This window comes from Ovis canadensis, chromosome 1 (assembly GCF_042477335.2).
Source record: "Ovis canadensis isolate MfBH-ARS-UI-01 breed Bighorn chromosome 1, ARS-UI_OviCan_v2, whole genome shotgun sequence".
In the NCBI taxonomy this organism is placed as follows: domain Eukaryota; kingdom Metazoa; phylum Chordata; class Mammalia; order Artiodactyla; family Bovidae; genus Ovis; species Ovis canadensis.
In genome coordinates this window covers 241,908,474-241,980,562 of record NC_091245.1, presented here as the reverse complement: position 1 = coordinate 241,980,562, position 72,089 = coordinate 241,908,474, and the positions used below count along the sequence as shown (strand labels likewise).

The 72,089-nt window shown below is 40.7% G+C and overlaps 1 protein-coding gene across 2 annotated transcripts; it reads right to left on the bottom strand.

Annotated features, from left to right (window-relative positions):
* Positions 1 to 16,915: 16,915 nt before the first annotated feature.
* Positions 16,916 to 42,524, bottom strand: TM4SF18 (transmembrane 4 L six family member 18). Of its 2 annotated transcripts, XM_069562895.1 has the most exons (6): positions 41,945 to 42,524; positions 41,648 to 41,841; positions 38,374 to 38,463; positions 23,133 to 23,275; positions 17,922 to 18,102; positions 16,916 to 17,165 (listed from the first exon to the last, which is right to left on the bottom strand). In XM_069562895.1, the coding sequence occupies exons 2-6, from the start codon at positions 41,822 to 41,824 to the stop codon at positions 17,151 to 17,153; spliced, it is 606 nt and encodes a 201-aa protein (XP_069418996.1). In that variant the 5' UTR covers positions 41,825 to 41,841; positions 41,945 to 42,524; the 3' UTR covers positions 16,916 to 17,150. The 2 variants fall into 2 exon arrangements, with proteins under 2 accessions (XP_069418996.1, XP_069418986.1); XM_069562885.1 differs by lacking the exon at positions 23,133 to 23,275 and having other exon boundaries at positions 41,945 to 42,157.
* Positions 42,525 to 72,089: the final 29,565 nt, after the last annotated feature.

The window sequence follows — 72,089 nt, the reverse complement described above, 5'->3', positions numbered from 1 at the left end:
TAGATTTAAGGGATTAGAGCTGATAGACAGAGTGCCTGAAGAACTATGGATGGAGGTTGGTGACAAAGAGGTGGCAAGAATACACAGAAGAACTGCACAAAAAGCATCTTCATGATCCAGATAACCACGATGGTGTGATCACTCACCTAGAGCTAGCCATTCTGGGATGCAAAGTCAAGTGGGCCTTAGGAAGCATCACTAGAAACAAAGCTAGTGGAGGTGATGGAATTCCAGTTGAGCTATTTCAAATCTTAAAAGATGATGCTGTGAAAGTGCTGCATTCAATATGCCAGCAAATTTGGAAAACTCAGCAGTGACCACAGGAGTGGAAAAGGTCAGTTTTCATTCCAATCCCAAAGAAAGGCAATGCCAAAGAATGCTCAAACTACTGCACAATTGTACTCATCTCACATGCTAGTAAGGTAATGCTCAAAATTCTCCAAGCCAGGCTTCAACAGTGTGTGAATTGTGACCTTCCAGATGTTCAAGTTGGATTTTAAAAAGGCAGCGGAACCAGAGATCAAATTGCCAACATTTGTTGGACATTGAAAAAGCAAGAGTTCTAATAAAACCTCTACTTCTACTTTATTGACTACCCCAAAGCCTTTGACTGTGCAAATCACAACAAACTGTGGAAATTTCAAGAGATGGGAATTCCAAACCACCTTACCTGCCTCCAGAGGAATCTGTATGCAGGTCAAGAAGCAACAGTTAGAACTGGACATGGAACAACAGACTGGTTCCAAATCGGGAAAGGAGTAGGTCAAAGTTGTATATTGTCACTTTGCTTATTTAACTTATATGCAGAGTATATCATGCAAAATGTCGGGCTGATGAAGCACAAGCTGGAATCAAGGAGAAATATCAATAACCTCAGATACACAGATGACACCACCCTTATGGCAGAAAGCAAAGAACTAAAGAGCCTCTTGATGAAAGTGAAAGAGGAGAGTGAAAAAGTTGGTATAAAACTCAACATTTGGAAAACTGAGATCATGGCATCTGGTCCCATCACTCATGGCAAATGGATGGGGAAACAGTGGAAACAGTGACAGACTTAATTTTCTTGAGCTCCAAAATCACTGCAGATGGTGACTGCAGCCATGAAATTAAAAGATGATTGCTCCCTGGAAGAAAAGCTATGACCAATCTAGACATCATATTAAAAAGCAGAGACATTACTTTGCCAACAAAATTCCATCTAGTTAAAGCTATGGTTTTTCTAGTAGTCACGTGAAGGGGTAATAGGCAAGAAGGCCAAGGGTCTCCAAATGGAGGAAATAGGCTGCAAGTGTCTCATAAAATTCTATGTTTTCTGTATTTCTCTTAAAATTCATGGTTCTGTGGAACCATGATGACACCTGGTTCCACCAGAACTTAACTTTTCTCAAACCTTGGGCTGATAATAGCTCAACAAACCAGTATTCATATCAATTGTTTTATGGCTGGGGGATGACAAACCTCATGCCATCCTATCTCAAAAATGCACATTGTGGGAGAAGGGCCTAGTGAAACTCCGTCAGCCTTGAGGTGTCTCTTATCTGATTAATAGCATTTAACAGATATAAAACATCTGGCTAAAGACTAGCAGAGGGGCACTCTCCATCCCCCTTCTGATGTCTATGTCAGAAATTTTCTGTACCGTCCTTTCACTTTAATAAAACGGCTACACAAAAGCTCTTGAGTGATCAAGCCTGGTCCCTGGTCCCGAAGCTAAATCTCCTTCTTCGGAGATCACAAATCCAACATTGTTTACCATAAGCTATCACATGTTTGGATGTGAGAGTTGGACCATAAAGAAAGCTGAGCACCAAAGAATCGATGCTTTTGAACTGTGATGTTGGAGAAAACTCTTGAGAGTCCCTTGGACTGCAAGGAGATCAAACCAGTCCATCCTAAAGGAAATAAGTCCTGAATATTCACTGGACAGACTCATGCTGAAGCTGAAACTCCAATACTTTGGCCACCTGATGAGAATTGACTCATTGGAAAAGACGCTGATGCTGGGAAGGATTGAAGGCAGGAGAAGAAGGGGACGACAGAGGATGAGATGGTTGGATGGCATTGCCAACTTGATGGATATGAGTTCGAGCAAGCTCTGAGAGTTGGTGATGGACAGGGAAGCCTTGGCATGCTGCAGTCCCTGGGGTCACAAAGAGTCAGACACAACTGAGCAACTGAACTAAACTTAGTTTTTCAGTGAGATGGAAGTGTATTGGCCAGAGGCTGGGGTTTTAGGAACCTGAGCATGACGGCTATTATGTTCACAGTCTCAGAGCAGGCGAGAAAAGCTGGTCTCTCCTGCACTCTGTCTAGCCTAGCAATGCCTTCTCTTACCTTTAACTGCATTCTTTCCCCAAACCCTGCACCCTGTGTGGTTCCTATGACTCTGTAATGTGACTTCCTTCTACTGTCTGTCCTTTCTGCTGTATTTGTGGCATTTCCAAGTCCAGCCATTTCAAGTCTTCCCTAACTGCACTTGGATTCAGGTTCAAGTCACCATGGTTCTAAGAGCTTTATATGCACTAACTCAGTCTTTGCAACAACTCTATTATTATTCCTGTTTTACAGATTCAGAACCTGACATGCAGAGAGGTTAAGTAAACTTGACCAGGGTCACCCATCAAATAAGGCAGAGCCCAGATTTGAATCTGAGCAATCTGACTCCAGAGTACATGTTTAAACCACGATGTTTAGGCCACTTATAAATCTCATCCATGTGTCAGACACCATTATATATATATGATATATGTATATATATGATATAATTATATATATAATATAAATACATCTTATATATTATATAATATAAACATATATATAATAGATAAAGTTACTACACCCACACACACACACACACACACACACACACACACACACATACTCATTTAATCCTCATAGAAACTCTAGATCAAGAAAACAAAAAGAAAGATATTGAAGATATGAACAACAAAATTAGCAGCTTACCTGATGGACACTTATAGAATCCTATACCCTGTATTTAAAGAAGACAAAATATCTAAGTACATAGAACACTTATAAATTTCAGCCAGAAAACAAGCCTTAAAATGTTCATAGTATCAGAATCATATATGCCACATTCTATGATCAAAATACATATAAAGTGGAAATCTCAAAAAATAACAAAAACTCATGTATTTGGGAATTTTAAAGTACATTCATAGCTTGAGCAAGAAATTATAAAGAAAACTAGAAAATATTTATAACATAATAACAAGTTAAAGACATTTCAAAGCTTGTGAGATGCAGCCAAATTAGTACTTAAATTAAAATGAATAAACTAGTCCCACCCTTGCCCATGGTTTTATCTTCTGCATTTTCAACTGAGGTCTGAAAATATTAAGTGGAAAATTCAAAAATTTAATTAAATACACTTTAAATTGCATGCCTTCTGATCAGTGTGATGAAATCTTATGTGGTCCTACTCTGTCCTGCTCAAGATCCCCAAACATTGACATCATCCACTCCCCACATCTGATCATTATTGATATTATCATGGCTCAATGACCCAGATAACTGGAAACAGATGATCTGCCTTCAGAAGATCAATAGTAGCCTAACTCTATGTCACAATCCCTTCATCATTCACCTTATCACATCACGTGGTCATTTTATTTCCTCATAAGCAGCAGCAGAAAGGTAAGTGCAGTACAGTAAGGTATTTTGAGAGAGATCACATTCACAAACTTTTATTACAATCAGTTCAGTTCAATTCAGTTGCTCAGTCACGTCTGACTCTTTGCAACCCCATGAATCGCAGCACAGAAGGCCTCCCTGTCCATCACCATCTCTCAAAGTTCACCCAAACTCATGTCCATTGAGTTGGTGATGCCATCCAGCCATCTCATCCTCTGTCGTCCCCTTTTCCTCCTGCCCCCAATCCCTCCCAGCATCAGAGTCTTTTCCAATTTATTACAATATGTTGTTATAATTGTTCTACTTTATTATTAGGTATTGCTGTTATTATTACTATTTTTTTACTGTATGTAGTTTGTAAATTAAACTATCATAGGTTTATAGGCATAGGAAAAAAACGTAGGCTATATAGGGTTCAATATTACCCATGGTGTCAGGCATCCAGTGGGAGCCTTGGAGTGTATCTCCTGCAGATAAGAGGAGACCACTATATATATATATATATATATTTTTTTTTTTAACTTGTTTTTGACTGTGCTGGGTCTTTGTTACTGTACACAGGCTTTCTCTAGTTGTGGTGAGTAGAGCTTACTCTCTAGTTGCGGTATGCAGGTTTTTCCCTGGAGTGGCCTCTCTTGTTGCAGGCCATGGGCTCTAAAGCCTGTGGGCCTCAGTAGTTGTAGCACACAGGCTCAATAGTTGTGGTGCACGGGCTTAGTTGCCTCACAATATCTTCCTGGACCAAGGATTGAATCCATTTCCTCTGCTTTGGCAGGTGAATTCCGAACGACTGGATCATCAGGGAAGTCCTGGGGCCACTTACATGCTTACATGCTTAAAAAAAGAAGAAAAATAAAAAATTAATAAACTAGGCTTTCAATTTAAGTCATAAAAGTACAATGAGAAAGAAGCAAGGAAAATAAGAGAGAGATAATAAATATAAGAGCGTAAATGAACAAAATAGAAATCATTCTCCATTAGGATTAATTGGTGATACTCAACCTCCCTGAGACTTAAAAAATGAAATAAATCCCTTCTTAAAAGTGTAAGGAAAAGGTTATCATACACAGTTTCATGTCTAGTTCTTTCCTATTTTAAGGTCCTCAAACGGATTTTTCAGAAAGGATTAGAAGATACTTGTTTTTTAAATGACATTTATTGTTTCTAATTCTTCAAGTAATGAGCAATATGAAGAAAAGGAATACAACCCATAGTTGTCATTAGGTGATAATTATTACTCATTAACATTTAAGTATTTTTTCTGTGTGTCTGAATGCTTGTACATGTCCACATATAGTTACATGGTGATTTGAAAATTTGGGTTCAAACTGCATAGAAAGATTTGTATACAGATGTTTTACTTAAAATCACATCATCAACATATACTCATTTTTGGCCATACTGTCTGGCTTGTGGGATCTTAGTTCTCTGACCAGGGGTTGAACTCGGGCTAGGCAGTGAAACTGTGGAGACCTAGTCACTGGACCACTAGGGAATTCCTAGCATACACTCTTTAAATATAAAAAAAAATTTGTATGGCTGGTTAATATTGGATTTACTGATAGATATACTGTACTGACTGTGCCCTTCTTGTGGATTACCTGATGGCTCAGTGGGTAAAGAATCTGCCTGCAATGCAGGAGACACAGGAGAAGTGGGTTTGATCCCTGAGTTGGGAAGATCTCCTAGAGGAGGAAATGGCAATCCACTCCAGTATTCTTGCCTGGAAAATCCCATGGACAGAGGAACCTGGTGGGCTACAGTCCATGGGTCGCAAAGGGTTGGACATGACTGAGCAACTAACACTTTCTACTTTCTTTCTTCCCTCTTGTTGTTAGAGAATATTCCCAATTAGGAATATTGGGAAGTCATTCAGCTGACATCGATTTGTCACTTGAGTGTATGTTCCTTGATTCTTTGTCTCATCACAACAAAGATTTGGAGTGATGGACATTAAAGGCTCCTCAGCGAGTCACAGCTCTCAGGTCTTGGATAGACCGTGTTATAGCTCTCAGGTCTCAAATGGACCATGTTATAGCTCTTAGGCAAAGCAGTGTTACAGCTCAGTGTTACAGCTCTATTTTATTTAGAAGATAGCAGGAAAATCCATCTTTGAGGCGTGAGGGCACGTCGATCTAAAGACACGAGGAGAAGAGTGCCCCAGTGCACGGGAGAGAGAGAGAGCTGGCTCTGGCTCCTCTGTTTATATGTTTATCTTTCTCTGGGCCTGTCCTATGTAAACTGGGCCAGCCAGAAGTGGTGTTCGTTTTACCTGAGGTCCCCACTCCGGTCCTCAGACCTTCTTTTGTTTCATTTTCGTGGGCTTTTCCCTTCCTTGCCTGCAGCCACCGCCATTTTGGACTCCTCTTCCCTGTTCCACCTACCTAACAGATGCATGGCCCACTCCATGTGTGGTGCCATACTGAATCTAAACACGACTCAGAGAGTCTTAATGACAAAACTGGTGGTGCTGACCTGCTAGAAGTTCACTTATAAGAGGAGTCTTTCAGAGACCTGAAAAACGAGACTGCTGGATATGATGAGCTTGTGGGCATGATAAAGGAATCAGAGAAACTCTCTGATGTTGGCTTCCTTCCTCACCTTTAATTATTTTCCTGATGGCATTGTCTGCATTGCTTCATTTTTTGTTTCGCAATTCAAATTTTCAAGGGAGCATAACCACCAATCTCATTTGGACAGTTGCCGGGAGCCAGCGTGAGGAATCCCGCCAGTGACAAGGTCATGCGGCAGAGATCTGATGGGCAAGGCGAGTCAGATCTCAGGTTTTCCCCCTGGTATTTCCTGAGCACGTACCCAAAAAAACAAAGTCTGCCTGCCTTTGTACTCTGCTTTTCCACTCTTCTGGCACACTCTGGAAAAAGTCAACTCAGAGCTTTAGTCTTCTGCATTTGAAAGGGTGTTTCAATCCAAAAACCCCTCTGATGACGTTCTAGCCTGCCTGCAGGACTTGTACAGCTGTGCATGTGATTGTTTGAGGCCTCCAGATTGCGGGAGGCACAGGAAGCTCAAAACATCCTAGGAATGTAGGGGCTTCCGAGGAGTCAAAATCATTAGAATAGGACTGATTAAAGGTTTCATTTGTTGAGCCAATACTTGCTGCCAAATTTTTATATCTTTTATTTGTAGAGTTAGTTGGTATATAGAAAAACAGGTAGTAGACCTTGTATTAGTAACATTAGATCTTTGAGTTAAGTACTTTCTTTGTTATAATCCACTGCACCTTTGTTCTACAGGAAAGTAGCTTTATTTAGTACTTTGAGGGTGATGCAGAGTAAAGAAAAAACACTTCTAGGGAAAAGGAGTTTTCTGGTTGATAGACAATTATCCAGGAAGAGAGCCATAAAAATGTTAACAGGCCTCTTGGCCAGAAGATATGTAAACCACCTGAGACCTTTTGTATATGGGATGGTATGCAAAAAGAAAGCCTGGTCTCAATGAGGGTCAGGACTGCTGCCCCTGCATAACTCTGCATATTCCACTATTTCTTTATGTACAACTTGGGGTATATAAGCTGATTTTAAAAGTGGAGTTTTTGGAGTCTTGCACCGATGCTGGGATTCCCCATGTCATTCTTTTCTCCCCTTTTTCGGCTGAATTCCCATCTGGAGCGGGGAGGCTTACCACGTCTACTTAGTTGCCCTGGCTTCTAAGACCCACGCGAAAGGGAGCCTAAGACGGGGCACCCTTCGATATTCAAGTGGACGCCGGTGGCCTAACGTAGACGGTGCAAACCTCTTGTCTCGAGGTTTTATCGGGTTTCCCCATAAACCAAGTTATTCAGCCTCTTTTTCTCCACCTAAATTTCCTACTATACTATTTCTGCCTAATCTAATCTTATATTTCTATATTAATAATTGAATAAGTTTCTCCTTGCCTATGCCGTTCATGCTTTGAATTACCCTGGATCCACCGGGGCTGGACCCCGGCAGACAGTGTTTGCCTTTAGTCTAAATCATCTGCCACTAGAGTAACAAAAGGTTGCCTATGACTTGGGTGCTGGTCCCAGTTCTGTTAGTTAGGTCCCAGACATGGGGACCTAACACGGCTTGCTTTAGGATGCTCACTAGCTTCAGCAAAGGCTGTGGACAGGGCAGCTTCTTTAAAAGAAGCTATAGGTATCCAACACGGCTTGCCTTAGGATGCTCACTAGCTTCAGCAAAGGCTGTGGACAGGGCAGCTTCTTTAAAAGAAGCTATAGGTTGAGCTATAGCTATTTCCATGGTGTCTCAAAGAGTCAGACATGACTAGGTGACTGAACAATGAACAAGAGGTTGAACAGGCACCAAGGAAAGAGCCATTCTCCAGACTGCTGGTTATTATTGCACAGCTTTGGCATAGAGTAGGTGCTGGTAGAGCAACACTGACAGTGTCTGGAGAAAGGCAATGGGGAAGTGACAGAAGTGTTAAGGCCAAGTGGACCTATGATGGAGACAGATATTCAGGGAAGAAGCCATAGAGAGCAGAAGAGCCTGGTATGACTGTGCAACGTCAAGTATCTCTTATGCCTACTTTGTGCTAGGCCCTATGGATGATGGGAAAATATAAGACATGACTACTGCCCTCCAGGAGGTTATAGCAAGTATAGGTAGAAAGCTCATAAGTTTTTAAAAAACTTAAAAAAAATAAATACAGTAGTGGTAACTTCCCATGACACAGGTATCAACTAGTCAGTCGTCACTTTCTCTAAACCACTGAATGTATCCTCAACTGCTCATTTATTTCAAGTCTGCCTCTTGTAGCCCACCATAGTCACCACCAGGAGTGAGAAAATAAGGCCAAGGGCTCAGTTAGATTGTATAAGTTTATATACAACTCTTTTTCTTGGCTAATCTATCTCACTATTTTCCCCACTGAACATTGACTGAAGTGTTATTCTGTGATGTTTACAGACAGTCAGGGTTGGAAAACATTTGGAAAAGCATATTCCTTCAAAGTTTGGAAAAATAACAAATTTTTTACAGTAAAAATATGTTTTTTAAAAAGTATTTGAATAGTAAAAAGTAATTAAAAAAAACATGAAAAATATAGAAGAGTAGGAAGGGTCACCTGTGACCCAAATCAACCACAGCTGACATTTTTGTGTAAGTCCAGCTAGATTTAGTTCTTATCCTATATTTTGATTGTTTGGTTTTGTTCGTTTTAGATAGTTATGCTTATACTGCAAATATAAATTTGTAACCTGCTTTTTCACTACTACAACTCATAATCTTTGTTTATTATTTTATTTTTTTGGCTGCTCCATGCAATGTGTGGGATCCTAGTTCCCCAATCAGGCATCAAACCCTTGCCCCCTGCACTGGGAGCTTGGAGTCTTAACCACTGGACCACCAGGGAAGGCCCCAGTACTCATTATCTTTATTTTTATTTATTTATTTATTTTTTTAATTTTAAAATCTTTAATTCTTACATGCATTCCCAAACATGAACCCCCCTCCCACCTCCGTCCTCATAACATCTCTCTGGGTCATCCCCATGCACCAGCCCCAAGCATGCTGTATCCTGCGTCGGACATAGACTGGCGATTCGATTCTTACATGATGGTATACATGTTAGAATGCCATTCTCCCAAATCATCCCACCCTCTCCCTCTCCCTCTGAGTCCAAAAGTCCATTATACACATCTGTGTCTTTTTTGCTGTCTTGCATACAGGGTCGTCATTGCCATCTTTCTAAATTCCATATATATGTGTTAGTATACTGTATTGGTGTTTTTCTTTCTGGCTTACTTCACTCTGTATAATCGGCTCCAGTTTCATCCATCTCATCAGAACTGATTCAAATGAATTCTTTTTAACGGCTGAGTAATACTCCATTGTGTATACGTACCACAGCTTTCTTATCCATTCATCTGCTGATGGACATCTAGGTTGTTTCCATGTCCTGGCTATTATAAACAGTGCTGCGATGAACATTGGGGTACATGTGTCTCTTTCAATTCTGGTTTCCTCGGTGTGTATGCCCAGCAGTGGGATTGCTGGGTCATAAGGTAGTTCTATTTGCAATTTTTTAAGGAATCTCCACACTGTTCTCCATAGTGGCTGTACTAGTTTGCATTCCCACCAACAGTGTAGGAGGGTTCCCTTTTCTCCACACCCTCTCCAGCATTTATTGCTTGCAGATTTTTGGATCGCAGCCATCCTGACTGGTGTGAAGTGGTACCTCATTGTGGTTTTGATTTGCATTTCTCTAATAATGAGTGATGTTGAGCATCGTTTCATGTGTTTGTTAGCCATCCGTACGTCTTCTTTGGAGAAATGTCTATTTAGTTCTTTGGCCCATTTTTTGATTGGGTCGTTTATTTTTCTGGAATTGAGCTGCATAAGTTGCTTGTATATTTTTGAGATTAGTTGTTTGTCAGTTGCTTCATTTGCTATTATTTTCTCCCATTCAGAAGGCTGTCTTTTCACCTTGTTTATATTTTCCTTTGTTGTGCAGAAGCTTTTAATTTTAATTAGATCCCATTTGTTTATTTTTGCCTTTATTTCCAGAATTCTGGGAGGTGGATCGTAGAGGATCCTGCTGTGATTTATGTCTGAGAGTGTTTTGCCTATGTTCTCCTCTAGGAGTTTTATAGTTTCTGGTCTTACATGTAGATCTTTAATCCATTTTGAGTTTCTTTTTGTGTGCGGTGTTAGAAAGTGATTTAGTTTCATTCTTTTACAAGTGGTTAACCAGTTTTCCCAGCACCACTTGTTAAAGAGATTGTCTTTACTCCATTGTATATTCTTGCCTCCTTTGTCAAAGATAAGGTGTCCATATGTGTGTGGATTTATCTCTGGGCTTTCTATTTTGTTCCATTGATCTATATGTCTGTCTTTGTGCCAGTACCATACTGTTTTGATGACTGTGGCTTTGTAGTAGAGCCTAAAGTCAGGCAAGTTGATTCCTCCAGTTCCATTCTTCTTTCTCAAGATTGCTTTGGCAATTCGAGGTTTTTTGTATTTCCATACAAATCTTGAAGTTATTTGTTCTAGTTCTGTGAAAAGTATGGCTGGTAGCTTTATAGGGATTGTATTGAATTTGTAAATTGCTTTGGGTAGTATACTCATTTTCACTATATTGATTCTTCCGATCCATGAACATGGTATATATCTCCATCTATTAGCGTCCTCTTTGATTTCTTTCATCAGTGTTTTATAGTTTTCTATATATAGGTCTTTAGTTTCTTTAGGTAGATATATTCCTAAGTATTTTATTCTTTTCATTGCAATGGTGAATGGAATTGTTTCCTTAATTTCTTTTTCTACTTTCTCATTATTAGTGTATAGGAATGCAAGGGATTTCTGTGTGTTGATTTTATATCCTGCAACTTTTATTTATTGATTAGCTCTAGTAATTTTCTGGTGGAGTCTTTAGGGTTTTCTATGTAGAGGATCATGTCATCTGCAAACAGTGAAAGTTTTACTTCTTCTTTTCCAATTTGGATTCCTTTTATTTCTTTTTCTGCTCTGATTGCTGTGGCCAAAACTTCCAGAACTATGTTGAATAGTAGCGGCGAAAGTGGGCACCCTTGTCTTGTTCCTGACTTTAGGGGAAATGCTTTCAATTTTTCACCATTGAGGATAATGTTTGCTGTGGGTTTGTCATAGATAGCTTTTATTATGTTGAGGTATGTTCCTTCTATTCCTGCTTTCTGGAGAGTTTTTATCATAAATGGATGTTGAATTTTGTCAAAGGCCTTCTCTGCATCTATTGAGATAATCATATGGTTTTTATTTTTCAATTTGTTAATGTGGTGAATTACATTGATTGATTTGCGGATATTGAAGAACCTTGCATCCCTGGGATAAAGCCCACTTGGTCATGGTGTATGATCTTTTTAATGTGTTGTTGGATTCTGATTGCTAGAATTTTGTTGAGGATTTTTGCATCTATGTTCATCAGTGATATTGGCCTGTAGTTTTCTTTTTTTGTGACATCTTTGTCAGGTTTTGGTATTAGGGTGATGGTGGCCTCATAGAATGAGTTTGGAAGTTTACCTTCCTCTGCAATTTTCTGGAAGAGTTTGAATAGGATAGGTGTTAGCTCTTCTCGAAATTTTTGGTAGAATTCAGCTGTGAAGCCTTCTGGACCTGGGCTTTTGTTTGCTGGAAGATTTCTGATTACAGTTTCAATTTCTGTGCTTGTGATGGGTCTGTTAAGATTTTCTATTTCTTCCTGGCTCAGTTTTGGAAAATTGTACTTTTCTAAGAATTTGTCCATTTCTTCCACGTTGTCCATTTTATTGGCATACAACTGCTGATAGTAGTCTCTTATGATCCTTTGTATTTCTGTGTTGTCTGTTGTGATCTCTCCATTTTCATTTCTAATTTTATTGATTTGATTTTTCTCTCTTTGCTTCTTGATGAGTCTGGCTAATGGTTTGTCAATTTTATTTATCCTTTCAAAGAACCAGCTTTTGGCTTTGTTGATTTTTGCTATGGTCTCTTTTGTTTCTTTTGCATTTATTTCTGCCCTAATTTTAAAGATTTCTTTTCTTCTACTAACTCTGGGGTTCTCCAATTCTTCCTTTTCTAGTTGCTTTAGTTGTAGAGTTAGGTTATTTATTTGGCTTTTTTCTTGTTTCTTGAGGTGTGCCTGCATTGCTATGAACTTTCCTCTTAGCACTGCTTTTATAGTGTCCCACAGGTTTTGGGTTGTTGTGTTTTCATTTTCATTAGTTTCTATGCATATTTTGATTTCTTTTTTGATTTCTTCTATGATTTGTTGGTTATTCAGAAGTGTGTTGTTCAACCTCCATATGTTGGAATTTTTAATAGTTTTTCTCCTGTAATTGAGATCTAATCTTAATGCATTATGGTCAGAAAAGATGCTTGGAATGATTTCGATTTTTTTGAATTTATCAAGTTTAGACTTATGGCCCAGGATGTGATCTATCCTGGAGAAGGTTCCATGAGCACTTGAAAAAAAGGTGAAATTCATTGTTTTGGGGTGAAATGTCCTATAGATATCAATTAGGTCTAACTGATCTAATGTATCATTTAAAGTTTGCGTTTCTTTGTTAATTTTCTGTTTAGTTGATCTGTCCATAGGTGTGAGTGGGGTATTAAAGTCTCCCACTATTATTGTGTTATTGTTGATTTCCCCTTTCATACTTGTTAGCATTTGTCTTACATATTGCGGTGCTCCTATGTTGGGTGCATATATATTTATAATTGTTATATCTTCTTCTTGGATTGATCCTTTGATCATTATGTAGTGTCCTTCTTTGTCTCTTTTCACAGCCTTTGTTTTAAAGTCTATTTTATCGGATATGAGTATTGCCACTCCTGCTTTCTTTTGGTCTCTATTTGCGTGGTATATCTTTTTCCAGCCCTTCACTTTCAGTCTGTATGTGTCCCTTGTTTTGAGGTGGGTCTCTTGTAAGCAGCATATAGAGGGGTCTTGTTTTTGTATCCATTCTGCCAGTCTTTGCCTTTTGGTTGGGGCGTTCAACCCATTTACGTTTAAGGTAATTATTGATAAGTATGATCCCATTACCATTTTCTTTATTGTTTTGGGTTTGGGTTTATACACCCTTTTCGTGTTTCCTGTCTAGAGAATATCCTTTAGAATTTGTTGGAGAGCTGGTTTGGTGGTGCTGAATTCTCTCAGCTTTTGCTTGTCTGTAAAGCTTTTGATTTCTCCTTCGTATTTGAATGAGATCCTTGCTGGGTACAGTAATCTGGGCTGTAGGTTATTGTCTTTCATCACTTTAAGTATATCTTGCCATTCCCTCCTGGCCTGAAGAGTTTCTATTGAAAGATCAGCTGTTATCCTTATGGGAATCCCCTTGTGTGCTATTTGTTGTTTTTCCGTTGCTGCTTTTAATATTTGTTCTTTGTGTTTGATCTTTGTTAATTTGATTAATATGTGTCTTGGGGTGTTTCACCTTGGGTTTATCCTATTTGGAACTCTCTGTGTTTCTTGGACTTGGGTGATTATTTCCTTCCCCATTTTAGGGAAGTTTTCAACTATTATCTCCTCAAGGATTTTCTCATGATCTTTCTTTCTGTCTTCTTCTTCTGGGACTCCTATAGTTCGAATGTTGGAGCGTTTCATATTGTCCTGAAGGTCTCTGAGATTGTCCTCATTTCTTTTAATTCGTTTTTCTTGTTTCCTCTCTGATTCATTTATTTCTACCATTCTATCTTCTATTTCACTAATCCTATCTTCTGCCTCCGTTATTCTACTATTTGTTGCCTCCAGAGTGTTTCTGATCTCATTTATTGCATTATTCATTATATTTTGACTCTTTTTTATTTCTTCTAGGTCCTTGTTAAACCTTTCTTGCATCTTCTCAATCCTTGTCTCTAGGCTATTTATCTGTGATTCCATTTTGATTTCAAGATTTTGGATCATTTTCACTATCAAAATTCGGAATTCCTTCTCAGGTAGATTCCCCACTTCTTCCTCTTTTGTTTGGTTTGGTGGGCAACTCTCCTGTTCCTTTACCTGCTGAGTATTCCTCTGTCTCTTCATCTTGGTTATATTGCTGCGTTTGGGGTGGCCTTTTTATATTCTGGTAATTTGTGGGGTTCTCTTTATTATGGAGCTTCCTCACTGTGGGTGGGGTTCTATCAGTGGCTTGTCAAGGTTTCCTGGTTAGGGAGGCTTGTGTTGGAGTTCTGGTGGGTGGAGCTGGGTTTCTTCTCTCTGGAGTGCAATGGAGTGACCAGTAATGGGTTATGAGACATCAAATGTTTTGGAATAATTTTGAGCTGCCTGTATATTGAAGCTCAGGGGAGTGTTCCTGTGTTGCTGGAGAATTTGCGTGGTATGTCTTGTTTTGGAACTTGTTGGCCCTTGGGTGGAGCTTGGTTTCAGTGTAGGTATGGAGGCATTTGATGAGCTCCTATTGCTTAATGTTCCCTGAATTCAAGAGTTCTCTAATGTTTTCAGGCTTTGGATTTAAGCCTCCTGCTTCTGGTTTTCAGTTTTATTTTTACAGTAGCCTCTAGACTTCTCCATCAATACAGCACCGATGATAAAACTTCTAGGTTAAAGTTGAAAAGTTTCTCCACATTGAGGGACACTCAGAGAGGTTCACTGAGTTACAAGGAGAAGAGAAGATGGAGGGGGTAGTTAGAGGTAACTGGAATGAGATGCGGTGAGATCAAAAGAGGAGAGAGCAAGCTAGCCAGTAGTCACTTCCTTATGTGCGCTCTATAGTCTGGACCACTCAGAGGTATTTACGGAGTTATATGGGGAAGAGGAGAGGGAGGAAGTAGACAGAGGTGGCCAGGAGGATAAGAGAGAGGAATAAGAAGGAGAGAGACAAATCCTGCGAGTAACCAGTTCCTTAGGTGTTCTCCACCATCTGGAACACATAGAGATTCACAGAGTTGGATAGAGAAGAGATGGGGGAGAAAAGAGACAGAGGCCACCTGGTGGAGAAAAAGGAGAGTCCAAAGGAGGAGAGAGTGGTCAAGCCAGTAATCTCGCTCTCAGGTAAACTTGGGTAGTGAAGTTTGGGTTTTTAAATGTACAAAATTGACAACAAAAACCTAAGAGCAAAGATTAAAAATCTAGAGTAGAGGTTGGATTTTCAGAAATACAATATTAAAGAAAAGAAGCAGAAAGAAAAAGGAAGAAAGGAAAAAAAAAAGAGAGAGAGAAAAAAAAAACAAAAAAAAACAAGAATTATTAAAAAAAAAAAACAACCCACCATCAACCATCCAAAGACTATATATGGTGTTTGCCTTAAAAAAAAAAAGTCTTTTTTTTTAGAAAATAGTAATAGTAGGTTATAGAAATAAAAATTAGAGGAGAAATAGAAGACTTAACAATTTTAAAAAGTTAGAAAAAAAAGGAATGATTTTAAAAATAGTAAAAATATAACTGGCCCTTCTCTGACGTTGTGGGCCGTGTGGGATCACTTCCAAGATGGTTCCCTCTGTTTAACTTCTTCTGTTTGCTGGTTTTTTAGGCTCACTAGTTCAGTCGCGCTGTGGGGAGGGGGGATGCTGCAAATAAATAGCACCGTCGTGTGCACACAGTGTCTCAGCCCCACTTGACCTGTCCCTTCTCGCGGCGCACAAACCGCTCCGCTCTACGATGTTCAGCCGGGAACCGTCTGGGGCCGGCCCTAGGCTGCATGCACTTCCCCAGTCCAAGCCGCTCAGGTTCGGCGCTCAGGCAGCCCTCAGAGGCACAGATTCAGCTGGGACTGCGTTTTATGCCCTTCCCAGGTCCGAGTAGCTCAGGAGTTTGGTGAGCACGATGGCCGCAACTTGTCACCTTTTCTGCCGCTGCTGCTCAGCTTTCTGGGTGGACTGCTGGCACCCCCCGTGAGGCAGATTGTGACTGTCCAGCACCCCCAGAAGTCTTAGCAAAGGAGTCTGCTTGCAGTTAGGTAAGTAAAGTCTCTCCGGGTCTGCAATTGCCCCTTTCCAGTCCTTAGGGCTCTGGCTGCCTTTCCCCGGCGGGGGATGGTCTGCAGCCGGCTTTTTCCCTTCCGTCCTTTGTCCTGTGCTCGGTCCTGGCGGTGTCTTATGTTCGAGCTTTTCGTTCGGTAGCTATCCCACAGTCTGGTTTGCTAGCCCAAGTTAGATTGTTCTGGTTGCGCGTGGGGCGTTCCTGCCCGATTCTTACAAAGCACTGCAGCCCGCGCCTCCCGCGCTTCCCTGCCCTGCCCCCACTTCCCAGTGGCGGATGCAGGCGTCTGTGCTGCTTTTCCGTTGGGGGAGTTACTGTTGGGCTTGTAATCTGTTGGTTTTAATTATTTCTTTATTTTTTCCTTCCTGTTATGTTGCCCTCTGTGTTTCCAAGGCTAGCCACAGACTCGGCAGGGAGAGTGTTTCCTGGTGTTTGGAAACCTCTCTTCTTAAAATTCCCTTCCCTCCCGGGACGGAGCTCCCTCCCCACCTCCTTTGTCTCCTTTTTCGTCTTTTATATTTTTTCCTACCTGTTTTTGAAGACAATGGTCTGCTTTTCTGGTTGCCTGATGTCCTCTGCCAGCCTACAGAAGTTGTTTTGTGGAGTTTGCTCAGCTTTGAAATGTTCTTTTGAGGAATTTGTGAGGGAGAAGGTGGTCTTCCTGTCCTATTCCTCCTCCATCTTTACAGTTCTCCCCCCTCATTATCTTTAAAACATCATTTTATATCATATTACAAAGAATGTACCATGCTTTATTTAATCCTTTCCATAAAGTTCAATTTTCTGTGTATTTCTAATTTTCCAGAATATTAAATAATGTTCAAATATATGTGTTTGCATGAAGTTTTATCTTGTATTCTTATTTATTTTCAGAGTGAAGTTTATTAAAGTTGGATTTATTTGATTTTATTTGATCAAAAAGGTATGAACATTTCAGAAGATCCTGACACATATAGCTTTGAAAAAAATTTTAAAAGGAAGGACAGCATTCCAGTGAGGACAGCAAACACCATCTGGAGGGGAAAAAAACATCATTTGAATATGACCCTCAAGTCCATTCAGAAGACATAGGTCGATGGCCATATCTTGATGAAGAAAAACATTCTTGTCCTTATTCAAATGATTCCAGGCTATAAAAAATAAAGAAAAACAAAGTGAGTAAAGTTGACTTGATTAATGATCCATAATCCAGGTAGCAACTTAGAGTTTGCATTCTAAATGTGATAGAATAGGAAAATATCTATTTGAAATTACTAGAAAAGATATTAACCATTATATGTTGTTAAACAAGATGCAAGTTGTCTCATTCTTGATTTCTCTTTAGTCTGAACTTGCTGAATAATTTTAGCAGTTTCAACCGTAACTAAATTAACATTAATGTTTTAGCAGATGAAACAGAAGTACTGTCAATTCAATATGATAAAGACATGTTTCCCTTCTTCAAAACCACTCACTAATAACTCCATAATAAAGAAAGATTATTATGAATAGCTGAATGTAGCAGCATTCAAAAGAGACATTTCTTCACTGGGATTAGTTTGTGAGCCTTCGACAATTTTATGAACAGGGACATTCTTAATGAATGGTCAGATTTCTTTGAGCTTTGAGTTATTTCTACATAGAAATGTTCCTCATTCAAAACATTTGTGTGGTTTTCACCACGGAACACAGAAGATGATTTTACAATTATTCCTTTGGTTCAGTCCATTTAGACAAGCCAACAGACACACTGGAATAAAATTGAGATATTAGAGGCTGAGTAAAGATGAGGGCAGTAGGAATGGAAGGAAAACGATGCCATTCCAAAAAGTCTTCTAGCAAGACACACTGCATCCTGGACAGCGGCGGTAAAGGAGGAGGTACAGGTGCCAGTGGGGGTCTGTTACCTGGATGATGACTGAATAGGTTCCACAGAGAGTCTTGGACAGCTGAATGACCACTCTGATGAGGCAGACAATCACTTGAAGTCCACTGAGAGCTATGAGAATAGAAAATAAGATGATGTTCCATTCCACTACGTGCGCGGGTTCCAGGCACTGAACCCATTCTCTGGAATCTGTAAGGAAACTGAGAGAGAAGAAGGAGTTGGTCAACACGAGGCGTGGCCAAGCTTAAAGACTTGACCCAAGGAAGAAGGATGTAAGTTTTCATACGTTTGGGAAATTAATGTATATGATTAAAATATAATTATTAATTAAAAATAATATTATTCAATATTAATTAATCAAATTATTCAAATATAAATATTGAACATGTGGTATGCACAGCACTGGGCTATGTTTATTGTGAACATGCTTGCCTCAGACAATTCTAATTCACTTAGGAGGCAAAATGCTAACTGAAGAATTCAACAGCAATGAGAAGCTGCACATGTCAACACCAAGAGAGGCAGAGATTGACTATTTCCTAGGAGCCCAAAGTTAGCCTGGGCTCTCAGGGACAGGGCTGAGCTAGCATTGCATATAAAGTAACAAGTGGTAAAACAACAAAGAGAAATGACATTAGTTATTCCTATACTCTGTCCCAAAGCCCTTTATAACAGCAGTTCTTAAATTTGAGCATGCATGCATATGTGCTCAGTTGTGTCCGACTCTTTGTGACCCCATGGACTGTATCCTGCCAGGCTCCTCTGTCCATGGGATTTCCCAGGCAAAAGTACTGGAGTGGATGCCATTTCCTTCTCAACCCAGGGACTGAACCTGAGTCTCTTGTGTCTTCTGCTTTACAGGCAGGTTCTTGCTGAGCCACTGGAAAAGCACGAATTTGAGCATACATCGATTGTCTGGAAGGCTTGTGAAAATGCAGATTCCTGGGCCCCAGCCCAGAACTTCAGATCCAGAAGGTCTGGATGGGACTAGAGACTGTGTTTCTAAGTTCTCAGGTGATGCTGCTGGTCTGGGGTCCACTGTATGTTCTGCAGCTTTTAAGAAAATTGAGCGTATGAAGGGAAAATGCAAAAGACCCAGTAGTTTGATTCATCTAGCTAAGCACAGGATTCTGAGGATTAAACCACCTTTACTTTAAGATAATCTTTAAACCATGCTAAATTATCCTGACTGAGTTTTGCCCACTTCCAGGTCAGTTATGGCCATTAGCATTTCTCCAAATGTGACACTCTCTTTGTTGAACTAAACTGAAGTAAAAACTGATTGCTTAAAAAAAAAAAAATCCCCTGAAGAAAAGCGATCAAGTCCAACTACAGGGCAGAGTTGTTTGTAAATATCTTGTTAATAAGCAAGATGATTTTTCCCAAAGAAGCCATTCAGGCCACCTTGGTGCCAGCCAAGTGGCATGTAACTCTCCTTCTTCCCTTTCTTCATTTCCTTTTCTCTATGTTCTGGGACATTCAGAGGCACTCTTGAAAATTTCTTAATATTGCTAATGGGTGTCGCAAGTGGTAAACAGTAGTGAATATGGACTCACAACTCCTGAATCTGTAGGATCTAGGGTGAGGAACTTTACCTCTTTGATCTGGACAATGGGTGCAAAATACCTAACCCTAGGATTATTGTGACTATTTGATGAGAAGAATGTAGAAATGCTTTGGAATCTATAAAGCATGATGCAGATGTAATTTCCTGTGATCATTTCCCAAGAGCCACTTCATACACCCTCCTAATCCTAGTTCAATCTCAGCCACTAGGAAAGATAATCAAGATCCTTTCTCTAGACTGTTCCCAGTCTATCCTTTGCACAGATCATCCAACACCTTAAAGGAAAATGACCTGCAAGATTTCTATTTTCAAACTAGGATATGGTTCTGTTTATTTTCCTTGTATAAATAGAATGAGGCATGAGTGCACTAGCAGGGTCTGGGAAGCAACAGAGAAGTTTGCCCTGATATTCATTCTCTCCACAATCTCTATACACAGTTTAACACAGCATTTACTTCATTATGTTATAAATATATCCATAGCTTTATCTGTGTATCTAGTTCCTCACTGAATAGTGTACTGTGAGAACACTGTAATTATTTATCCATCTCTGAACAGGCGCATCTAAGGCCTAAGGCAGTGCCTGGCACATTGCAAAGATCAACAAATGCTTGTTGAATGAGACTGATTCCAGATCCTCACTGGTCAGGATGCCAGAGGCTGAGCCAATGGCTGAACTTGCCCGCCACTTAGCAAATGGAAGATGTCACATGATAAAGAAGGTTATGCAAAGCCACGACTTTAATAATAAAACTTGGCATGTTGAGAGATTATTACATTTAATTTGTGCTTTACTTCTGTTTAATTTTCGATTGCGAAATGATAATTACCTCCAGTCTACAGAGTCTTGGAGATATCCCACAGCTTTTGTCTAAGCCCATACAGTTTGCAAGTAGGAGACGGGAAGGCTTGAACCCAGATTCACAAGCATAGAAGCCCTATGCTCCAAGGGAAATGTACATTCTAATGCTGTCATCTCAGTAGAATGTTCTCTTAGGTTTGTGTGAGTTTCTAGAGGGAAGTGAACCTGTGTGATTTATTTTTGATTCTCTAGCACCTAATCCAAGGCCTGGACTTAGTAGGTGCTTAATAAATATTTGTTGAATAAATGTACATATGAATAACCAGTCTGGGGGGAACTTCCCTCATGGTCCTAAGACTCCGAGCTCCTAATTCAGGGGACCCAGTTGTGATGCCACATGCCATGACGAAGATCAAGGATCCTGCGAGGTGCAATTAAGACCTGGCACAACCAAAAAATACATAAAGTAAAAATAAATATTAAAAAAAGAACTGATTTGGGCAACTTTCGCATTGAAATTGGAGCCTTATTTGGTTTGGTGGTGGGGAAAAGTTTAAGGGTTGATGGCATAAAAAATGACTCTTCGTACCCAGTGGGACTTTCTACATTAAGGTCCCCTTTCCTGAGCCCCTTCAGTCCTAAAGGAGTGTCTCCTTCAAGTGTTCAGAAAAAACCTGAAATAATTTTCTATGTTCTCAGACCTGGAGGAGAGCTCTGCCCACAGCATGAGGTGTCTTGAGGAAGCTTTAGAATAAAAGCAACTATGGGCACAGAAGCAGTTGTGCTGTCCAGCTGGATGAGGTGAGTATATAAGGCCTGAAATGGATGTGAGCTTTGTTTTCCTTTTTAAAATATGTATTTATCTACTTTTATTTTTGGCTGCACTGGCTCAGTAGTTTGTCAGTTAGTTGCCCCAGGGCATGTAGGATCTTGGGCTTCCCAGATGGCTCAGTAGTAAAGAAGCCACCTGCCAATGCAGGAGATGCAAGAAACTTGGGTTTGATCCCTGGGTCAGGAAGATCCCCTGGAGAAGGGCATGGCAATACACTCCAGTATTCGTGACTGGAGAATCTCATGGACAGAGGAGACTGGTGGGCATGAGATTGCAGAGAATCAGACATGACTCAGGATGTACCCATGTGGGCTCTTAGTTCCTAGACCAGGTATCCAACCTATGTCCTCTGCATTGAAAGTTCAGTTCAGTCGCTCAGTTGCATCCAACTCTTTGTGACCCCATGGACTACAGCTCTCCAGGCCTCCCTGTCCGTCACCAACTCGGAGTTTCTTCAAACTCATGTTCATCGAGTCAGTGATGCCATCCAATCATCTCATCCTCTGTTGTCCCCTTCTCCTCCTGACTTCAATCTTTCCCAGCATCATGGTCTTTTCCAATGAGTCAGTTCTTTCCATCAGGTGGCAAAAATATTGGAATTTCACCTTCTGCATCAGTCCTTCCAATGAATATTCAGGACTGATTTCCTTTAGGATCAACTGGTTTGATCTCCTTGCAGTCCAAGGGACGCTCAAGAGTCTTCTTGAACACCACAGTTCAAAAGTATCAATTCTTCATCACTGAGCTTTCTTTTTGGTTCATCTGTCATATCCATACATAACTACTGGAAAAACCATAGCTTTGACTAGACAGACCTTTGTCAGAAAAGTAATGTCTCTGCTTTTTAATATGCTGTCTAGGTTGGTCATAGCTTTTTTTCCAAGGAGCAAGCATCTTTTAATTTCATGGCTGAAGTCACCAACTGCAATGATTTTGGAGCACAAGAAAATAAAGTCTGTCACTGTTTCCATTGTTTCCCCATCTGTTTGCCATAAAGTGCTGGGACCAGATGCCATGATCTTTGTCTTATGAATGTTGAGTTTTAAGCCTTCTTTCACTTTCATCAGGAGGCTCTTTAGTTCTTGCCATTGGAAGGCTCTTCCTGCTTTGGAAGTTGAATTCTTAATCACTGGACCACCAGGGCAGTCCCATGGATGAGACTGAACAATAGAACCAGTCATGGGGAAGAAGGTGTAACTTCCCCAAGGAAAGGTACAGACCCTCCCTCATTTATTCTGTTAGAATTCTGAGCACAGAATGAGACAGGGAGAGATTCAGTGGATCTCTCTTGTATCTCTCTCCAGGCCCTTCTTCTTCTCGAGCTGAAGGGCCTATGAGTCCAGTACAATGCCAGTGTGAGGCATTCTGTAATCCAGGCTTGGGTCCCTCAGCACCTGACTGAACTACTAGCCTTCAGAGCAAGACCACCCCTTGGAGTCTTCTTTGCGACACACTCAGTAAGCTCCTGGCTGCTTCCACAAACTCTTGCACCTACTCTGTCCTTGGATCTCAGACAGCACTTCACTGCCCATCCTGCCTGGTTCTCTCTCTGTGTGGCTCCTGATGGTATAGCCCCAGATGGCACCATTTGAGGGCACTGTGATGCTATCCCAGCCAAGCCATTTTACATCTGTAAGAGTCTACATGTCCAATGTGCTTTGGCCACAAAACAAAACTGACTTCTCAGAACAACTTAGATCCTCAAAGCTCCAGCAATTGCCAGACCACAATAACAATTAGTTAGTTCTGCAGTAGAGCAGAAACATGGCTTTCATCTGGAAATGCTAATAACAGCGTCAATATGCTGTCATGCATGTGGCATTAAAAGACTGGAGGGAAAAAAGTATATATATATATAAACAATGATATGTAGGAACAAATTGGTCAGGATATCAGTAAACTATTAAGCAAATTCTGGACTAAGGTAGATGCACAGAACCACAAAGTGACTACGGAAAGTGAGTCTGAGCATGAAGTCAGGTGTTTCTGACTTTCAGATATCCTCCCAAATCAGGGAATTATTCCTTACCGTCCTGCAGTGCCTTCAAAGGCATACTCCCAGCCATCAAGAGTACGGCAATACGGACCTTGAAGAAGGCCCAGAGCAGATATGACCAGGCAGTATCCAGAGAAGGCAATTCCAAGAGCAGAAAAGATCATCGACAGCAGTGTCTAAATTAAACATAGAAGGAGGTTAGTGCCATAGAATGAGATAAGAGGATATTGTAAGCAAACGATCAGATAGGTAACCTTCCCCTACTCATCCAAGCCTATTGCAGTCTGTGCAATACCAATGTCCACAGAAAAATAGAAACATTTAATCCAAACCCACTTGATCTGAAAAATAAGTTTTTAAATGATTTTTTTCCTGGGTAGTTCACAGAGAAAATTAGTTAATTTACTGAATTTCTTCCTTTTTTTTCTGGAAGTTTGATATCAAAATAATGATAAACTCATACATGAATACAATGAAAGGATGTGTATCAATCAATCTATGTTTCTTTATTGAAGATGTTATTTCCTAGGTAGGGTGGATTCTCTAAGAATCAAAAGTTATGATCCTTGTATTTCTCTTAAGATCATAATTGAATATTTTCACATACAGGAACATGCAGGGAAATAGCAGATGTTAGCCTACTCAAGTGAGAATGGATTGATTCTCATTTGAGTAGAAAGAATGAGCAATGTTTACTAATAGATCTATACAAGCTAAGTTGTGAGATTAAGTAGATTGGTCTGATCTAAATGGGAATTTCACATCTCTACAAATGATCTAATTGTGTTCCTTTTTATGGCTGTGTAATATTCCATATATAAAATAGATAGCTAGTGGGAACATGCTATAAAGCACAGGGAGCTCAGCTTGGTACTCTGTGATGACCTAGAGGGTGGGATGGGGGTGCTGAGAGGGTCTCAAGAAGGAGGGGATATATGTATATATATATACAGCTGATTCACTTCATTGTATAGCAGAAACCAGCATAACATTGTGAAGCAGTTATACTCCAGTAAAAAGAATAAGAAGGAATTCCTGCAGAGGAGTAGAGGGGAGTTTATTAAGACCTTATGGGCATGGTGCTGATACTGAGAAAACAGGGTCGACAGGACACGATCCACCTTATAAAGTGAATGAGCTTAGGAGATCCAGGCAAAAGATAGCCTTGGATGCTGGATCAAGGAGATCAGATGTCATCCTTCTGGGCAAGTGGCTTCTCTCCTCCCACAACCTTTCATTAAAAAATTTTCAAGTTTACACAGATGTTGAAAGTATACTACCCTTTACTTAGACTCACCTCTTGTGACATCTACCATTTCTGCTTGCTCTTCCTCCCTCCTTCTCTGTCTGTATATGTACATCGATACACATATCAATTTATTTATCTAAATATACATTTATTACATTTTTGTTGCTTAACCATTTGAAAATAGCTTGCAGGTGTTGGGATATCTCATCCCTAAACACCAGTACTTATCTTCCAAGAAGAAATATATTCTATTACTCTGCAATTGGTTTTCACTTATTTTGTATAGGAGCCAAGGAAGGTTTATGCACAAGGCTACATCTCTTTAATTTCCTTTAAACTATACTGTTCATACCGACTTTTTTTCTTTTAGGATATTCAATTATTTTTTAAGAGTCCCAGCCAGTTTTCTTTTCTTTTCTTTTTTCTGTTTTTTTTTTTTGACCATTAGAAAGAATTTGTATAATTTTTAAAGGCATTACACACACACACGTGAATACAGAGACCATTAGAATGCATATCACCAAGTTCAGGAAGGCAGTTACTACTGCAGAGGGAAGGAACAGGCAAGGATCATGGGGGGTTACACCAGGCTCTTCACTAGTCACTGCAGTGCTGATTTCTTATGTTGACATTAGGACATGGCTATTCATTACATTATTCTATATAATTTGTGTATGTCTGAAACATTTCATAATAAAAATAATAGATCAGAGATTAAGATAATATGATGGGACATTGCCAAAAGGGTCTATTCGTTAATTTACAGAAATCATTGCTCTTTGAACGTGTTCAGTTCAGTTCAGTCTCTCAGTCATATCTGACTCTTTGCGACCCCATGAATTGCAGCACGCCACACCTCCCTGTCCATCACCAACTCCCGGAGTTCACTCAGACTCACATCCATCGAGTCCGTGATGCCATCCAGCCATCTCATCCTCTGTCATCCCCTTCTCCTCCTGCCCCTAATCCCTCCCAGCATCAGAGTCTTTTCCAATGAGTCAACTCTTCGCATGAGGTGGCCAAAGTATTGGAGTTTCAGCTTTAACATCATTCCTTCCAAAGAAATCCCAGGGCTGATCTCCTTCAGAATGGACTGGTTGGATCTCCTTGCAGTCCAAGGGACTCTCTTTTTTTTTTTTTAATTTTAAAATCTTTAATTCTTACATGCATTCCCAAACATGAACCTCCCTCCCACCCCCTCCCCATAACATGTCTCTGGGTCATCCCCATGCACCAGCCCCAAGCATGCTGTATCCTGCGTTGGACATAGACTGGCGATTCAATTCTTACATGATAGTATACATGTTAGAATGCCATTCTCCCAAATCATCCCACCCTCTCCCTCTCCCTCTGAGTCCAAAAGTCCATTATACACATCTGTGTCTTTTTTGCTGTCTTGTATACAGGGTCGTCGTCATTGCCATCTTTCTAAATTCCATATATATGTGTTAGTATACTGTATTGGTGTTTTTCTTTCTGGCTTACTTCACTCTGTATAATCGGCTCCAGTTTCATCCATCTCATCAGAACTGATTCAAATGAATTCTTTTTAACGGCTGAGTAATACTCCATTGTGTATACGTACCACAGCTTTCTTATCCATTCATCTGCTGATGGACATCTAGGTTGCTTCCATGTCCTGGCTATTATAAACAGTGCTGTGATGAACATTGGGGTACATGTGTCTCTTTCAATTCTGGTTTCCTCGGTGTGTATGCCCAGCAGTGGGATTGCTGGGTCATAAGGTAGTTCTATTTGCAATTTTTTAAGGAATCTCCACACTGTTCTCCATAGTGGCTGTACTAGTTTGCATTCCCACCAACAGTGTAAGAGGGTTCCCTTTTCTCCACACCCTCTCCAGCATTTATTGCTTGCAGATTTTTGGATCACAACCATTCCCAGCCAGTTTTCTTGTAGAAAATCTCACATTTAGGGATTTTCTGACTGTTTCTCACAACTGGACCTGGATGAAACTTTTGGCAAGAACACTTGATCTGTGTTTGTCCATTATGGGCCTCTCACTGCTACTGATGATGCTAAATTTGATCTCTTGATTAAAGTGGTGTCCTTTGGATCTATAAATAGATATTTTCTACTTTGCAATTAGAAAGTAATTTGTAAGCTAGTACTTAGATACTGTCATATCTTGTTCCCAAGAGACATTTCAATGGATGGATTTGGCATCTACTGATCCTCATACTCACTGATCACCAATCATCATAATCAGTGGTTGTATTATGTGCTGTGCTTCGTTGCTCAGTTGTGTCTGACTCTTTGTGACACCATGGACTATAGCCCACCAGGCTTCTCTGTCCATGGGGATTTTCCAGGCAAGAATCCTGGAGTGGGTTGCCATGCCCTCCTCCAGGGGACCTTACCAACCCAGGAATCAAACCCAGGTCTCCCGCATTGCAGACAGATTCTTTATTGTCTGAGCCACCAGGGAATCCCAATGCTGCTTTCTAATTCTATCATTTTTCCTACATTTGTAAGTTATCCTTTTTCTGCACAGAAGAACTTCTATTTCTTGTTCCTCTTCTCTGCCCCTCTCTTTCTGCTTTATTGTGGACTAATGGATTTTCTAATTCATTGTGTTATACTCATAATTGTTATTATTTTCAGTGCTCAAATGGCCCAAATATGACCAGTGAGAACATCCCTTCAAGTCAATCCCTGTGCCCTTAGACATACGCCTGTCATCCTTGAGCCCATCCTTGCTTTCTGGCACAAGGTATCCCTAGATCTGGAAGGTGGCACTAGTGGTGCATGGGGATGATCCAGAGAGATGATATGGGGTGGGAGGTGGGAGGGGGTTTCAGGATTGGGAACTCATGTACACCCGGGGCGGATTCCTGTCAATGTATGCCAAAACCAATACAGTATTGTAAAGTAAAATAAAGTAAAAATAAAAATTAAAAAAAATGTACAGTGTGAAAAAAGAAAAAAAAGAATCCATGTGCCAATGCAGGAGATGTGAGTTTGATCCCTGGGTTTGGAAGATCCCCTGGAGAAGGGAATGGCTACCCACTCCAGTATTCTTGCCTGGAGAATCCCATGGACAGAGGAACATGGTGGGCTATAGATCATGGGGCCACAAAGGGTCAGACACAACTGAAGCAACTTAGAATGTAGACCTGGAATAGCCCTTTTCCCAACAAGACATAGGATTAGCTTGGGCAAGGAAGTGGCATGAGCCAATAAATTATTTTGGAAACATCTTATAACAAGGGTAGCCTAACAACCAGAAGTGTGTGAGCCCCAAAGAAGAATTCCAAGTAGAGAAAACTTCAAGTCGTGTTGACAAATACATGCACTGGATGGAAAGACATTAAAGAGGCAATGAGTAGCTAGGGATGGGCTGAAAAAAATTCCAAAGTTTGGGATTTGAATGAAAAAGAGACAGAAACTGGGGTGTCAAGAAATGTAGTTTGGTTAGGGAGAAAATTTAGTTTAGTTTTAAAATGTTGATTTCAAGTGAGAGTAGGATGGTGAAACAAAAACATGCAAAAGCCAGTTGATAAATTTAAAAGCTGAGATAATTAAAAATGAGAAGAAAAAACCTGTGATTTGTGGAACAAAAGTTATCTCAAATTATATTTCTTCATTTAGAATTATTTGATGAATGTAACATTGATATCAGATATGCAGATGACACCACCCTTATGGCAGAAAGTGAAGAAGAACTTAAGGGCCTTTTGATGAAAGTGAAAGAGGAAAGTGAAAAAGTTGGCTTAAAGCTCAACATTCAGAAAACTAAGATCATGGCATCTGGTCCCATCACTCCATGGCAAATAGATGGGGAAACAGTGGAAACAGTGGCTGACTTTATTTTTCTGGACTCCAAAATCACTGTGGATGGTGATTGCAGCCATGAAATTAAAAGACACTTACTCCTTAGAAAGAAAGCAATGACCAACCTAGATAGCATATTAAAAAGCAGAGCCATTACTTTGCCAACAAAGGTCTGTCTAGTCAAGGTTTTTCCAGTAGTCATGTATAGATGTGAGAGTTGGACTATAAAGAAAGCTGAGTGCTGAAGAATTGATGCTTTTGAACTGTGGTGTTGGAGAAGACTCCTGAGAGTCCCTTGGACTGCAAGGAAATCCAACCAGTCCATCCTAAAGGAGATCAGTCCTGGGTGTTCATTGGAAGGACTGATGTTGAAGCTGAAACTCCAATACTTTGGCCACCTGATGCGAAGAACTGACTCATTTGAAAAGACCCTAATGCTGGGAATGATTGAGGGCAAGAGGAGTAGGGGACAACAGAGGATGAGATGGTTGGATAGCATCACTGACTCAATGGACATGAGTTTGGGTAAACTCCAGGAATGATGGACAGGGAGGCCTGGCATGCTGTGGTCCATGGGGTCGCAGAGTCGGACACGACTGAGTGACTGAACTGAACCGAACTGACATTGATACATGATAATTATGGAAAATCAGAAAAAATATGTTTTAAAAATGAAAGAAAGAAAAAAACAATTATGTTTTGTTTTCCTATTTGATATTAGTGATCTCCTTGGTAGCTTCACATAGGATGAAAGCTCTTTTAAATTATGTTTCTCATATTGATTATAATAGAGTTTTGCCTCCTCATAGGATGAAATAAATGGTTATTTTTGCAGTAGATTTCTGTTATACTTTGTAAAAAATATTACCTATTCATCAAAGCCATCTTTGAAAAAGGAAGAAGTATGTTTTCAAAAGACTGAGTTTCTTATTTACCAAATATAGCCTTAAGCAGTTTGCTAAAAGGATAAGTGTAGAATTTTCTCCTTTGGGGAAGTTGCAGACATAGCATAATACATATATATGTATACATATATAGATTACACTCTAATGAGAGGATACAATTGCAGAGTCAAACCAAGTAGCTTCAAAATAAAGTGGGAATAAGACTCTCTGAGTCACAGTTTCATTTTCTATAAAGTGTAGATGACGCAGATGGTTAGAGCACCTAGGATTAGTTCAAAAATTAAAGGATAGAATGTATATAAAAATTATTTGAAAAGTGAACAATATAATCAAAATATTATCTATTATTTCAAGTGTTCTTATTTGGCCAACATTTGTTTTCCAAAGATAATGACCCACAGAATGTTGGCAGAAAATGACACTCCACAGAGGAAATGATAGCAACCAAGAAGTTCATGGGGTTCAAGTCATGCTGCTCCAATATATGGCATCTTGGCATATTACTATCTTAAGCTGAAGGAGTTTGAGGAAACGGCAGAAGCAAGAAGTTCACTCTATCTGACACCCCCTAACTTTTCACCCATCTTCCTTGAAACGGGTCATAAAACTCCCATGTGAAAAGTACCCTCCCTGCACCAGGAGGAAGGAAGACATTCCTACCACCAGACTGGAAATTTGGGGCCAAGAAATCTGCATAAACCTTGTTAAACTAAACTTACCTTCTGAGTTACTTTTTCACCATTTAGTACTCCTAGCCCAAACCCCTCTGACTTGCCAATTCTTTGCAAGTTAATTGTTGTTTCATTGTTTAAAAGGTACAGAAGCTTCCTACTCTGGTCTTATCTTTGGGTCTTCATTCTTTTGTGTAGACTCCTGTGGAAGTCTCACCAAAACATGGAAATATTCTATAAAATCTGTATGCTTTTCTCAACTCGTCTTTGTCAATTTAATTTTCACACCTAGTTAGGGACCCTAAAAAGGTGGAGGAAAACTTGTTTTCTTTCTTACAGTTTCTGTCACCCACCATGGAGCGCCGTCTCCTGAGGACACCCTGCTCAATCCTGAGGTTGCAGTCAGAGACCTTAGACCTCTGACATAAGCTGGCAGAAGAATTCTTGCTGAGTTAGTTTCTTAACTCTCTACCTGGGTGGGCCAGTTGGACAAAGGTGATAAAGATCCATTCCTTTCCAGATTCAGACTGGCAGGAGAAAAGCATTTGTAAGAATTAGTTTCTGAGATTGTGACTCTGATTACAATTTGATTTTGGGGTACTCACTGGTTATTTTTTTCTAATATTTATTAAGTATTTATTTATTTAGCCATGCTGGGTATTAGTTGTGGCACATGAGATCCTTGCTCTTCATTGCAGCTTGTGGGATCTAGTTCCCCCGATGAAACCCAGGCTCCCTGCATTTGGGACCTCAAAGTCTTAGCCACTGTACTAACAGGGAAGTCCCTGAATTGGTTATTGATTCTTTCTATCCCCAAAATAGGTATTGCTTTCCTGATTGTCTCTTGTTTGTGTGTCCTCAAAACTTGGCTTGGCTTTCTGCCCATCAGGGCATGCAAATGTCAGTTCTTGCTTTAGCAAACAGCCAAATGTCAGATTGTAAGCCCTGTAAGGATGACTATACAGAAATGTGATCATGCCCCATTTGTGGCTAGCATCCTCCCAACTGCTCTTTGGAGAGATTGTCTCAATCTTTTTCCTTTTGGCTATTGCATAGTTAGGCCCCTCAAGATGGCCGCTCTTTTGCTGTCTATACATATCTTGTTCAACCAGTGCCTTCTTCACCTACACCTTACTCACAAGACTGACCTTCCTATTTACTTGCCTCAGACCTCAGTTAATGATTGTTCTTGTTAAAGAACCAATGGGAGGTGTGCCCTTCTGATGGTTTTCCTGGTAGCTAATGAGCCAACTGACGTAAATTCCACTATAGCTGGCAATCTTCCCCCACCACCACCCCAGGGAGTGAAGACTGCCACCATATCCTGCCTGCCATCCACTGCACATGGATGAGGGTAGGGGTTGTCACTCCAGGACCTCTCTTCAAGTGTGTAAGGGCCCCCATCCATTAAATCTCTAATGTCTCAGTTGCTGATTCCAGGAGCTTTCCTCTGTCTTGAAGCTTGTAGGCCTGTGGGGTGTAGCCAAACAGCTATCTTTGGAAGAGGTTTTGGATCTTAAGAAGCCTGTATGTCTTATACCTTATTTAGGGACATCTTTTATGCCTTTGGGCTTCCCTGGTGGCTCAAATGATAAAGAATCTGCCTGCAATGCTTGAGACTGGGGTTCGATCCCTGGGTTGGAAAGATCCCCTAGACAAGGGAATGGTTACCCACTGCAGTATTCTGACCTGGAGAATTCCATGGAATGAGGAGCCTGGCAGGCTATATAGTTCATGGGGTCACAAAGAGTCGGACATGACTGAGCAACTTTCACATTCGTGCCCATGGTTAAGTGCTGATTTTGAGTCACTTGATAAGTATACCTTTGGTTTAAATCCTTGAAACATTTTTTAAAGAGTTGTATGGTTAGAAGTTGGCTGAATTGGAGGTTGATATTCAGAGAGTGATAGAAACTTTTTTAAAAAAGCTTTCTCTCCTAAGTGGCAATAATGCTGTGTACTCACAGGAAAGAAAACATGCGGAAGGCTTTGTAGAATGATTTATGAAAATGTTCCAAACACACGCAGATCTAAATTTAGAACGTGGAGATATTTCCATTTGAATCATAACTGGAAATCTTCTCCCTGATATACAGAAACAACTTGAGGAGGATGTAGTCTAATGGGCAGGTCAGCCTTTTGCTATCATTCAAGCTACAACTCAAATCTTCAAGGAGTGAAAATACAATTGTCCTTGTCTTACAAACTGAGTCTTTACAAAACCAGAAAAGCAGCTGTAAAACCAAAAGTCCACCAAACTTTACCAATCCCCAAACCTCTTCTAACACAAAATGTTGGCAGAAATTATAAAAAATAAGAAACAGTTATAAAAGACATTATAAAAGATTGGAAACAGAGCAGTTCTGCACTTAAGAAAAAGAAGAAAAAATTTAAGCAGGGTTACCCCAGTCCTCTGATAATGGACAGATCATTTGAGCTTGTTAGTGAACATGTCTTGTGCCACATTGAAAAACTGTATCAATATTATGAGGAAATGTATACTTCCAGGAATTATAAAATAATATGATATATTCATAAACTTTCCAATTATAGAATGTTGATATGTAACAGTTCATAATTGCTTACTTCTTAAAGTTTACACTAGAAATTAAAATTTCTAAAGGTTAAGAACTCTAATTAACATATATGATTAAAGTTCGGTTCAGTCACTCAGTTGTGTCTGACTCTTTGCGACCTCATGGACTTCCTGAGGCTTCCCTGTCCATCATCAACTCCCAGAGCCTATTCAAAGTTACTAGAAGTAATTATGGAATGACTCTGTATGGAAGGAAAGTAAGATGTGCTTTTGATTAAAGGTATGAGCTATAAAGATGACTTTTTGTTAAGGGAAAAGAGTAATTCCAAATAAAATAATTGGTTGTTTCAGAAAGCAGAAGAGGAGAAAAAAGGACAAATTGGCTGAATATAGAGAGTTGAAAAAAGAGAGAGAGAGGAAATCTTATGCGGTCAATCTGGCTTTAACATGAAAAGTTGTTATTGTTTTACTAAGTTGTGTCTGACTCTTTGCAATCCCACAAACAGTAGCCCATAAGGCTCCCCTGTCTATGGGATTTCCCAGGCAAGAATACTGAAGTGGGTTGCCATTGCCTTCTCCAAAGGGTCTTCCCAAGGGTCTTCCTGATCCCAGAGATCAGGAACCTGTGTCTCCTGCTTGGCAGACAGATTCTTCACCAATGAGCCACCTGGGAAGCCCCCAGTGTCAAAAGTACATGGATGAAAAGCTAGAATGGGGTCTTATCACAAATTTTATTGGACTGTTGGTATCCTCTTGATAAGAAATCATGAAAGGTGTTTAACCTTTTGGGTAACCTACCCAGAAGCAAAGATTTTGTGTTTCATCAAAATAATTTCCTGGGCTTCATGTTTTTACCACATCTTTGATTATTGAAGACAATAGAGTCTTCATTACTTAGAGTCAAAGGTTTTTGCTTGTCTATTTTGTCTTACAGTTATGTAACTTTCTGTATTTACCTTTGAAATTGTTTATCTTTAGTGAAATAGATCACAAGTATTGTTTCACAGTGACTTGTGATCCTATTAATATTTGATATTTTTGACAAAGTTACCCCCAAATCAAATTCTAAAGTCTTTTCGACCTCCAACTAAATTTGGGATTTTCCAGAGGACCAGTGAAATGTCTCTGTAATATTTTCTCTTTCCTTAAAAAGAGAGAGAGAAGGAGAAGCAGAGAATAATTAGGTTTACTTGATATATTAAATTACATGGGAAGCTTTGTCAAATGAGAAGTGATTTTTAACCCTTATAGGTTATATTTGTAGGGTGCATGTTACTAATATAAATGTTCCACAAATTATATGGCATTCCTAGAAAAGTATGTCCTAAGATAATGTTGTGTGTGTGTGTAATCAGTTATGTCTGACTCATTGTGATCCCATGGACTCTAGCCTGCCAGGCTCCTCTGTCCATAGGATTTCCCAGGTAAGAATATAACAGTGGATAACCATTTCCTCCTCCAAGGGATCTTCCAAACCCAGGGATCAAACCTAAATCTCCTGCATTGCCAGGCATCTTCTTATACCACTAGTGCCGCCTGGGAAGCCCCAGTATAATGTTATCAGTCATAATTCTAGCTATTATCTTAAAATGTTGTATGTCTCAGAAATAATCAAAGGTTATTGTCTTTTGTATTATATTAAACTCTCATTAGGGCTTCCCTGATGGCTCAATGGGTAAAGAATTCATCTGCAATGCAGAAGACACAGGAGACGTGGGCTCAATCCTTGGCCAGAAAGATTCCCTGAAGGAGAAAATGAGAGCCCACTCCAGTATTCTTGCCCCAAAAGTTCCACGGACGGAGAAGGCTGGCTGGCTACAGGCCAAAGGGTCCCAAAGAGTCGGACAAGACTGAGTAACTAAGCACACAAAAACTCTCATCAGGTCTTTAACCATGGCCATTTTAGAGTCTTTTGTCATTAACAGAGAGTCATTGTTTTATTCTGATGCTTTTGCAGAAGTGTTTATTTTCAAGGAGATTTATAGAAAGAATGCTAACAAGTACAGGTTTGTGATAACTTTAACAGCATATCACTGAACTGAGTGAAACTTTCCGAAACTCTTATAGAGAAACTGATGGATTCATAAAATGGTTAACACAAGATCATGCAGGAGAAAAATCAAGTACATGGAACTGATGAGTTATAATTCTTTATTACTTTCTCTTTAAAACACTGCTGGTTCCTTAATAATTTGCTTTCCATATTTAAGGAAACTGTTTTCTCTTTTTTCTTCAGCTATCTATATTTTAGAGCAATTTTGTAAAGTATACCTTTATGAACAAAAATGAAATAATTACTTTATCTTCCTACCTGATCCCTCCAAAATTTGAAAACTCTTAGTGATTATTTTTATTTTTCTGGCAATATAATTATTTGCATAAGTTCAGTAAGAATCTGCTCTTCTTTAACATGACACAATTGGAAACATTGGTTATATTACCAAGGCTTTGACTAGAATGTCGGATTTGAGAATATGCATGAAATTATATATGACCAGACAACTTTAAGGAACTAAGGTTGACTTTATGGAGCCAATGAAGTCCCTTGGAAAAAGTGGCCTGGTACCTTGCTTACAGGATTCCCAGCGGCTTTACCAGGTGGGTAACGAAAGTCACTTCCTGGCAGGTGCAGAAATCTCAGGATATTTGGGGGACCTAAAGAAGAAAGAAATTAACTGAAATCTATGGGAATTTTCCTTGGCTTATCTTCCTAGCCTGGGGAGAGGTTAGAAAAGTCTCATCTGAGATTCTTCATGAAAATTTCCAGCAAAGAGGACATTAAAAGAGCCTATATGGTCATCACTATTCTTGCTGAACTTATGTAAATGACCAGGCCAAGTTTAATGCAACTAGACTTATTTCATAAATGAATTAGTCATTGACTATCTCTGATAGAAATGAGGGTGATTGTATAGGAAAAAAAATATGGAAAATCATTGGAAAATCATAACATACTTTGTGAATATCAGATTCTAGTCTTATTCATTGTCTTAGAGTTTTCGTTATCCACCTATACACTGGATTGGATCCTAAATTCCTTTAGTTTCTTTCAATATCTGGCTACAATTCCCCAGATTAATGTTTCCAATTTTTCTTCCACCCTTCTTCTGACTTGGAATCATTAAGAACTAAAACTTCCCTTTTTCTGAAACCGGACAAGCTAAAGCTAGGCAACTTGATATAAATTTTAGAAAAAACGCCAATATAGCTCATGTTAGACAGTCTGTTCCTGTTTCTGTGTGAGCCTCTCAGAAAGTTCAGCAGAATACTTGATGACTTTTCCAGAGACATTCAAGCTATGAAGCAGAAAACTTGGTCAGATTACCTTTCCCTGCTCTCACTCCATCTGACTTGGAGTTTCAACAACTAGAAGACTTCTCAGAGACCTTCTCAACTAGCCACCCTCGGGACTCAAAACTTGAGTTTATAGTTCATTCTGGCTATTAACTTTTTGCTTGTTTGTTTTCATGTGAATGCCCAGGACTGAGAGACTGATTCATTGGGTTATTGGACAATTTATGCCCTCAGTTTCTGGACTGTGAACCTTCTTCAAGAAAGTTTCAGACAGAAGAATAATGGGATTGAGGACACATTACCCCAAAATACGGCACCTTGGCACATTACTATCTTAAGCTGAAGGAGTTTGAGGAAACCACAGAAGCAGAATGTTCACTCTGACCTCCCCTGCCCTCTCACCCCTCTCCCCTGAATCAAGTCATTAAACACTCAGGTGAGAGGTACCATCCCTGAACCAGGAGGAAACAAGATATTCTTATTACCAGAGTCTGAAATTTGGGGTCAAGAAACTTGTATTAATAAATGTTTCTCTTCCTAGTTACTTCTTCAGCTTTCTCTATCCTAACCCAAATCTCTCTGTCTTAGTCATTCTTCACAATTTTATTACTTCTTTGTCAAAAAAAGTTTAGAAGCTTGCTGTTCTAGGCACATGTTCGGGTCTTCATTCTCTTATGAAAATCACCATACACATGTAAAAACTCAATATAATTTGTATGCTTTTCTCATGTTAATATGTCATCAGTTTAATTCTCATACCCAACCAGGGATCTTAAGAGGGTTGAGGAAAACTTCTTTCTCCTCTACAAAATAAATCTTGGCTGACCTAAATTTCCACTCTAGAGCTTAAGAAGTTACAAACTGGTGCAGGCCCAAATTTGGCCTACAAGGTGTGTTTAAATGAGAATTAATTGCCAACATTTTATAATTGTAAAGTGTTACTTAAAAACTCCGTATTTCCACTTCCTATTGAAAGCTGAGAATTATATGGCTACCAATACAGTGGCAGCCATTGGTTGGATCTGAGCAGCAGTTCCCTCACCTCCTTAAATAGAAAATTTGCTCTAATGTCTACAGCCTCACGTATTTCATTGCTATCAAATATTTGGCATCTGGGAGTACGTCAGTTGGGATCCCTATTCTAGATCATACTTTGAAAGAATCAAGCAGGGAATCCAAGGAATTCTTTCTGCCTTCCTCCTGCTCTTCTCACTGAGATGCCAGTCATCTCATGCAATGTCAATTATAAGACAGTATCAAAATGCTACACTATTTCTAACATCAATTTGTGCTGGAAATGCTAATAGTGAGTTAAGGCAAACTGAACACATGGATTTTTATTAGATACTTAATGGTACAAACATTTATTTTCTAGAAATTTCCTGAGTATCGTAAGTTAAAATTTACTCGAATCCATTGTTTCACCTAAACAATTTTGAAAACTTTTCTGTAGTATCATACCAGCAATTACTGAGGGCTGTTTGAGTCAATTGGTTAAAAAAATAGACACACAGAGGGAATATATTTCAATCTTCTAACTCTTTCCCCACAAGAGGCACAGTGGTAAATTAAACAACTAATTCAATCTTTCAAAAGCAACAGTCAAGGAAAGCAAGCCACACAATCCTGGCTGCACATTTAAATTTGATTGCACCTGGGACCAACTAAGTCAGGGTCTCTGGGGGTGGGATTCTAACACCAAGCTCCCAGATCATTGTAGTGTACAGCCATTGAGTAGAACCACTGTTGCAAAGAATGCCTCCAAGACCTCTGGTAAAGCTCCTCCTAGTTAATGAATTATATTCTCTTTGAGTCACAATTGACTCATCTATAAAACAGGATTAGCAATAATATAATTCACTGAGTAAATGTGAATGAACTGTGAAGTGTTATGCAAATATGAATAAGTAATAATGATCATGAGGAGGGGAAGTTGGATAATGATGGAAATACAGGAGCCCAACACCTACTTGTTGAGCATAAGCTTAGAAAATGTGGTTGTATTATTCTCTCTTGATTCTATTTTAATATTTTTAAAGTTCCAATTTAAAAATGTACATAATATATACAGGGATAAATCTCACACTGCTTCGAAGGAACCAGACAAAGAAGATGAATTCTCTGTGATTTCATTTATATAGAATACAAACTAATCTATAACAATAAAAAGCAGATCAAAGATTAATCTTTTTAGGATGATGGAAATGTTACATCTCTTGACTATGATGGTAGTTTCATGGGTGGAGTTCACTGTCAAAACTCATGGAATTTTGCACTTTTAATTGAAGCCATTTACTGTTTGTCGGACTTCCCTGGTGGCTCAGAAGGTAAAGCGTCTGCCTACAGTGCAGGAGACCTGGGTTCGATCCCTGGGTCAGGAAGATCCTCTGGAGAAGGAAATGGCAACCCACTCCAGTACTCTTGCCTGGAAAATCCCATGGATGGAGGAGTATAGTAGGCTATAGCCCATGGGGTCTCAAAGAGTCGGACACGACTGAGTGACTTTATTTCACTTCACTGTAAATTAGCCTCTGTAAACTTGATAAGGGAAAAAATAGACTCACAGAAATCCAGTTAGGAAGAGGTAGTATTATATTCTAATTCATGTATCTTTAAATCTTGAATTTCTAGAAGAATATAAGCGGAACAAAAGTGGAGGAAAACTGTATGCAAAGTGGAAGAGAATTTTTGTGAACGTAAATTCTTGGACTCTGAAATGAAAGGATCATGGGAAGGGTACAATAGTGTCAGTATTTTCGTGTTTCTGAGTGAGAGGAAAGAAAGCCAGAGCCCACTCAACCATCCTCAAAATACTATTTGCTCTTACCATGTATTTTTTGCTGCAGTTTTCACTCTGGCAACATTTATAGTTGTTGTCATTCTCCAATACAAGAAGAACTGCTGCTACTGCAAGCATCTATTGTAAGGAAGAGAAAAAATATAAGAAATGGAACCCTAGTTTGCATTCAAGCTCATAACCAGAATTCGGTGTTTCAGAGCATAGACTCTGGGATCTGGTAGATCCGGGTTCAAATCCCAGCTCTTCCACTTAATAGCTGGGTAAACTTGAGAGTCCTTTCCTATAAAATGGTGCTGAGAACTCACCTCTTTAGGTTATTATAAGGTATTATATATGTAAAATCTTGAATAGAGTGCTTGATTTATAACAAGTGACTGATAAATACTAGCTATTATTATCATAGTTATCAACTATGAAAGGCTAATGATTGGCCTGCCCTGGTAGTCTAATGGTTGGGAATCTGTCTGCCAATGCAGGGAACATGGGTTTTATCCTGGCTTTAGGAAGATTCCACATCACCCAGGACAACAAAGGCCATGGGTCTCAAGTGAGAAGCCATTACTATGAGAAGACTATGCACTTGCCTCAAGTAGAGAAAGCATACACGTAGCAAGAAGACCCAGCACAGTAAAAAATAAATAACTAAAATTTAAAAAATAAATAAACAAAAATTTAAAGAAATAATGATTAAGTAGGAATAAATAGTATGGACATGAGATTACCATTGTCTATAGCAAACCTACACTTCTTACTGACTTGGTTGTAGAACAAAGGAAAACCATCCTCCAGATCTTGGCATTTTCCATCCTCTTTCCACTTTCTGCCCTCTGAGAAGGCAGGTGAAAGGTATAGTTAATCTGAAACTAAATCTCTTAATCCAAAGGAAAGAGCATTCAGATCATCTCAGATTCAAATTTTCCAACATGTTTTGCCTGTATCAACAAACTGGGAGAATTCAGTGTATGCTACTTCCCTCTCTTGATATCTTAGGCAAAAGATTTAAGTTCTGGAAAGAACATGGATTTCTTTATATTACAGTTGTTGGTTTGGCGAAGTATGAGTCCTGAATTATTTCTGGCAAATTCTCCACCTATCCTTTTCTCCTACTGTTCAGTACTGAATCTTGCAGTGGAGTTAGCCCATTGTTATTTTACTGCTTGGAGTGAGCATTCCCAGTTTCCAAATTCCTTCAGCCCATCATTTATTTACCTATGTATTTAATTATTTATCTATATTCCTCTCTTTTCTCCTAGAAGGATTTGCTCTTGAAAGAGTATTTTTCAAGAAGTCCTAAACAGTGAAAAATAGGGAATAAGTTCTTTTCACAGTTTTAAATTTTACATGGACTATAAGCAAAAGTTAGTCCTACATTCCCCTCCTTTCAACACCATTAATTATCACAGTTTCAAGAGATTCTGGTTTAACTTTAATAATGCCTTGCAAATCTCCTGTTTATTACAACTATATATTGAGAGAAAGAATAGCAAGATAGCACAGTAAACTAGGTGCCAAAATCAGCCTCATTACAATACTGTTAGAAATAATTAAACCTCAACCCTAGAGTTCTGTGTCAAAGGAGAAACACAGGCATGTTCTGTGTTGAAAGAGAAACTGCTTTCTCTTTTTGTTGTAAAGTATAACTGCAGGACAGAGGGCTCAAGAATAATGGAGGAAAATTACCAAAAATTCCACTATTTTCTCATGTTTTGACTATTTACTCCCACATGTGTGTATTTTACATAGCTGCAAACGTAATGTATTCACAATCTTGCTATATCTGTTTTCCTTAACAAAAAACAATATGCACACACTTTCCATGTTTTATGTTCATAGTCATAACTTTCATCAGTTATGAAATTAATAGACCATAATTTATTTGGCCATGTCTATACTGTGATGCTTCTAGCTTTACGCTATTATAAATAATGCTGAAGGGGCTACAGTCCATGGGGTCACAAAGAGTCGGACACAATTGAGGTGACTGAGCACACGCATGCAAATAGTGCTGCCACAAACATCTGTGTACACATTTCTTTCCTTATTTTGGATTATTTCCTCAGAATGAATTCTCAGATTTAGGATCACCGAGTCAAAACACATAAGTATTTTCATAGGTCTTAATATATCATATCAAAAATTTCTCCCAAAGGCTTACATTTATTGATAGTATCACCATCAACATTGATTATATACCTAGCATATAGTGTGTGCAGTAGTACTGGGTATTAATAATTCAAAGTTTATTAATTTAATGTGAAAGCGGTAACTAAATGAAACCATTTTTCAACATAGCTATCCAAATATTACAAAATTCAGTTCAGTTCAGTCGCTCAGTCGTGTCCGACTCTTTGCGACCCCATGAATCACCCACAAAGGTGTAGAGATAGACTACAGTGGATTTTCTTTTCTGCTATTATTAGCATAGGAAAGTTAGAGCACACAATGTGGGAGTTTTTAGAAACGATACGACCGGAAAAAATGTCTTTTTCACTGAATTGCAAACATGATTTATTATCAGTTTGTTTTTAAACAGCACAAAGTCATCAGGAAAACGTTCATTCGTGGATTCTTACTACAGATACACCTTGATTTCGTTTTCAAAAACACCACTATCATTAGGGGTATAATGTCAGACAATTTAACGATGGTATGGCCCGTCCTTCACTCAGTATTAATAATCACAATAGTCACTGGCTACCTACAACATGTCAGTCTCTATCCTGGGCACTTCGTACATGAGATTTTATTTAATCCCCACAATTTCCCTCAAAAGTAAATATCATCATTCACATTCTTCAAATGAGGACACAGAGGCCCAAAGACACTGAGTAGCTTGCTTTAAAGTCTCGTGACACAAATAACAGAGCTTAGGCTGGAACTCAAATTTGTCTGAATCTTCAAGTTTATGCCTTTTCTGTTGTCTTAATACCCCTCCAAGCTAGAGAAAACATGAGTGTAAATAGAAGATCCATTCTAGAAAAGGGCAATGCTACTGGAGATTAAATAGCATAAGTTCACATACAACTTTCATAAGGACATAATATTTCTACATCCCATCAACTTTTAATAGGACTAACTTCCTGCATTGCTGAAGCTATATAAATAAGCAGGTTATTGAAAACAAAGCTACCCTCCAAGTCCTCACAGACTTCCTGCCTTTTTATCCCTATCCATCTTCCAAATCCCAAACCCAGGACTCATAGAATGATTTTTCCATGATTCATCATTTTCACTAGGAACAAGTCAATTCTTAGTAAAAACTCCCCTTCGGCAATCCCAGCTTCTCCAAAGTTACACTTACCATGATACCTGAGAAACAGATTCCTTCAAAATACCAGACGTAGTTGGTGAGTTTATTGCTGGATGCATAGGAAGCTTGCCCATTGGGGAAATACAATAATATGTTCACAATTATACTCCAAAGTGCAAGAGGAATCAGCAAACTACTCAGGCAGCTTCCACACTTCCGAGACCCCATTTTACCCTGCTCAGAACCTGCAGGAGATTTCAAGAGTGTAGAATTACATCAAGCCTGTTTGGTTTTGTTTGTTTTCCCCCCTACCTGTCTTTTTTTTTTTTCTTTCTCGAGATTACCTACCACTTTCTGGGTCAGAGCCCTTCAGTTCATATTCATGAGGAGCCAGGACTCGGACAGAAATGCAGCCCAGGATCTTGTCGATGTGGAAATAGTGGTTTACTGTTTGGAGAACAATAGACAAAGATCGACTGGCTGAAGAGCTGAGCTGGTCTTCATCCTGTGCCAAAGGAATGCGGTGCTTTTACCGCTTTTTAAAATAAGTCATTTTCCTCTGAGTTAGAGCACTCAAGACGGAACCCTGAGCGTGTTTGCAGAAGGAAGTTGGCGTGGGGGTTGGAATTGAGTCTGGCAAGTTTCATACCAAGCAAAGGACAGGGCTTAAGGAGGAAACGACCAAGGGATCTTATACTGGCATGGGATGTGCAATTTGCTCAAATATTCTGACTCTATGTATGTCTTTTATTTAGTCCTCTTTTTGTTTCTCTATGCTCACTATTCACCAAGCACTGTTTAAACTACAGGGGACACAAAAAGGACAAAGAAAGGGGCAAATTGGTGGCTGAAAAAAAATCACAGGTGATAAGTTTATTGGTAGAAGACTGGAAGAGTTTTCCTCTTAAGAGTTCACATCTTTGTCTCTACTTCTCTGAGAACTAATAACAGGAATAAATTCATATCTCTTACTGTCTAGGAAAAGGAGGTTAAAAAAAAAAGTTGGGTAATTTGATTATCATTTTATGAATAATAAGACTGAAGTGAACTGAGGAATGCTCCCTTCCAAATTATTGCCCTAAATTTAAAGAGCCACAGACTCCTCTAATTCTGATGAGATAAGGAGAAGGTTATGGGAAGGAACCTTGGCTCTAAAATGTTGAATATAATGTAGACAGTGGTTTAAAGAATTCAAGGTTTGGTAATTCCCCAGTGGTCCAATTGTTAGGACTCTGCCAAGGGCTTGGGTTCAATTCCTAGTTGAGGAACTAAGATTTCACAAGCTGAATGGTGCAGCCAAACAAAATGAAACAAAAGAACTCAAGGGTTGCCTGACCTCATTGCCACTGTTTCTACTGGTAACCTCAGAACACTGCTTGACAACTTTCTTAAGTCTCAACTTCTAACCTGTGAGATGGGAATTAAAAAATGGTACATTTCCCACAAAGATAAATTTGTGGGTTAAACGAGATTGTGTGTGCAAAACAGTGTCAGATGATAGAGAAGCAGCAAACAATAAATAGAAATTATTGTTAATAATAAAAACAGGAGTTATACGAACATAATGGGGAAAATGGTACAGAAATCAGAAGTCTGTTTATTTATTTTTCTTGATACCCAAAGTGCTTTTTATCGTGAAACCTTAAAATGTTGATCCCAGAAGTATTTATGTTTAATTTATTATCTTTTGGAAAGTATTAATACTCTATAACATGTTTGCTTTTAATTCAAGAGAAAAAACCTTATTTTATATAAATATTTAAAATTGTGCTGTACTTATACTTTTAAAAAAAGTCGAGCTACGTGGAGCTACATTTAGATTCAAACAAAACAAACCCAGAAACTAGTTGTCTTAAACTATAATATTGTTGTTGTTTCCTTAAGTCATGTCTGATTATTTTACAACCCCATGGACTGTAGCCGACCAGGCACCTCTGTCCATGGGATTTCCCAGGCGAGAATACTGGGGTGGGTTTCCATTTCCTTCTCCAGGGGATCTTCTCAACCCAGGGATGAAACTCAAGTCTCCTGCTTGGCAGGCAGATTCTTTACCGCCGAGCCACCAGGGAAGCCCCCAATATCAAAATTGCATCCAAGCTAAGTTGCTTCAGTTGTATCCAATTCTTTGCAACGCTATGGACTGTAACCCTCTAGGCTCCTCTGTCAATTTTCAACATTAATAATGTTTATTCTATAGACATTATTAAGTCATTGGCAATTAGTTGATATGTCAGTCTCCAGCCCCTTTCCCCTCCCCAGAGGTTGCAGGGTGGGGTTGAAATTTCTGACCCTCTAACCAGGTCTCTGAGATTAGTTTTGAACAGAAAAATGACTTGACTTGACACGTTAAACGGCTCGCTCTAGCTGTTGCGTTGTGATTAGGTTATAAAGGGTGTGGGTGAAAGAAAGAGATGAATTCTGAAGCCATTTCATCAATCTAGTGTTCCCACCAATGCCAGTGGTTCAAGCAATGATAGTAGCTGAGATGGTGATAAAAGGCTGGGTTCTGTCTATATTTTGAAGATAGATCCAACAGTATTTGGTGACACACTGGCTGGAAGAGAAAGAGGAGTTAAAGATGACTATGTGGTTTGGGGCCAGATAAACAGGAAGAATGAAGCTGTCATTTACTGAAATGAGCAAAACAGCAGGTTGAGCAGGTTTAAGAGGGGAAGAGAAGATGGTTAGTTTCAGACTTCTCAAGTTTTGAGACACTTCTTAGAATCCAAGTGGAGATGCCAATCAGGCTATCAGATACACAAACATGAAGTTCAAGGAATGGGTCTGGGGTGGAGTATGAGAGTTGTCAGTGTATGGATAGTGTCTAAAGGCACAAAACTCTGGGGGTGAATGTAGATTAGAAAAGAGGTTCAAGGACTAGGTCTTGGGGAGTCCAGAGAACTGAGTTTGGGGATGTGAAGGGGAAGTCAGCAAAGGAGACTGAGAAGTGCCCAGTGAGTTAGAAGAACCAGGAACTTATCCTGGAAGTTGAATTCCTAAATTGAGAAAGAAATAGTCAGTTAGAGTTAAGACTGCCTATAGAGCAAGTAATGTGGGAGGACTGAGAAGTGGAGATTGGATTTAGCAACATGGAGGTCATCAATGAGCTTGATAAGAGGAGCTCTAGTGGTAAGACAGACATTGAGTCCAAATGGAATGGGTTCATCAGGGAATAAGAAAGGAGAAATTGGAAACAGAGAGAAGAGATAACACTTGTTGGAGAGTTTAGCTAAAGAGAAAGTGGGAGTTAAGGGAAAAAGTTTAAAGGGAAAAATTAATGCACATTTGTATACTAATGGGAATTTTTTGTTGGGAGTGGTGGAGGGGAGGGGAGTGCAAGAGAAAAACGAGAGACTTGATAGAGTGGTGTTTATTTTTAAAATTTATTTATTTGGCCGTATCAGGTCTCAGTCATGGAAGACAGGCTCTTTGTTGCCTCATGTGAGATCTTTCACTGAGGTGCATAGACTCTCCAGATGCAGCGAGTGGACTCAGTAGTTGGGGTGCATAGGCTTAGCTGTTCCACGGCATGTAGGATCTTAGTTCCCTGACTAGGGGTTGAACTGTGTCCCCTGCACTGCAAGACAAATTCATCATCACTGGACCACCAGGGAAGTCCCTGGAGCAGTGTTCTTGAGTCAATGGGAAGCAGCAGGAGTGTATGCACAAATGGAGGAACTGGCCTAAGCTAGCAGCCTGGGTAGGTCATTCTTAGTAACAGAAGTAAGATGGAACACATGGGATTGGAAGTGTGGGAATTTCTGAGGGCTCCTGTTTTTTCAGCGAAACTGGAAGCAGGTTTATTGGCTGAGAATAAAGATGGAGAGAGGGTATTACAGGTTTTTAGAGAGATAAGAAGGTATGAAACTGTTGCCTAGGAAAGCAAGATAGTGAAAGGTCTAGAGACAGGTGGCAGATGCCAGCAGGCACGGATGGCCTGCTTAAGGTCAAGAGTTTATAGTGAGACTAGAAGCATGGTCAAGTGCTTTTCCCAGGGCAGTGCAACTGCAAAAGCATGGGCAGAGAGTAGTAAGAAAGCTGGAATCAGCCAGGATTTGGACTTTACCAAGCAAACATCATAAAGAGAGAGAGAAATGGGGGAAAGGAATCAAGAAAATATATGAGAGTGATTATAGTGATCAACTATGAAATCTAATCCAAGGAAGAAGGGAAGTAAGGACATGAAGAATCTGAGCGACAGTTTGAAAAAAAAAAAAAGAGGGCTGGATTTGTGTGTCTTAGTGGAGTTGAATTATTGGTTTGGGGTAGCAACGAGATAAAGAGCTGAAAAGATAGAAGGTAGAGATTGAGATGAAGAGATGCTGGAATTTGAAATTAAGATGTTTTAGTATTCAGTAATAAGAATGTATTTATTACTACCAAATTATATAGTTAGACACAGTTAAAATAGTATGTTTTATATTATGTGACTTCTACCATAAAGAAAAGCTTAAAAAAAAAAAATGTTTCAGTAATTGGTGAAGACAAAGTCTAGAGGTGTATTTTGGGTGGAACTGTGTTCCCTTGAAATTCATATGTTGGTGTCCCATAACCTTAGAACATGACTATATTTGGAGAGAAGGTGTTAGTTAGAATGAGGCTGGTAGCATGGACCTTAATCCAATCTGACTGATGTCCTTGTAAGAAGAAATTTGAACACACAGAGAGATACCAAAAGTGCCTGTGCCCAGAGAAAAGACCATAGGAGGACTCAGCAAGAGGACAGTCTCCTGCAAGACAAGGAGAGAGGTCTCAGGAGAAGCCAAGCCTGCCCACATGTTGATCTTAGACTTCTAGCCTCCATTACTGTGAGAAAATGCACTTCTATTGTTTAAGCCACCTATTCTGTGGTATTTTGTCATGGCATCTCTAGCAGACTAGTACAAGGTGTGACCAAGGGAGTGAGTAGCTCAAGTAGGGTGGCTACTTTACCCAAAGCAAGAGAATTGTAAGAAAGCAGTGGAGACGGTTGGATATTGCACCAATGCCTTGAAATGAATATTAAAATCAATGATTATGGCAATGGCAGTCTGGGAGAGAATGACTGTGAGCCAGGTACTAAAATCTTCAAGGAACAAAAGAAAGTAACTTTGATGGGCAGTGAACTGAGGTGGGACAGAAGACTGCAGTATCATCTAGCATTGAAATGTACAGTCTCTCCAGCCAATAGTCAACCATCTCTCTCCCATCAACCTTTAAGCAAAAATGTTTAAAAAAATTGAACATGCTTGATTTGGCTTTTAGTTTTTCTCATTCTGAGAATTCTGTCTTAGGGATTCTAACAGGCACTGAAATAAGGTGAACATGAAGGGGAGAACAGGATTATCTCTAAAGAGGGTAACTGGTTACCAAGAAACCCAGAAAGAATGGTGTTTTACCAGACTTATTTGTGAGGCTCTAAAAGGGTTTAGTTGAAACTTCATAAAAGTTCTTATTTGCCAATATTTTGCACTGGAGAGGAGTGACTAAGAAGACCTTTTGATAAAATTTATGGAGAGTGTAATCCTTGAGCAATTCCTACCTTGTATCAGTGCTGCGGCTTCCAGGAATTTTTAGTGTCAGCAAGGTGAGCTCCCAATCAGAGCCCCCCTCAAAATTATCATAATGAATTGACATCCATTGAGTATCTTTATCCTAGGCACTGTGCTAAAAGCTTTCACATACATTAAAAGCAATCACAAAATGAATTCTCACAGTTATACTGAGGTGAGGGCCTTAACTCCATTTTGCATGTAAAACAATGGCTTTAAGAAAAATTTTAAAAACTTTGCCCAGGAACTAGAAGTTAAGCCCAAGACTTAAGACATAATCTGTAGACTCTTCCACCATGTTCACCTGATACACCTCTATATATTAAACCGCCTCTTCTTCATTGCAAATTATTTTCTTCTTTTTTTAAAAATGATTCTATTCAAGTTTATTTGTTTATTTTTGGCTGCACTGGGTCTTCATTGCTGGGTGCAGGCTTTCTCCAGTTGTGGTGTGCCAGCTTCTCATTGTGGTGGCTTTTCTTGTTGCTGAGCACAGGCTCTAGGCACATGATGTGTTTAATTGTGGAGCAAGGGCTTAGTTGCCCCACAGCATGTGGAATCTTCCCAGACCAGGGATCGAATCAATGTCCCCTGCACTGGCAGGCAGATTCTTAACCACCAGGGAAGTCTACAGATAGATTTCAAGTTTGGATATTTGGTTTCCTTGATAATGGCTGCCTACATTGCTATTTTAAACACGTTGGTTTCAATGGGAGAAACATACAGGCCAGATAGTTTAGCTAGATAGATTGCTGATGTCTGCTGTGGACATGGGGTCAAGGAAAAGCAATGTGCCTAGCTTCTATTTCCCAGTCTTAGTCAAGCCCCAAAAGATGTCTCTAATGATGCTTCCACGTCACAGACAGCTATAGATATTTTGGGGGAGTGGGTGTAGGATCCATCACCATTTGGAAGACTGACAGGAGTGAATGAAGAGGATACGAAAAACTTGATAAAATTGTGAAAAGGGGAGATGCGTAAGCTCCTTGTCTTTGGTTATCTCATTAACGAGAGCATCTAATGAAGTCTCCCTGGACAATTTTAAAAGGTATTTCATTTCATTCCTAAGAGAGTTCATTCTTAACCTGTCTCCTTAAAAAAAAATATCTGGACTTATTTTAAAAAAACCTTCCTAAAGCCATGTGTCTCCAGCAAAATCCCAATTTTCTTGCCAAGGAACTCTTCCTAAATCAGGATTTTCTTGCTGGTCCTCCAGGAGCCAGGAAACATCACTGGTTTGCTGTGCTTACTGGCTACTTTTGGCTTTGGCTTCCTGTTCTCAACAGCGGAGCTGAGGAAATCCGCAGGATGTCTGCTATGAAGGGATGGGGTGACTCAGGAGGAAACACTCCACCTAAAATAGTCTTGGTGTGCAGTCTCTGAGTCACTCTGGAATCAGAATTAATATATGATCCTGGAATTAATCCCACAGGTGGTGGGAAGTGGAGAAGAAGGAAGTATCTGAAAGTTTATCAAAAAGAAAAATCTGCCACCAAGATAAAAGCTGAACTGCAGAAAAGGCTAATTTCAGAAAGAAAGTTCATTCTGGAAGTTCAGAGTAGATGCGTTGGGATTTCCCTCACTCACCGTGGGCACAAAGTTCTGGTCCCAGTCCAGTATAGGGACCCACTGGGAATGGATATTTCCTTAAAAGCACAGCAGGAAAGCAGCAGTTGAATAGCTGTGTAAACAGAAATGGACCACTGGGATGCAGTCCCTTTGATTTTGGTGTTTATAATTCTTTCTCTAGAATTATCTGGCCCAAAATATCTATAGGGCTGCTAGATTCTAGATTTATCATCAACTAATGATAAATATCTAGCCAATTGCCTCCTGAGAGACAGGAAGGCATATATTAATGCAATTTTTATCCACAGCTCCCCAAGCAATATTCTGTATTTGGAATGACCTCTCAGAATCTTGTTGTACTTCCCTTTAACCTCTTCTCCCTGGCTCCCAGCCCTGAGTCCATTTATTTATCCCAGCTCTTCACAGTGAAGAGAAACCATATTCTGTCATTTATTCTTTTCTTTTCCATATTTTTAAAAGTCTTTTTTAAAGACCATTTAAAAAATGGACCATTTTAAAAGTCTTTATTGAATTTGTTATAATTTGTTGCTTCTGTTTTATGTTTTCATTTTTTGGCTGTGAGGCATGTGGGATCTTAGCTCCCCAATCAAGGATCAAACACCCATCCTCTGTTTTGGAAGGTGAAGTCTTAACCACTGGACTGCCAAGGAAGTCCCAGGCCCTCATTTATTCTTCAAATAGGTATTGAGCAACTACTACACAGCTGGGAGACTACCAAGGCAAAGAACACTAGTCTTTGCCCTCAAGATGCTCTGCCCAGAGTCTGGTAGAAAAAATAGAAAAGCTCGACAAAACCTTTGTAATACAAAATCTTGGCTCTTCACCAGATTTAAGCATAAGCTTCTCGAAAGTACAGAAATTCACAGGAACCTGCCTGAATGGAGCTGGGAGTTCACAGAAGATCCCTTGGAAGGGCAGGGACAGAACTGAGTCATCTAGCTCAACAGAAGCAGGTAGCAGGGCAAACTGATACCCAGTCCAAGATAAATGTTCACTGGTGGATAAATGCTTTGTATAAAGCTCGATGAGATCTTGATTTGGACAACAAACGTGATGAAATACATTTTGGGGACAATTGGGAAAATATCAATGTAAATAATGTTGGACAATATTAGAAGTGGTTTTAAGCTTTTTTGGGACATAGTGGTGGTGTAGTTATAGAGTAGGTTGTTCTAATTTTTAGGAGACAGATATGCCTGAAACATATTTAGCAAGTGGTTTAGCAAAAATCTGAAATCTGAAATGGCCTTGCAGAAGAAAGGGGAGAAGAAGAATGGTTGGAATGCAGACAGACAAATGAAGCAACTGTAACAAAATGACAACAATTGTTGAACTGAATTTGGATGTTCAGTTCAGTTCAGTTGCTCAGTCGTGTCCGACTCTTTGCGACCCCATGAATCGCAGCACGCCAGACCTCCCTGTCCATCACCATCTCCCGGAGTTCACTCAGACTCACGTCCATCGAGTCAGTGATGCCATCCAGCCATCTCATCCTGGGTCGTCCCCTTCTCCTCCTGCCCCCAATCCCTCCCAGCATCAAAGTCTTTTCCAATGAGTCAACTCTTCCCATGAGATGGCCAAAGTACTGGAGCCTCAGCTTTAGCATCATTCCTTCCAAAGAAATCCCAAGGTTGATCTCCTTCAGAATGGACTGGTTGGATTTCCTTGCAGTCCAAGGGACTCTCAAGAGTCCCTTCTCCAACACCACAGTTCAAAAACATCAATTCTTCGGCACTCAGCCTTCTTCACAGTCCAACTCTCACATCCATACATGACCACAGGAAAAACCAGAGCCTTGACTAGAAGGACCTTAGTCGGCAAAGTAATGTCTCTGCTTTTGAATATGCTATCCAGGTTGGTCATAACTTTTCTTCCAAGGAGTAAGCGTCTTTTAATTTCATGGCTGCAATCACCATCTGCAGTGATTTTGGAGCCCCAAAAAATAAAGTCTGACACTGTTTCTACCATTTCCCCATCTATTTCCCATGAAGTGATGGGACCAGCTGCCATGATCTTACTTAGTTTTCTGAATGTTGAGCTTTAAGCCAACTTTTTCACTCTCCTCTTTCACTTTCATCAAGAGGCTCCTTAGCTCCTCTTCACTTTCTGCCATAAGGGTGGTGTCATCTGCATATGTGAGGTTATTGATATTTCTCCCAGCAATCTTGGCTCCAGCTTGTGCTTCTTCCAGTTCAGCGTTTCTCATGATGTACTCTGCATAGAAGTTAAATAAGGAGGGTGACAATATATAGCCTTGACGTACACCTTTTCCTATTTGGAACCAGTCTGTTGTTCCATGTCCAGTTCTAACTGTTGCTTCCTGACCTGCATACAGATTTCTCAAGAGGGGGGTTAGGTGGTCTGGTATTCCCATCTCTTTCAGAATTTTCCACAGTTTATTGTGATCCACACAGTCAAAGGCTTTGGCACAGTCAATAGTCTTTGGCACAGTCAATAGTCTTGGATGTTCATTGTACTAGTTTTTAACCCTTCTGAATTTGTGAAAGTTTTCATGAAAAATAGTTGAAAAAAATAGTTCCCTGGTAGACAGTTGAGTAAATACCAACACTACCCAAAATTCAGAGGGTACTTTCATCTTGGGAATACAAAGTAGAGAATAAATGCTCTGCCCAAACAGAAAATTGCCCAAAATTGCCTTCGGCTGCACAGAAGCACTGAATCAGGAGAGAGCATGGTCCCCGCTGTAACTTGGAGTCAGTAGAGCTTGGGTGTGTCCAGCTGCCCAGGTAGGACACAATGGATGTTGTTGGTGGAGGGGGTTGGCCAGAAGGAACTCAGAGCTAGAAAAGTCTGAGTTGTATGTCAGGCTGGAGAGCCTGAGAAAGTTGTCAGTCTGACTTTGACTTATCCTGAGAAAATCAAAGTCACCAAAGAGTGAAGGACATTTTAGAGACTGGTTCTGGTTTCAATTTGAAGGATAAATCAGAGTTTGGAAGGCATGGAACCAAGAGATCATTCCAGAAGCTACTGCAGCAATTTCATCAGAAATAAAGAAGGCCAAATGCTGGTGAGGATGCAGAACAGCAGAAATTCCTATTTGTTGCTGATGGGAATTCAAAATGGTACAACCACTTTGGAAAACAGTTTGGCAGAATCTTACAAAATTAAATGTACACATATCATATAACCCCAACAATCTCACTCTGAAATATTTATTCAAAAAAAGTGAAAATATGTTTAGGAATGTTTCAGTTCAGTTCAGTTCAGTTGCTCAGTTGTGTCCAACTCTTTGCGACCCCATGAATTGCAGCATGCCAGGCCTCCCTGTCCGTCACCAACTCCCGGAGTTCACTCAGACTCACATCCATCAAGTCCGTGATGCCATCCAGCCATCTCATCCTTGGTCGTCCCCTTCTCCTCCTGCTCCCAATCTCTCCCAGCATCAAAATCTTTTCCAATGAGTCAACTCTTCTCATGAGGTGGCCAAAGTACTGGAGTTTCAGCTTTAGCATCACTCCTTCCAAAGAAATCCCAAGGTTGATCTCCTTCAGAATGGACTCTTTGGATCTCCTTACAGTCCAAGGGACTCTCAAGAGTCTTCTCCAACACCACAGTTCAAAAGCATCAATTCTTCGGCGCTCAGCCTTCTTCACAGTCCAACTCTCACATCCATACATGACCACAGGAAAAACCATTAGAGAAATGCAAATCAGATCTACAATCAGATATCATCTCTGTTGTAATGGCTATCATCACAAAGATCACTGGTAACAAATGTTGATGATGATGTGGAGAAAAGGGAACCCTAGTTCACAGTTGGTGGGAATGTAGATTGGAGTAGCCACCATGAAATGGAATAGAAGTTCCTAAAAAGATTAATTTGATTCAGCAATTCCATTCCTCGGTAGACATCCAAAGAAAATGAAAACACTAATTTGAAAAAACGTATGTACCCCAATGTTCATAGCAGCATTGTGTGCAACTGTCAGACTATGTAAGCAACCTAAGTGTCCATCAGCAAATGAAGAGACAAGATGTGACATATATATATAAGAAATATTAATGAAATATTATGCAGTCATAAAAAAGAATGAAATTTTTATCTTTGCAGCAATATGGATGGATCTAGAGGTTATTACTCATAGCTAAGTAAGTCAGCAAAAGACAAATGTGTTATATTTCACTTATATGTGAAATCTAAAAAAAGAAACAAATGGATATAATAAGTAATAAACAGACCCATGGGTATAGAGAACAAACTAATGATTACAAGTTGGGGAGGGGCAAGATAGACAGAAGTGATTAAGAAGTACAAACTATTATGTATAAAATAAATAAGATACAAGGATTAATGAATAGCACAGGGAATATAACCATTATTTTAAAATAACTTTTTAAAACTTTTTTGGGGGCCATGCCATGTGGCCTATGGGATCTTAGTTCCCTGACCAGAGATTGAACCTGTGCCCCCTGTATTGGGAGCATGAAATCTTAACCACTGGACCACCAGGGAAATCCCCATAATAACTTTAAATGGAATATAATCCTTAAAAATATGGAGTTGCTATGTTGTATACCTGCAACTAATATAGCACTGTAAATCAACTGTACTTAATTAAAAAAAATTTGGTTCAGATGGAAAAGAATCTGCCTGCAATGCAGGAGACCCAGGTTTGAACTCCTGGAGAAGGAAATGGCTACCCACCCCAGTATTCTTGCCTGGAGAATTTCATGGACTGAGGAGCCTGACAAGCTACAGTCCATAGGGTCACAAAGAGTAAGACATGACTGTGTCACTAACACACACTAAGGCTGAGAAAGGGTCCCCAAGAAAGGAATGAACTTGGAAGAGTGAGCTCCTCAACACTGGACACAGACCTCCCTGGAGAAGGGGCAGCCCCACTGATGGTGGGGTATTTTGCTAGATTGCTGGATTGCTTGAACTGGTTCACAGTTGACAAACTTCAGGTCATAGGCCAGGCTGACAAGCAGGGAACTCCTCAACTGGGAAACCTGGAGGCTGAGGCTGGCGGGAAAGAAATCATTTGCCAGGGGGTAGGAAGGGAGAGCTGATGAAATTCAACCGGGAACTACCCTGTGGAAAGAGCTGTGGAACTTGATGGGAAACTGACTGGGCCACGACTGGACTCACTGGAAAGCTGCCAGGAAGCTGTTTTATAGAAGTGTCTCTGAGATGGCCCAGGGGAAGCCAGCTGGGGTACCCACAGAACTTGCTGGATGAGATCCATTGTTGGGATCAACCCAGCACCACAGGAGCAAGACCAGAAAGCCCACTAGAACCAGGAAAAGAAGCCTATTTGTCCTCCAGAGTCTCTCAGCGTCCTCTACTGGCAAAGTTTAACACTGTGTCAGCTGGCAAGGGAAAGATGTTTCATTATCACAGCAGTGAAATGAAGGGGGGACTTGGGACTAAAAGGTAATAAATTCACAAATGCCACAGCTGATAACAATTGTACCTGGGGAGGAGAACTGGTTGATCAGGCTCAGATGTGAAAGAGAAATTTACATTTCAATGCATGTCTTGCTAATGTTTGATTTGGCAGAGGGGCATTGCAAAATTTCTTTAATGCATTATACTGAATTTCATATTGTAAAATAATAATGCTGTTGATGCTAGTAGTATGCCAGTCATCATTCCAAATGCTTTAACTATACTAAATCAGCTAACCTTTCCCCAGAACAGTTACTCTTATTCGACCCAGTTTTTATACTGGAAAAAACTGAGTCACGAAGAGGTTAAGGAATTTGTCCAAGATTAGCTGTCAAGTTGTCATGGTGACTGCAGTCATAAAATTAAAAGACGCTTACTCCTTGGAAGAAGTTATGACCAACCTAGACAGCATATTCAAAAGCAGAGGCATTACTTTGCCAACAAAGGTCCATCTAGTCAAAGCTATGGTTTTTCCAGAAGTCACGTATGGATGTGAGAGTTGGACTATAGAGAGAGCTGAGAGCCAAAGAACGGATGCTTTTGAACTGTGGTGTTGGAGAAGACTCTTGAGAGTCCCTTGGACAGCAAGGAGATCCAACCAGTCCATCCTAAAGGAAATCAGTCCTGAATATTCATTGGAAGGACTGATATTGAAGCTGAAGCTCTAATACTTGGGCCACCTGATGTGAAAGAAACCCTGATGCTGGGAAAGATTGAAGGCAGGAGGAGAAGGGGCCGACGGAGGATGAGATGGTTGGATGGCATCACTGACTCAATGGACATGACTTTGAGTAAGCTCTGGGAGTTAGTGATGGACAGGGAAGCTTAGTGTGCTGCAGGCCATGGGGTCACAAAGAGTCGCACATGACTGAGCAACTGAACTGAACTGAGCAACTAACACTTTCACACTTTCATGGTATAAGACAGATATCTAGTTTTATCATTTTTGAAATGGTAGTTCAGTTGTCCCTACACCATTTTTTAAAAGTTAATGTTAATATTTTCTCTAGTGACTGTCTTAATCATTTACTAAATTTCCATATATACTTGGGTTTATTCTGAGATGTTTAGCCTGTTCCATTGGTCTGTATGTCTATCTAGTCATATATTTTTTAATTGAAGTTTAGTTGATTTACTATATTAATATATGGAAAGCAAATCTGTGGTTATCAAAGGGGAGAGGAACAGAGAGTGGGACAAATTAGGGGTATGAGATTAACAGATATTGAAGGAGGAAACAGACAGAGCTGGACTGCATCTTTGGCCTGTTCATGCTGATCATGCTCGGCCATCTCTCCAATGGACTCTGAACTCTGTGCTTAGAGCCTATGGAAACTACAATAAGAGGATAAGACCTCCTCTGGACAGGGGATTCCTGAAGATCACATCCAGGTTATTCATCACCCAAGAGAAAACATACTCTAATCACCCCTGCCTCCGGACAGGTCATAAATTCTTTCTGTATCTATTGGAATGTAAAAGCAGGCTTATTGATTATTAACTGTTTGAACACATAACACATGAATGATGGGGTTATTGTGATTGTATTTACCCTTCCTTGGATTTATGTAAGTCTCAAGGAAATTGGGGTGGTGGGTTCAGACACGTACACATGGGGTATAAAAGATTTTCACAAATGCTGGTCAGGGTCCTTGGCTAAGAGGAGACTCTGCCTTGGGCCCGCTGGTGTAATAAACTGCACTCCACTATCTGCATTGTCCTTCTGAGTGAGTTTTTGTTTCCCGGAATGCGTGGCTACAACAATATCATCTATTCATGATATATTTTAAAAAATCATATGCAAATGTTATTCCCCATTACTCTTGAAAATGAATTTTTGTAAAAGTTCAGTGTACATGCACTTGATGACTAGTGGAATTGCTAGGGGAAGCACACTGACTGAAACTGCTTATCCTGGCCAGGCACTATAGTTACCATTTGCATGAGCTGTTTTTTGACAGGAGGTCCTGGTAAGAAACGTGGAACCACCAACTGAAAGAGTTCAGGAAAGGTCAAAGGGTGACACCACATGTCCAACCACCTCCCAGAATCCTTCTTGTTGGCGTCCATCTTGGCTGAGTAATGTGTGCACCACCAGGAAGTACTCTGAATTAGAATAATTGGCCAAAGACAACCCGGAAACTAATCCCATCACCATAAAACCTTGTGAGCCAGGTGGCAGAGCAGTTCTCCTGGGTTCTCTTGCCCTACTGCTCTCTGCCTGGGCACCCTTTCCCAATAAAATCTCTTGCTTTGTCAGCATATGTGTCTCCTCAGACAATTCATTTCTGAGTGTTTGACAAGAGCCCACTTTCAGGCCCTGGAAGGGGTCCCCCTTCCTGCAACAGAACATGGGAGTTGAAATAGAGGAAAGTATCCAAGCTGACTCCCAGACTTCTTTCCTATTTGCGTGAGTTGGTAGTAAAGCTGTTTGTCAACAGGAGCCAAGGAAAGGGTGTAAAGAAAGCAGATCAACAAAGAATGGAAACCCTGCATCACACCAAGAGTATGCACAGGAAGAGGGAAATAAGAAAAGGACTGAGAATGCGCAGTTGAAGAGATGCGTAAGAGTCTCCTAAGGCCGCCATAACAAACCACCACAAACTGGGTGGCTTAGAACAGCAGAAATTTATTGTCTTACAGTTTAGGAGTCTAGAGGTCCAAAATCAAAGTGCCAGCAGGTTTGGTTCCTTGGAGTTTCTGAAGCAGAATCTATTCTGTGCTGAATCACCCAGCTTTGGTGGTTGCTGGCGATCACTGGCATTCCTTGGCTTGAGCTGAACCCCTTCAGTCTCTGCCTCTGTCATCATGTGGCCTTCATCTCTCTGTCTGTCTTCACATGGACTTCTTATAAGAACACTGAAAAGTGAAACTGAAAGTCACTCAGTCATGTCCGACTCTTTGTGACCCCATGGACTGTACAGTCCATGGGATTCCCCAGGCCAGAACACGGGAGTGGGTAGCCTTTTCCTTCTCCAGGGGATCCTCCTAAACCAGGGATGAAACCCAGGTCTCGCACTGCAGGTGGATTCTTTACCAACTGAGCTATAAGGGAAGCCCATAAGAACACTAGTCATTGTATTAAGGCTTAGCCTAATCCATCTAACTAACCGTCTTAACCAATTACATCTGCAAAGATCCTATTTCCAAATAAGGTCACTGTCTGAGGTTCTCAGTTCAGTTCAGTTCAGTCGCTCAGTCATGTCTGACTCTTTGCCACCCCATGAACCATGTAGCACGCCAGGCCTCCCTGTCCATCACCATCTCCCGGAGTCCACCCAAACCCATGTCCCTCCAGTTGGTGATGCCATCCAACCATCTCATCCTCTGTTGTCCCCTTCTCCTGTTTTCAATCTTTCCCAGCATCAGGGTCTTTTCCAATGAGTCAGCTCTTCACATCAGGTGGCCAAAGTACTGGAGTTTCAGCTTCAACATCAGTCCTTCCAATGAACACCCAGGACTGATCTCCTTTCGTTAGGACTGGTTGGATCTCCTTGCAGTCCAAGGGACTCTCAAGAGTCTTCTCCAACACACAGTTCACAAGCATCAATTCTTCGGCGCTCAGCTTTCTTCACAGTCCAACCCTCACATCCATACATGACCACTGGAAAAACCATAGCCTTGACTAGACGGACCTTTGTTGTCAAAGTAATATCTCTGCTTTTGAATATGCTATCTAGGTTGGTCATAACTTTCCTTCCAAGAAGTAAGTGTCTTTTAATTTCATGGCTGCAGTCACCCATGTATAAGAAGGGAGAAAACCAAGCGGATAGAAGCAACATGAAAATCAAGGGGAGTCAACTTCAAGATTCAATAGGTCTAGTGCCTTAGAGACATCAAGTGAAACATGCCCAGAGAATCATCCCCTGCTGGCCATCTTCTTGCCTCCACTATCAACTACCCAAATTGCCTTTCAGCTGCTATTAATAAAAACTCAAGTGTGTCTTGCTCCCAGGTCCTATCCTTGCTGGAGCTCTGTCCTTACCTGTTCTGGCTCCTGGGCACCATCGCATCCTTCATGTCTCCTCTTGGAGCCCACAGGGCAGGATTCACACCCATCCTGGACAAATGTAGTATATCTAGTGACTTTCACTATGCTTGGCACATAGCTGATTCTTAATCAAATTTTTTAATGAATGAATTAATTAAATGACATTGTGCAAAGCCCATTATCCAAAAGTTGCTTATTTGTTATTGTTATCATTTGCTATATTTTCTTCTTACCAATAAATTAAACAGCTCACCTTCTGGTACACATTTACATAACAAAACTCAGCTCTAGCCTTCTGTGGAATGTAGACTCTCTAACTGGTTATTTCATTGTTAATTTCCCAAATAAAAAATTTTTCATATGAAAAAGTTTATTTAACACTTATAAGGTACTTACAATGTTCTGGCTGTTTTAAGCATTTTATAAATATTAACTAATTTAATTCTTACAACAAGTTAATGACTTTTATGTACTTTTATTATCTCTAGTTAATGAAAAAGGAAACTGAGGCCCAGAGAGGTTAATTTTTTGACTGAAGTCACACAGTTGGTAAGAATTGAAACTGGGATTCAAACAAGGCAATGTGACTCTAGATGGAGTCTGTGCTCTAGCCGGCTTCTCAATATACCTTTAACATTTCCTTAGATGGGCAGTTGCCGTTTCCATATAACCCTTCTTCTGCAGCGTGAGATAAAGAAATCAGCTAGCAGCTTTCTTCCGTGGTCCCTACAGACAAGCTCCACCTCTGCATCTAGGTGTTCATAACACAACACACATAACCCCTTAAGAACACGCAATAATGTACACATGATAGGCAGTCTGAATCAGATTTAGAAAGGTGTTAAAGTAGCCAGATTGGGCCCTTGTTGAAGCTTGCTTCCATGTCAGGAAATCAGGATTTTCAGCTAGGTCTCTAGGCTGGACTCTCCCAGAAAAGGAAGGTTTACATCAACTAATCAGTGTTCTGCTCAGCACGAGGTACCTGACCTGGCTCTAAGCAAGGTTTCTCTTTGCTCTGTGTAAGGAAATAGCCTTGTAATAACCAATCTGCTTTTGCCCAGTATAACTTTCTTGTTCCAGCTCATGTTGGTCTATAACCACCCTGCCTTGAATTGTACAACTAATTGGAGCTCCTTTCTATCTGCTAGGTAGGATACTGCCAGATTCAGGAATTGATGAACCAATAAGATCTTTAAAATTTATTCCACTACATTCTGTTGTTTAACAAAAGAAATGCTTTCAAGAGTCACCATAACCTGGTAAGAAATAATTCTGCTAAAACAAACAAACAAACCCAAATCCCAAATGAAACAAACAAACAAAAAAGCCCCTAGATTTACATAACAAATTAAAACCCTACATTTGAATGCTGGTGACTTTTTATCCTCAGTAAAACTGCATGAACTTTGTGCTTTATATTTGCATAACAAAAACTCATTACAGTAATAATTTTTCTGCAAAAAAGGGAGTCATTTTTACCAGATAGGCCTAATTTCTAATCATGTTTCTGATCAGTCGTTCAGTCATGTCCAAATCTTTGCCACCCCATGACTATAGCCCGTCAGGCTCCTCTGCCCACGGGATTTCCCAGGCAAGATTACTGGAGTGTGTTGCCATTTCCTTCTCAAGGGGATCTTTCCTTCTCCGTAGAATCAAACCCGCATCTCTTGCATTGTCAGGCTGATTCTTTGCAGCTGAGCTGTTAGGGAAGCCCCCACCTCCTAGATAGTGTTTTGCAGAAGGTTTATCATGATAAGTTAATGATTAGAATAGGAAATAAAGTGCACTGCAGGATTGCTTTTGTGAATCCCTGCATATAGAATTGCCATGTAAAATGGTCTCTATCACAACTTTGCTACAGTTCAGTTCAGTTCAGTTGCTCAGTCATGTCCGACTCTTTGAGACCCCATGAATCGCAGCACGCCAGGCCTCCCTACCCATCACCAACTCCCAGAGTTCACTCAAACTCACGTCCATCGAGTCGGTGATGCCATCCAGCCATCTCATCCTTTGTTGTCCCCTTCTCCTCCTGCCCCCAATCCCTCCCTGCATCAGAGTCTTTTCCAATGAGTCAACTCTTCCCATGAGGTGGCCAAAGTACTGGAGTTTCAGCTTTAGCATCATTCCTTCCAAAGAACACCCAGGGCTGATCTCCTTCAGAATGGACTGGTTGGATCTTCTTGCAGTCCAAGGGACTCTCAAGAGTCTTCTCCATCACCACAGTTCAAAAGCATCAATACTTTGGCACTCAGCCTTCTTCACAGTCCAACTCTCACATCCATACATGACCACTAGGAAAACCATAGCCTTGACTAGACAGACCTTTGTTGGCAAAGTAATGTCTCTGCTTTTGAATATGCTAACTAGGTTGGTCATAATTTTCCTTCCAAAGAGTAAGCATCTTTTAATTTCAAGGCTGCAATCACCATTTACAGTGATTTTGGAGCCCAAAAAAATAAAGTCTGGCACTGTTTCCACTGTTTCCCCATCTATTTCCCATGAAGTGATGGGACCAGATGCCATGATCTTTGTTTTCTGAATGTTGAGCTTTAAGCCAACTTTTTCACTCTCTTCTTTCACTTTCATCAAGAGGCTCTTTAGTTTCTCTTCACTTTCTGCCATAAGGGTGGTATCATTTGCATATCTGAGGTTATTGATATTTCTCTTGGCAATCTTGATTCCAGCTTGTGCTTCTTCCTGCCCAGAGTTTCTCATGATGTATTCTGCATATAAGTTAAATAAGCAGGGTGACAATATACAGCCTTGACATACTCCTTTTCCTATCTGGAACCAGTCTGTTGTTCCATGTCCAGTTCTAACTGTTGCCTCCTGACCTGCATACAGGTTTCTCAACAACAGTGGAAAACTTAGCTCTAAATAACAAAACCCATAATTTTCAGGGGATTTTTTTGTTGTCTAAAAAAATGCAGTGTTTAATCTCTATTGAGTATTGGACTTCACTCATATAGTATTTTACAGTTTGCAAAATGTTTTCTCGACATAATCTCGGTGACGTAAGAACAGCTCTGTAAGGTTTGCAGGAAGAACATTTTCACCTCCATAGGCACACACAGGTAACCAAGCTGAGATAGCAGAGGCAGGTGGACTTGCAGACACTCCCTTGACCGAGCTGTGGCAGAGCTGCTCCTGGTATCCATCTTTCTAACTTGAGCTACTCCAGGCATCCCAGAACTGCTGGCTGAGACACAAGCCTGAGCACCAAAAGAACTCACGAATGCCTCAGGAAGCTAGAATTATTGGTCCCTCAGTCAATTTTTAGCGACAGATCTTAGCGCTCTCTCCCACTGCTTGTTTCCAAGACAACTTCTAGCACAAATGTGGATATATAAGGAGAAAGCCATTAGCAACTTCCCTGGTTGCCCGGGACCAAAGGACAAATCTGCTCACTGTTTATACTCAAATTTTCTCACTCTTCATATTCAGTTAGACCAGTGGGTTCCAAGTTTGGCGCACATTAATTTATGATCGAAAATCCTGAAACCCAACGCACAGTCCAGACCAACAGCATCAGACTCTGAGTTGGAATCTGGGCATCTGTAGTTTCAAAACTCCCCCAGTGAGTCTGATATGTAGTCTGTATTTGGTCAAGATCCAAAGAGTTAGAGAAACATAGTGAATCTAATCTTGTTTAAACCCACAACTCTTTATTAAATGGATCAACTCTTGATTTGAACACAACAAAAATACATGGGTGATCTGACTGGTCTACAGATTTTTCAGTCACTGTCATTATTACAATCACGCTCAATTTATAGAGCACTTCTGCTCAGCATTGCACTTGGCCAGTATTATCTAACTAAAACCTCCTTAGATGTGGGTATTATCTCCAATTCTCTGGCGAGGAAACCGAGGTACTTAGGGCTCAGTGACATGCCCAGGATCACACAGCTGGTAAGTGATGGAACTGAGAGGTTCAAATCTAGCACTTGACACACCTAACTTCAGAACACTGCCCACCATGTGAATGACTGATTTTGTGGGCTGGTTCTATGTTTGGTTATTAATTCTGTGAGTGAGTGAAGTCGCTCAGTTGTGTCCAACTCTTTGCGACCCCGTGGACTGTAGCCCACCAGGCTCCTCCATCCATGGGATTCTTCAGGCAAGAATACTGGAGTGGGTTGCCATTTCCTTCTCCAGGGAACCTTCCTGACCCAGGGATTGAACCCAGGTCTCCTGCTTTGCAGGCAGAGGCTTTAACCTCTGAGCCACTATGCCACTTATTAATTAAGTGGCAGCTGAGACTGACTGGGATCTTCCTCTTCTCTCCTCTTCCTGTGCTTGTCTCCAGCCAAGAGAGGCTATGCTTTGTTCGGTACCAATTCAGGGCTTCAATGCCCAGCCCTACTTGATAGACGGTGGGGCTCATACACTCCCTATTGTTTGAATGTATGACACTCCAAGCCACGTGGTCTATATCCAGTTGACTAATTTACACAGTCCTATTCCTAATAAGGGGGCTTCCCAGGTGACTCAGCGGGTAAAGTATCCGTCTGCAATGAAGGAGTCACAGGATCCACCCCTGGGTTGGGAAGACCCCCTGGAGGAAGGCATGGCAACCCTCTCCAGCATTCTTGCCTGGAGAATCCCATGGACAGAGGAGCTTGGCGAGCTATAGTCCACAGGGTCACGAAGAGTTGGAGATGACTGAAGCAACTGAGCACAAACACATATCCTAATAAATCTACAAGTGATCTGAGAAATCAACGCTGTGGTGTTCAGCTAGAGAAAAAAAAAAAGTGAAACATTTCTTCAACAGGAAATCTACAGTGAGTAGCATGAGTAACTTTCCCAGGAAGTTCTTAAAATATTAAACAGTTCCATTTAAGTATGTAGACCGTTGAGCTAAAGTTACCTTAGAGGAAAATGTAATGATCCCAGAGGAGTCCCATTTGAAAGTCAAAAAACTGAGTCCTCCCCCTCTTCCCTGTTCCCCCTTTTCAGAAACCAAGTCGGCGTATCATTTGGTGAAAGAGGAAGTGAAACAAAGCTTGTGTTCAGTGGCCTGGAGCGTGATGCTCAGGACTCCAGCAGAACCTACAAAAGTAAAACGATGTGGTTATAGATTTTCAGAAAGCCTATTTATAACATTTGTTTCAGAATATATGTAACCAAAATGAATTGCTCCAACAACTCAAAATAGCGATTCTGAAAAAATCGCTGTAGCTCCCTGTAGCCTAGAAATGAGGTCATTTTCTCCCTTTTGAAGCGCTCCCTCTCCAATTAAGTTTGAACGCAGGTTGGCCGGGCAGCCTCAACCCCAGAGAAGAGGCATTTGATCCAGTGCTGTCTTTACTTCTCTCGGCCACACGGTGTCGCTGTCGAAGACAAGTTGGTTCACCTTAAAATGCTTCCTCTCTGTGAGGAGCCCTTAGGATGCTGGTCCCTAAAGGCGCCACGGGAGCTCTTCACAGCGGTCAGTGACCTCCCTCAGCACTCAGTTCTGCTGTGAACTCCAACGTGGCTGCCATTTCAACCAAGTTCTTTTAGCTTCTGTGAACCGGGAGTTGGCTCCTGAAGCTCTGAGTCGAAATAGCTTCTATTGTTCACGGAGCTCCCTCCCAAACTTCCTTGCAGTGATGGCCAAGGGAGAGGGTGGCCTCATATTTTCTACCATCTATCCTCCTGACTCCCAACTTCCCAAACATAAAGGCTCTCTCAATATTGCCTTTCCCTAGGCAGTCTGGGCGGAGAAGGCAGCGGCACCCCACTCCAGTACTCTTGCCTGGAAAATCCCATGGATGGAGGAGCCTGGTAGGCTGCAGTCCATGCTAAGGGTCAGACACGACTGAGCGATTTCCCTTTCACTTTTCACTTTCATGCATTGGAGAAGGAAATGGCAACTCACTCCAGTGTTCTTGCCTGGAGAATCCCAGGGACGGGGGAGCCTGGTGGGCTGCCGTCTATGGGGTCGCACAGAGTCAGACACGACTGAAGTGACTTAGCAGCAGCAGCAGCAGCAGCAGGCATTCTGGGCTATTCACCCTTAATTTACGTGTCTCGTGTAGCATAAATGATATGTATCCTCTTAAAGGAAAACTCCCCAGGAGTCCACAAGGTATTTTCATCCTGGCACATAGGAAAAAGTGGCTTGTATTTTTCTCACTAAAGAAGTGAAGAGATACAAGAGAAGATCATTTCCTTTAATGGGGCTAAAATAAAATAATACAAAATATATTTCTATCATTTTTTTTCAGTGAAATTCTAGATTTGTAATATAATAACATTGTGATAGTTAGTGTATCCAACCCCTTGGCAGTGTTTCATCCTTCTGTCTCTCCCCAGTGCCAGACCTGTCCCTGTTTTCACAATACTCTGCTTAACTACGATCTGCTCTTATTGTTGTTGTTCAGTCTCTAAGTCACGTCTGCCTCTTTGCGACCCCATGGATTGCAGCATGCAGTCTGATCTGGTCTAATGACATGTTTGTTGAGAAGGGAGGGAACTCGATCGAGTCAGGGACGGAGGGCCCCGACTTCTAGTTCAGTGCTCTTTCCGCCACACAACACCACATCTCCATTTCTGGAGAATACTCCCAGGCTGGGAAGGTCAAGGATTTTCTTAGATGTTTGATGAGAGGTGGAAACGATTCAAGGTAGCTGGGCAAGGCAGACCTCAAGGCATCTGTTCTAGTTTTCTGCATCCCTCCACTGAACACACATGTCTTTTTTCCAGGGACTGATGAGTGCAAACTATAGCCTATCTTCAGAATAGCCTCCCTCTTCTCCCTACTTTGTCCCTCTCTCTATCTCAGGTACAAAATACCCCCATGTGGGGTTTCCATCAAAACCCACAGCAAACATGTATGATTGTCTTGGCCACCTGGAATTCCTCTTCTCTTTCCTTGGGGAACTACCCTCTAGCATTCCATGTGATCCTGGTGGGTTTGGCCAGTCCCAACCACCCCTAGTCACCCACTTGTATGATCCATGCCCAGTACTGAGGCCACAAAAAATAAAGAGCCTTATATTAGGCCTTAAGAATTATAATTCAGAAGACACAGATTCACATAAATCGAAAGAATGTTCTGGGAAAAAGAAAAGGTCAAACGCTTAAAAAGACAAAAGCCACACGGTGGTTAAAGTTGCCCAGTGAAGATTGTGATCCACTCTAACCCATGTCAGAAAATAATTTTAGGGTAGGAGTTTGATAAGTAGATAGGCTACCATGAGTTATGTTAGAGTAAGGGTCTGATAAGTATCTGGAGTAGGACAATGCGTGGTCAAAAGGTCAAATTCCATTCAAGCTGAGATGGGTATATGTCACACCTTTTCAACAGCCTCCTGGCTTTATTTTAGAGTGTTCTCTTGGTAATATTCACTTCATTTTTATTTTCCTTCTACACCAGACAGTCAAAATACCCAAACTGCAGGGCCACAGCAAGTTGGTTCTGTGGCCCAGGCAAGGCAAATATGGCCCCTCCCTGAAATTTTATTTATGGGCACTGGAAGAGATGATGCTTTCCTCTGGCGTCCCTAAGCTGGGATGATAAATCATTTAATTCAGGAATTATGTGACACCATGCATTCTGCCTACACACTACCGCATGGAGGAGGGTCATCTGCAACAAGAGAAATGAAGGCAGCAGGGCAGGTGATACAGAGATGGAAGATGGGAGAGAGGAAGAGGGCTCGATGTGGAGACAGTCCTGGGTGAGGCCTGCAGTCTCTTGAACTCACTGATTTCCCAGTCCAGTTTCTGTCACATTTAACATATTTCCCCTTTCAGATTTTTCCTCTGTGCTGTACAATAAGAAATATATTTGGCCTTTGTCTCCAGTTTCTGGCACTGGAGCTCCTAAAACCCTTGGAATTTCCTGAGTGATAGGAATGTTTTTGTTATTCATAATTAACCCCTTTTGGCCAGACCTGAGTTTGTGCTGATGCAGTGACTTAGGGTGACGTCCCTAGAGAGCCTCAGGATGGGGCTGGTCACCAGAAAAACCTAGCGATTAGGAGGTTAGAAGGTTTAGCCCCACCCCGCCCACTAGCCTCTGGGAAGTGGAAACAAGGCTGGAGATGCAGCTTTAACGATAAGATTTGATGAGCTTCTAGGCTGGTGAGCACATCAAAGTGCTGGGGAGGGTGATCCAGCCGGAGATGGAGAGAAACTGTGTCCATCTTCCTGGGCCCTGCCCTAAGCATCTCGCTCATTTAGCTGTTGCTGAGTTATATCTTAATAGTAAATTAGCAAACATTGTGTTTCCTCAAGTTCTCTGAGTCATTTTAGCAAATTATCAAGCTTAAGAAGGGGGTGGTGAGAACCTCCAACCTATGGCCATTTGGTCAGAAGTGTGAGTGGCCAGTACTTGCAACTGGCATCTGAAGTAGGGGCAGTCTTGGGGGACCAAACCCTTAAATCTGTGGAATTAACTCCAGGGAGTTAGTATCAGAATTGTATTTAATTGTTTGACCCCCAGTTGGTGTCCAGAGAATTGGAAAACCGATTGTTGATGTTGAAAAATACCCCATATTTTGTCAAAATATGCTGGGTTTCATTTGCTGGAGACTCTAGCTTTACGAGGAGAGCTGCCTAGCTATCTGTGCTGGGAACAGGTATGTATGTGTATCAGATCCCCAGCCATCATGTTTGTGTTGTCTGTCTTCCTGAAGCCCAGCTAGACAAGCAATGGGTGCTCCAACTCTCCTTCAAATGGGTAACACCACATCAGGAGCCCTCCCTGGGCCTTTTCCTGCACAGCTGACTTGTCCTTCCCTCTTCCCTAAAAATAGTCCTTATCCTGACTTTATAGTAACCATGTTCTTAGTTTTCTTTATAGTTTGATCACCCAAGTGCATCCCCATATACTAAAATTTAGTTTTGCCTTTGTGTGTGTGTATTTGGTGAGTGGGGTGTGGTATTGAAGAAATAATATGTCTTACACCAAGGAAGAGGGTTTTACAGTGGGCAATGCTTTTCAGGTTTTTCAGGGCATGGTTCTCAAGTTTAAATGAGCATCAGAATCACCTAGAGGGTTCAGTAAAACACAGATGGCTCATTGGGCTCCATTTCCATGTGGGCTGTGGTTCACTAGATCTGGAGTGAGGACTGAGACTTTGCATTTCAAACCAGTTTCCAAGTGATGCTGATGATCCTGGGTTAGTACCACACTTGGAGAATCATATATTCAGGATATGTGGGGTAATATCCAGGGATGTCATAAATTCATCTTATAATAATCAGGCTTCTTTTTTCTAAGAATACTGTGAAAATCAGGGTTCAATGGCTCCAGAATTTTATAATGCACATATTTATTCTTTGCACTAAGCCAACTGACGGTGATTTGCTTAGCTGATCCCCTTATGCTCAACCAGAAGAGCCTAGGTCTGAGGTCCTATGAGCTCTTGCTCTTTTTAGCTCTCGCTCCCATCTGGTGCCAAACCACCGCTCTACAAAGGTCAAAAGAACCAGGGTGCCCAAGTTCTCTTGGGTGACTAGCCCCTAGAGGTTGGACATATTTCTTTCAGAAGACAGATTACTGAAATCATGAGTCTCCGTTTTGCACCTGGAAGCCAGAAGGAAAGATTCTCACCTCCAGCTATACCAAATAACCAAACATAAAATGTTCTTTTCAACATCCTTTCACCTTCATCCCATTTGCCGCTATAGCTATATGCTGAATAAACTGAAACTATAAGTTTGATGGTGATACAACCTAAAGTAGTACCAATCAATCAAGAGACTGGAAGACTCAATCTCTTCCGACAAAAGTCATATGAAGTAAAAAGGAAAATGCTGTACAAGGGAGAAGAACTAAATTTTTTTTCCTTATTTCCTTTTCATCCCTCCATGTGTTGGGTGTTGTGGTAGCCAGTCTCCAAGAGGGCTCCAGGGATCCCTGGCTTCCATGCTCTCCCCTCTTATCTTATTCCAGGGAGGGCCGGTGACCAATAGAATATGGCAGAAGAGATGGCATGTAACTTCCGCAGTTCCCATCTTTGCATCCTGGTCTCTCTCTCTTTCTCTCAGATAACTCATTCTAGGAGAAACCAGTTGCCTTGGTGCAAGCAGCTCAGTGGAGAGGGCCACATTGCAAGAGACTCAAGCTTCCTGCCCAGGGCTACGTGATCTCAAAAGTGGATTCTCCACCCCAAGTCGTGCCTTGGATGACAGCAGACCCAGATGACATTGTAACCCCAGCCTCAAGAAGGATCCTGAGCTAGAACTGGAGCTAACCTGCTCCTGGATTCTTGACCCCCATGAAGAAAAGAAAATGTTTATGGCTTTAAGCTACTAAATTTGGGGGTAATCTGCAATGCAGCAGTTAATAATAAATACAGGTGTTTCCAATAATACCCCCACTTAAGCCTCTAACAGCCCCGAGGGATTATTACTGTCATGTTTCACTGACCCTAAGGTTGATGCTTTTGAACTGTGGTGTTGGAGAAGACTCTTGAGAGTCCCTAGGACTGCAAGGAGATCCAACCAGTCCATTCTGAAGGAGATCAACCCTGGGATTTCTTTGGAAGGAATGATGCTAAAGCTGAAGCTCCAGTACTTTGGCCACCTCATGCGAAGAGTTGACTCATTGGAAAAGACTCTGATGATGGGAGGGATTGGGGGCAGGAGGAGAAGGGGACGACCAAGGATGAGATGGCTGGATGGCATCACGGGCTCGATGGACGTGAGTCTGGGTGAACTCCGGGAGACGGGGATGGACAGGGAGGCCTGGCGTACTGCGATTCATGGGGTCGCAAAGAGTTGGACACAACTGAGCGACTGAACTGAACTGAAGGTGATTCAATCTTAGATTCTAAGATTGATTTCATGATACCACATTTATTCAATGAACCATTAAGAAAGGAAGAAGGGACTTCCGATGGTTAAGATTTAGCCTTCTAATGCAGGAGATGTGGGTTCAGTCTCTGGTTGGAGAGCTAAGATCCCACATACCTTGCAGACAAAAAACCAAAACATAATACAGAAGCAATATTGTAGCAAAATCAATAAATACTTTAAAAAAGGTCCACATCAAAAAATTTTTTTCTTTAAAAAAGAAAAGAAGGAAAAGAAAGAAGCTGTTAGATTATGATTTACCTTCACTTGTAAGATAGGCTCCAAACTCAGGTATGTTATAGTATAATCAAATGTGCATCTTAGAACTGATAAAACATTTTGTCTGCTTTTTTTAAGGCAGGAGTTTCTCTGAATATATTGGAGAAATTAAATCTTTCTTATTCATTCCCATTATTCAGCTTTCTGTGGAGTGGCTACTTAGTATACACCCATTGAGAGGTTTTATTTTCACTAGAGAGATCAGTATGACTGCTAGGGCCAACCTGGACTCAGCATAGATTTTGTTCTTAATTATAGATCTACATGGGAAAATTCTAAAAGACATAAATTCTCACAATTCTCATGTTAGTCAAGGGAGTTTTTTCTGATTTTTTTAAAAAATATTTATTTATTTGGGCTTCCCCGGTGGCTCAGACAATAAAGTATCTGCCTGCAATGCAGGAGATGTGGGTTCCATCCCTGTGTCCAGAAGATCCCCTGTGGAAGGGAATGGCACCACACTTCAGCATTCTTGCCTGGAGAATCCCATGGACAGAGGAGCATGGTGGGCTACAGGCCATGGGGTCACAAAAAATCTGATACAACTGAGCAACTAACGTACACATACATACACATCGTGCCTAATGATCTTTTTTGTTTTGTTTTGTTTTTTAGTGATAGAATGTCAGAGATGTAAGAGCTGCAGGTTCGATCCCTGGGTCAGGAAGATGCCCTGGAGAAGGGATTGACTACCCACTCCAGTAGTCTTTCCTGGAGAACTCCATGGACAGAGGAGCCTGGTGGGCTAGTCCATGGGATCACAAGGAGTCAGACACGACTGAGTGACTAACACCCTCACTTTCTCATTTACTTATTTGGCTATGCTGAATCTTAGTTGAAGTATATGGGGTCTTTAGTTAGCATGGGAACCCTTAGTTACATCATGTGGGATCTAGTTCCCTGACCAGGGACTGAACCCACGCCCCTGCATTGGGAGTATGGAGTCTTAGCCACTGGAACACCAGGGAAGTCCCTCTTTTCTGGACTCTTATTCAGCACTGTCCTATACATGTCCTCTTTGTGATGAGAAAATGTACTGCACATACGGCTCTTTCACACCAGCACAAGACGGCTTCTAAGCTCCTTATAAGAGCTGACGTGAGGGTCCAAGCCAGCATTCTCACACATGTTAGGCAGCATCACTCCCACAAACAAAACTAGAAGGTGACAAAGCCTGGGGTTCTACCAAGCTGTTCTTGCTGTTATCCCTCCCACATCACTGAGCCTTCTCCAAAGAACAGTGGTGTGGCCCCTCTCCTGGCCTTAAACAATATTCACAGCAAAGCAAAAAAAAACTGCCAGTTCCTGGGAAAGTTTTCAGTGGCCTCTGAATCTTTTACATGAATAGCATGCTGCCTTTCATCTTGGGAACACAGGAGTGTTTCATAAACATTATATCATTAGTCTTTACAGCACCACAGCTTTTCAAACAAATGAGTTAATGTTTGCACAAAAGTCCTTGAGATCTGAAGACCATAGGCACAATAAGGTACAACATTGTTCTAAAGCCCAAAAAGCTGTCACAGAGTCACAGCCTTAGCGAGTTCTTCTATGAAAGTGTCAGACTTTCCAAGTTATGGAGATGGAGGCAGAACTGATCTCCAAACCAGAGATGGCTTTGTTGGCTCTGCCTTGGAGAGGGAGTAAATCTTTCACACACAGCTGCCAAAGGGGATTCCATTGGCTATTCTGATCCGTTGTTGGTGACTGCCTGATGAGCTGAGTAGAGAAGGATGCTAAGGCCATGTCTGGGCTCAGTGGCACTGATTGGTGATGTCTCCCTTGGGGGCAAGACTGGAGAGTTTAAAGCATATGTCCCAAGAAGTTGCCCTTCTTGCTGCAGATCAACCTTGGCAGCATATTGGAATCAGTCGAAGAGCTTTTTAAAAAACAGTACTGACCAGGACTCATCCTAGACCAACTGAATCAGAATTTCAGGGAGTGAGTATATCTACATATTTTTAAAGTGCTGGTGAGTCTAATTGGCATCCAGATCTGAGATTCACTGCTGTGAAATTATCACTTCCTAGGGCAGTCATCTGGTCCCATCACTTCATGGGAAATAGATGGGGAAACCATGGAAACACTGTCAGACTTTATTTTGGGGGGCTCCAAAATCACTGCAGATGGTGATTGCAGCCATGAAATTAAAAGACACTTACTCCTTGGAAGGAAAGTTATGACCAACCTAGATAGTATATTCAAAAGCAGAGACATTACTTTGCCAACAAAGGTCTGTCTAGTCAAGGCTATGGTTTTTCCAGTAGTATGTATGGATGTGAGAGTTGGACTGTGAAGAAAGCTGAGTGCCAAAGAATTGATGCTTTTGAACAGTCGTATTGGAGAAGACTCTTGAGAGCCCCTTGGACTGCAAGGAAATCCAACCAGTCCATTCTAAAGGAGATCAGTCCTGGGTGTTCGTTGGAAGGACTGATGCTAAAGCTGAAACTCCCAATACTTTGGCCACCTCATGTGAAGAGTTGACTTATTGGAAAAGACTCTGATGCTGGGAGGGATTGGGGGCAGGAGGAGAAGGGGACGACCGAGGATGAGATGGCTGGATGGCATCACCAACTCGATGGACAAAAGTTTGGGTGAACTCCGGGAGTTGATGATGGACAGGGAGGCCTGGTGTGCTGTGGTTCATGAGGTCGCAAAGAGTCAGACAGGACTGAGCGACTGAACTGAACTGAGGGCAGTAAGTCTCAGTCTTGAGCATAAATTGGTATTACATGGTATTACATGTATGAGAAATAGTATGTAAATTTGTATGAAAACTTTATTGATGTCTAGATTGGAACGCTGTATGTCCTGATTTAATTGATCTGGGGTGTGGTCTAGACATTGGAAATCTCAAAAGCTACAGCAATTTTTTTTCTACAGGCTTAATTCTTT

Coding starts and splice junctions, on each gene's coding strand:
- TM4SF18 (XM_069562885.1), bottom strand. CDS start 41,824: ATGGGGTCTCGGAAGTGTGGAAGCTGCCTGAGTAGTTTGCTGATTCCT. Junction 18,103..38,373: donor ACTGCAGCAAAAAATACATG/GTAAGAGCAAAT, acceptor CTTCTCTCTCAG/TTTCCTTACAGATTCCAGAG. Junction 17,166..17,921: donor CCTATTCAGTCATCATCCAG/GTAACAGACCCC, acceptor TATTTTTTATAG/CCTGGAATCATTTGAATAAG.